At 40.5% G+C, this 72,089-nt stretch overlaps 2 protein-coding genes and 2 long non-coding RNA genes across 4 annotated transcripts; 2 read left to right on the top strand and 2 right to left on the bottom strand.

Moving 5' to 3' along the window:
• Nucleotides 1-28,634: 28,634 nt before the first annotated feature.
• LOC145585682 (uncharacterized) lies at nucleotides 28,635-30,770 on the top strand. The gene is made up of 3 exons (XR_014100707.1): nucleotides 28,635-28,787; nucleotides 29,404-29,499; nucleotides 29,626-30,770. It is a non-coding gene; the product is annotated as an uncharacterized LOC145585682 (long non-coding RNA).
• Nucleotides 30,771-47,198: 16,428 nt separating this feature from the next.
• On the bottom strand, nucleotides 47,199-50,027 carry LOC145585675 (uncharacterized). Its single transcript, XR_014100705.1, has 3 exons — nucleotides 49,363-50,027; nucleotides 47,553-47,618; nucleotides 47,199-47,420 (listed from the first exon to the last, which is right to left on the bottom strand). It is a non-coding gene; the product is annotated as an uncharacterized LOC145585675 (long non-coding RNA).
• A 7,859-nt stretch (nucleotides 50,028-57,886) lies between these two features.
• LOC145572224 (protein CYTOSOLIC ABA RECEPTOR KINASE 4-like) lies at nucleotides 57,887-60,237 on the bottom strand. The gene is made up of 4 exons (XM_081631228.1): nucleotides 60,196-60,237; nucleotides 59,304-59,378; nucleotides 58,547-58,673; nucleotides 57,887-58,446 (listed from the first exon to the last, which is right to left on the bottom strand). Exons 1-4 carry the CDS (start codon nucleotides 60,235-60,237, stop codon nucleotides 58,085-58,087), a joined length of 606 nt encoding a protein of 201 aa, XP_081487354.1. The 3' UTR covers nucleotides 57,887-58,084.
• Nucleotides 60,179-66,090, top strand: LOC145598489 (adenosine kinase 2-like). The gene is made up of 12 exons (XM_081654852.1): nucleotides 60,179-60,336; nucleotides 60,763-60,816; nucleotides 61,106-61,152; nucleotides 61,261-61,292; nucleotides 61,382-61,483; nucleotides 61,590-61,657; nucleotides 64,711-64,787; nucleotides 64,888-64,985; nucleotides 65,077-65,147; nucleotides 65,235-65,301; nucleotides 65,388-65,571; nucleotides 65,669-66,090. The coding sequence occupies exons 1-12, from the start codon at nucleotides 60,254-60,256 to the stop codon at nucleotides 65,809-65,811; spliced, it is 1,026 nt and encodes a 341-aa protein (XP_081510978.1). The 5' UTR covers nucleotides 60,179-60,253; the 3' UTR covers nucleotides 65,812-66,090.
• The last annotated feature ends 5,999 nt before the right edge of the window (nucleotides 66,091-72,089 follow it).

The following is a 72,089-nucleotide window of genomic DNA, read 5'->3' as shown; positions in this document are numbered from 1 at the left end:
CTTTGGAGGACAGGCGGCTTACGGCTATCAGTCGATGGACTGGCAGCTTAGGCTGCAACACCTTGGAGATCAACCCTCTTCCTTCTCTAGGGAAATAACTTAATCCGAACAGCCGGCTAAAGTTAAAAATGTTCTGGTTGGAGCCTACGACGGGACCTCCAACCCAGAAGACCACCTGCTAGCATACACCCACCTTATGTATTTACAGGGGTTGGATGATGCCGCATGATGTCTTTGCTTTTCAGCCACCCTGAAGGGCATAGCCCAACAGTGGTTTGGCAATATGCCGGCTGGTTGCATTAATAGCTTCAAGACGCTTGCGTTCTTGTTCGCTTCAAAATTCTCTATGAACATCCCTGCCAAAAAGACAAGCCTTGACTTGGGCAATGTACAGCAGGGAGATAGAGAAGGCTTGCGTTCCTATGTCAAGCGGTTCAATCTGGTACGAATCCAGATTCATGGGATGTCTGATGAGGTCGCCTTCACAGACTTCTTTAAGGGTCTGAAGGACGGGTCTACTTTTAAGTACGAACTCGTCCGCAAACAAATCTTTACTCTGCAAGGAGCCTTGCGAGAGGCGGAAGCCTATATACAGGCGACCGAACTCTACTCCTCCAATAAGCAGTCGGACCATAAGAAGTCCGACCGACAGAAGGAGAGTCGGCCTGCTCAGCCGGCTCCTAAGCCAGAAGAGAGCAAAAAGAAAAAACAAGTCTAGGCCATTGATAACTCTGATCAACCGGCCCAGAAGAAGAAAAAAGAGTGGAAACCGTACGTCCCAAGGTATGAGTTCCACAAGGACTGCTGCTCCATCCTATTGGAAATTAAGGATCGGCCGACTCTTGAGAAGCCGACTCCTATGAAAGGTTCCGCTGAAAATCGGAACAAGAACAAGCATTGCCATTTCCATGAGGATGTCGGCCATGACAGGAACGACTGCTTCAGTCTCAAGCGAGAGCTCGACCGTCTGGCCGACAAAAGACAGCAGAAGTCCTATGTGAAGTCCAAAGTGACTTCAAAGGCAAATCCGGGGCAGTCCAAGAAAAAGAATCCCCAGCCTGCTGTGAGTGCCGAAACTGATGAAGATCTGGTATACACCATAGCAGGCGAATTTGCCGGTGGTGGCTCGACCATTCGGGGCACCAAGGACCATCTGAGAAAGATGGTCAACTCTGTTGAGGAAGGAGAGGTGGCAAGCACATCTGCCTTCCCTAAAGTTGTCATCACCGAGCTGGATAGAGGCAAAGTCCGTCGGCCGCATGATGACCCTATGGTCATTGAATGCAAGGTGGCCAACCAGCTAGTTGGTCGAATTCTGATTGACACAGGAAGCTCCTCGGACCTCATCAGCCTCAAATGCTTATCCAATCTCAAGTACAAACCGGATAGCATGATGGAGGTCTCCCACACCCTTGTTGGGTTTGGGGGAGGACTAGTGCACCCAGTCGGACGCATTGACTTACCTGTCCGCCTGGGAAGCAGGGGAGACGGTCGGCACATGACCATCCGTTTCCTAGTGGTTGAATAGCTCACAGCTTACAACCTCATCTTTGGCCGTCCCACTCTAAATGAGTGTAAGGCCGTCATCATCCCTGCTCTTATGCTGCTCAAGTATGAGAATGATGATGGAACAGTAGGTTCCCTCAATGGGGACCAAAAGACGGCTCGAGAGTGTTACCTCTCGGACGTCAAGCCCGCGGCCGTAGCATCCGGTCGGGGCAAGCAAATGATCGACCTCGACGATGTCGAGGAAGAACAGTCGGCCCCACCAGCCGGAAAGAAAAGAAAGACTGATCAACTGGTGGTGGTCAAAAAAGAAAAACAATAGCAATCACTGACCGGGGAACGGTCGGATGATCTCCGTCCCCAGCCTGCTGGCGAACACATTGATATCCCTCTGGACGACAGCCGCCCAGAGCGGACGGTTAAGGTGGGGACGGTTGCATTTGCAAAGCTGGGTGAAAGCCTTCACCAGCTGCTGAGAGAATTCAAAGACATCTTTGCCTTTGAAGTGGAAGAGATGCCAGACATCATCCCGGATCTCGCTGTCCACAAACTCGCCGTGGATCCTAAAAAGAAGCCCATCCGGCAAAAGAAAAGAAACCATGGCGAGGAAAGAAGTCAGGCGGCAGCCGCCGAAGTTAAAAAGCTGCTAAACGCCAAGTTCATTCGGTCGTGCAATTTCCCTGAGTGGGTAGCTAAAGTTGTGTTAGTAGAAAGCCGAATGGAACTTGGCGAGTGTGTGTTGACTACACAGACCTCAACAAGGCATGTCCAAAGGATAGCTATCCACTGCCTAAGATCGACAGTCTGGTCGGTTCAACAGCCGGACATGCCCTGATGAGTTTTATGGATGCCTATTCAGGTTTCCATCAGATCCCCCTGTGGAAAAAAAATCAAGAAAAGACGGCATTCGTCACTGATCAGGGGTTGTTCTGTTATACGGTGATGCCGTTTGGTTTGAAGAATGCACCTGCTACTTTCCAACGAATGATTAATTCGGTCTTCATTAATCAAATCGGAAGGAATGTAGAGGCGTACATTATTGACATGATAGTCAAATCCAAACAACAGGCGGATCATCTTGCTGATCTCCGAGAAACATTCGCCACACTCAGGCGGCACAAGGTCATGCTAAACCCAAAAAAGTGTGTCTTTGGCGTTGAGTCTGGGAAGTTTCTCGGATTTTTGATTGACTAAAGGGGAATAGAGGCCAACCTTGAGAAAATACAGGCGGTAATCGACATGCAGTCGCCCCGTACTGTGAAGGAAGTGCAAAAGTTAACAGGTTGCCTGGCGGCCTTGGGGAGATTCCTCAGTCGGTCAGGCGACAAGTGTCTTTACTTCTTCCAGGCAATCAAAAAGAAGACCAACTTTGATTGGGGGGATAATGCAGAGGCGGCCTTTCAAAAGCTGAAAACTCATCTGCACTCTTTGCCAAGGCTTGTTAGCCGTTTGCCCAAAGAGAAGCTCTTCATGTACTTAGCCGTCTATGATCATGCCCTCAGTGTCGTTCTCTTAGCTGAAAGAGACGGCATCCAGCTCCCGGTGTATTTCATTAGCCATGTTCTGAGAAACGCAGAGCTTTGGTACCCCATGGTTAAGAAATTTGGCCTTGCCCTTTACATGGCCATCAAGAAGCTAAAACCCTACTTCTTGGCGCATGCGGTAGAGGACTATACTGACCAACCGATCAAGCGGCCACTCACAACCTTGGAGTCTTCTGGACGAATGCTTAAATGGGCGATTGAAATGCAAGGATTAGAAATCACTTACGAACCAAGGAAGGCAATAAAGGGGCAAGCATTCGCTGACTTTATTGTCGAAATGACAAGGCCGGTTGCACCGGACAATACTGACCAGGTTTGGAAAGTGTATGTGGATAGGAGCTCCACTGTGAACGGCTGTGGTGCAGGGATTATCTGCCAATCTCCTGAGGGAGATAAGTACGAATATGCACTACGGTTCAAGTTCCAGGTCTTTAACAATGAGGCCGAGTATGAGGCCCTGTTGGCCGGCATTCGGTATTGCAAGGCGCAGGGGCAAAGAAGATTGACTCCTGCTTTGATTCTCAACTAGTCGTACTCCAGGTCAATGGAACGTACGAGGCCACTCATCCGGCCATGATAAAATATTTTTAGGCGGTCAAAAGTGAAGTTGGGACACTTGAGGAGTTCCATCTAACTCAGGTGCCCAGATCTTCAAATAATCAGGCGGATGCTCTGTCAAAACTAGCATCATCTGCCTCCTGTGAAACGCCTCTGTCGGTCTTCTAGGAGGTCATGGAAAAAAGAAGTATATCTAACGAAGACCCCATTGGAATTCTCGACTGAAGCTCCACATGGATGGATAGCATCCGGGCTTATCTTGCAGACGGCACGCTCCCTGATTCACCCCAGGAGGCGGCTGCTCTAAAGAAGAAAGCGGCAAACTTCGAGCTGAGGCAAGGAGAACTCTTCAAAACTGGTTTCTTGAACCCCTATTGAAGTTTGTTACTCCAGAGAAGGGTAAAAAGGTCCTCGAAGATTTGCATGCGGGTTTCTGCGCCTCCCATATAAGGGGCAGGTCCTTAGCTGCCAAGGCCAGGCGGCTCTATTTCTGGCCTACTCTGGAATCGGATGCCATGGAGATGGTAAAAAAATGTGACAAGTGCCAAAAATTTGGCAAGCTCATCCACCGTCCGGCCACAGACCTGACGATCATCCACAGCCCAATACCCTTTGCTAAATGGGGCATGGACATACTTGGGCCTTACACCACGGCACCAGGCAGCAAGCGCTACATATTGGTAGCTGTGGATTACTTTACCAAGTGGGTAGAGGCGGAGGCAGTCAAAAACATCAAGACAAAAGATATCATTTCCTTCATTTGGAGGAATATTATCACTCGCTTCGGGGTGCCCATGTCTATGGTTTTTGACAATGGTCCTCAATTTGAGACGCCCCAACTCAAGACTTGGCTGGGAGAACAAGAGGACTCAAGCTTCTTTGCATCAGTCGGTCGGCCTCAAGCAAACGGCCAGGTCGAAGCCTTTAACAAGCTAATCTCAGACGGGATTAAAAAGAAAATTGAACGGGCTGGTGGTCTTTGGGCGGATGAATTACCACACGTCCTATGGTCCATCAGAACGACTGCTAAAGGGGCAACTGGAGAAACCCCGTTCCTCATGGTGTATGGGGCGAAAGCTGTCCTGCCCATTGAACATTATGAGCCGACTCTTCAAGTCATGTTATATGACGAAGAAGTTAACTGGGAGGCCATGCGGCCGGCATTGGACTCACTTCCAGAGCACAGGGGCAATGCTGCCTTGCGCCATGAGATTTACCGTCTGAGAATGACACGGGCTTACAACAAAAGATTACACAAGCGTCCTCTCAAAGTGGGGGACTTTGTGCTACGGAAAATGGAGGCAGTCGGTAGGGCGAATGAACAGGGAAAGCTGACCCCAAATTGGGAAGGCCCCTACCGAATATATGAGGAAGTAAGAGACGGCACCTACCGCCTAGAAGAACCAGACAGCAGGAAGTTGCCTAGAACTTGGAATGTAGACAACTTGAAAAAGTACTATTTCTAAGTACGAATGTAAATACCTCAAATTTTATCATTTAAAATTTGTCTAATGAGAATATGCCTTCATTTCCAACTTGTCTTTTTTTTTATTAGTGTCGCCTGTACAAAATACAGACGGCCAATGTATTTGGATAACGTCTGTCCCAACAACAGACGCCCCAATCCCTCTGAAGGAGCCGACTGCTTTAAAGCAGTCGTTTCTACGAAATTCTTTAATTTTATGCTAACACTTAACGAATATTTGCTTAATTCTTTAGAAGGCCTAAGGCCAGATAAATCATTTTGAGGCCAATGGCCGGATGTTAAAAACAATTAGCGGCCGAATGGTCACAGTCTGCTCCAACATGAGTATGACCATCTGCTCCAACATGAGTCAGATAACCGGCGACGTCCATTCGGGCGAATTTGTCGAGGAGAAGCATCTCCCATTTGGGTGGCACATTGCTCTAAAAATACACCAAGCGGCTCTACCGAATGCTAAGGCAGCATTCGCAGTCGATTGATTTAATCGAAAGTGAAATCTAAAAGGCCGGAATTTTCTAACTTTTCTAGCACAGTCGGAAAAGGGTCATTGTTTCATAAGTAGAGGCTATTGAGGCATTAGGCCGGATGAGCCTGTTTTTGCTCTAGGGAAAGACAGGCAGAAAATTTTTACTGATCTACAAGTCAAGTTAACTTGTGAGGCCTTTGGACAGATACGCCTGTTTCCGCCCAAACGCAGGACAGGCGGACTATTACTTACGAAGAAAACGAGCTAAAATACTTAGCAGATTAAAAAAAAGAGACATGTGGGTCGGATGCGCCTGTTCTTTGCTCTTGGGGCAAGACAGGCGGATAAATCTTAAGTAAAATTAAGACTAAGTTAAAACTTAGTATCTTATCTCGACGAGGCCTTTGGCCGGATGCGCCTGCTTTTAGCTCTTGGGGCAAAACAAGCGAAGGATTTCTTTTGAGCAAATTTTCTAAGTCAAGAATTTTGTATTTCGTTTGAGCCAATGGCCGAATGAAAACAATTATTCATTAGCTCCGGATGGTCGTCTGTCGCGTGGTTTGGGGCAATCACTATAGTGATTGATTGACTTAGAAACCATGTATACTCTTCTAAGTATCAATAATATCTATGTCAATCAATCCACTCAACCTAAACCACTCGACATCCGTCCAGGGGCAAGAACATTCACATGGTATACAGGTTATAATACTAATCCAAAAAACATGCAATGAAAAAATTTAAAAACCAACAATATGAATAACTTCAGCCAAACGGCCGAATGATTTAAAATTAAAAAGTCCAATCGCCACCAGACGATTGGGTAAGACAGTTTGCTGGCAAATCCAGAGAAATTGTTAATTTACCCGACCCCTCGGTCGGTAAAGATACACAAATACTCGGAACGTAGGCCGGAAGATGAGATAAATGGCCATTCGGACGCAGAAATAACTTATAAAAAGCTTAAGGGGCGGGGGAGTTATCAACATTGGTAGCCGCACCATCACCTGCTGGCTGCTCTTCATTTTCATCATTCTCCTCGTCCCCCTCCTCGTCCCCCTCCTCGTCTCCAGAAGAGCCTGAAGGGGAGTCGGCCTCTTCGCCCTCAGCTTCAGCCTTGTTCGCCTCCTCTTCAGCCTGGCGAAGGAGTACAGCATTGAAATCCTTGTTTGCTTGATCAAAATTGGATTTCCAGATGCCAAAATCAGCACCCGGCTGTACCGCCTCCCATGCCATCCGCTTGATGGCCTCATAGTCTTCCATCATTTGTTTGACAAGGGCCGTCTTCTCCTCCTCAGCTCGGGACTAGAACTTGGCCTTCAACTGCGTCTCCTGGTTCGTCAGGCGCACCTCCACGCGGCCAACCTGCTCCTTGGCTCTCTCGGCCTCTTTCTTGTCATCTTGAAGAGGCTCAAGCTTTTCCTTAAGGCCTTTAATTTCGGCCTTAAGGTCATTGATTTTGGAGCGAGCCGAATCCAAGTCTTTCTTCACCTGCAGGTTGGCGTCCGCCTGGGAATACATCATATCAAGGGTCAGAAGCTCATTCTAAGCAATTTCAAATTGAGCTCGGTCTAAGACGGACTCGGCTCGAGCTTTAGCGGCTGTTACCTCTTTAGACTTCTCCTAGATTGGCCTTCTTAGCCCCTGCACGCGCAGCATAGCCTAAAAATGAGAAAAGAGCCGAATGGTCAAGACCAGTCGGATATGTGCTTAAATATTAAGAAAATTAAGCTAACTTTTTACCTCACAGAGGTTCCCCAAGATGGCATCCAAGTTGAGGGTGCCGACTCCTCTTACGGACGCCTTGTCCTCTGGGTCAAGCGCCCTCAGCATATCCTTGGCCATTTGGACGACAGTCGGCCTTTGCACAGGAACTACAAAATTAAAAGTTAGTCAAGAAAGTTCTAAGAAACTATCTTGACATAGAAATTCAGTAAAGGCGCGGTTTATACCGTCTTGCTGAGCCTCCTCCTCCTTCCCGTGACGCCTCTTCTCTCCTGCTGAGCCGACAGCAGTGCTGGGTTGCTTAAAGCCACCCTTCGATGCCTGAGTAGCATCCGATTTGCTGACCCCCTTGTCAGCTTCGAGAGTAGAGCCATCCCCTCTTTTGGGCTTGTGAGCAATGTGCTTCCGGTTCTTGCCGGATGCACTCACATCACCAGCCCCAGTTTTTTGAATTTTGGGATGGGATTGCTTGGAGGGAGAGGGCCTGGTGGAACCACTCTGCACGAGCAAAAATAAAGGCGTCAGAAAAACAAGCGGGCAAAATTTAACCTTTGTTGAAAAATATACCAAGTGTCAAAAATAGCTACCTTGGGAGTCCCGGCTGTTTTCTTCTCGTCACTTGCCCGATTAAGGACGTTTGAGCGGTATTTTGCTGCAGAGACGGCAGCCAGCTTCCTTGTTGCCGAGACCTTTTCCATAGCTTTGTCTGCACCAAAAACAGGAGTTAGACTTTATAAAACATACATTGAAGACCAATCCCTGCTTGACACGTGTCACTCCAGAAATTAAGGGAAAAAGGCGACCTTCAGGCCCAAATCCCGAGAAAGCCGTAAAACGGCGCAGCCCATCAATGATTAGGGTTCAATGACCTAATCAGGGGCATAAATCCCAAAGACCCTATAAATAGGGAGATGTCCCTCTTTTTTAGGGCACGTTTTACCATTTATTACACTTGCATTCTCTCACATCAGAGAAAGATCTGAGCTTGGAATCCGAGCAGATACCCACCTAAATTTCTGTCCTCTTTATTCCTTTTCAAGTTACTAACTTGATCGTCGGAGGCGGAGCTCCAACCACCCGGAGTCTCCGTTATTTTGCAGGTACAGCTCGGCCGGATTAGACTTCGTGTTGTAACTCTCCCGAGGGACAAAAACACCCAAAACATTTGGCGCCGTCTGTGGGGAGAGTGCCTCGAAGATGGTTCAAGAGTCTGTACCCCTTAACCGTCTGGGCGATGACCCAGAAGTTTTTACAGACCAGGAGGACGAAGATCCCCAGGTCGAAACTTTTACAGTCGATGACGGCTCTCTCAGAATCAAGCGCATCCGGCCCAGAGACACTCTGGAGCGGGGTGCCTCCCAGGCGGATACAAGCCGACCCTCTGGGCAACCGGAAGGGGAAACCCAAACGGCCGCAGGATCAGCCCCTGTCACCAGAGATGAACTCATGAGATTCATGACAAGTTTCAAGGGTGAAATTAAAGAGCTGATCACCCAAAGCCGGGCTGGCCCAAGTAAAGGTCAGTCGGCAAAGAAGACTCCTCTAGAGAAGGGGAAGTCAGTCAGAGTTCGGCAGCCCACTCCTCATCCAAAGGAGAAGGCAACCGGGACCATTGATTGGTCAAAAATTCTCCTTCCTAAGAGGAACAACAACAACAACACCCGCCGGACTCAGCAGCCGGTGGGAAGTAAAAAATCAATTCTCGATGCCCGGGAGATCATCAACCGGAAGAGAAACCAATCGCTGTCTGAGTCAACTTCAACGTCGATTTTTCCTGATAGCTTCAACAACATTTCTGCAGGGAGTGCACCCTCCTTGCATGAGAGCCAGACAGGCGGTAATACCGTCCATTCTGGCTCTCACATGATTGGAGCTGTACCGTACGTGCCTACTCAGGTTTACGGACAGTATCCCCCTCACGTTATGCAGCCGGCTCTCTTTGGAGGTCAGGCGGCATATCAAAATGTCCAACCACTGGACTGGCAGCTCCGTCTGCTACGCCTGGGTGAACAACCTTCTGCGTTCACCCGGGAGATAACCGAGGCGGCACAGCCGACCAAATAAGAATGTGTTGGAGGGTACCTATGATGGTACCACCAACCCAGAAGATCACCTTATGGCATACACCAACCTCATGTATTTACAGGGGTTGGATGATGCCACTTGGTGTCGATGCTTCCCGGCTACATTGAAGGGCATTGCCCAACAATGGTTTGGCAACTTGCCAGCCGAGTCCATTGACAATTTTAGGAAGCTTGCCTTCCTATTTGCTTCCAACTTCTCAATGAACATCCCTGCTAAGAAAACAAGCCTTGAATTGAGCACTGTTAAGCAGGGAGAGAGAGAAGGGTTGCGCTCATATGTCAGGCGGTTCAATCTGATCAGAATTCAGATTCAAGGACTGTCTGACGAGGTAGCTTTTACAGACTTCTTCAAGGGTCTGAGAGACGGGTCGACTTTTAAGTTCGACCTAGTCAGAAAAGGGGCTTTTACCTTACAGGCGGCCCTGAGGGAGGCGGAAAGCTACATTCAAGCTACCGACCTCTGCTCGCCTGGTAACCAGTCGGACTCCAAGAAGTCCGACAAGCAGAAAGACAGCCGGCCTGCCCAGCCGGCCAAAAATAAAGAAGAGAGCAAGAAAAGAAAAGAAATCTGGGCGGTTAATTATTCTGACCAGCCGTCCCAGAAGAAAAAGAAAGAGTTTAAACCGTACGTCCCAAAGGACGAGTTTAATAAAGACTGCAACTCCATCCTCATGGAGGTAAAGGACCGGCTGTCCATTGAAAAACCGAATCCAATGAAGAGTAGTGTTCAGTCACGGAACAAAAATAAATTCTATCAGTTCCATGAGGAGGTCGGCCATGATACCAACGACTGCTTCAGTCTTCAGCGGGCGTTGGACCGTCTGGCTGACAAAGGGCTGTTGAAGTCTTACATTTCTAAGTCCCTAGCCGGGGCAAGAAAGAAAAACAAGGGTCATTCCTCCAAGACTACCCCCCAGCCTGCTAGTAGCTCGGATACCGACAAGGAGCCGGTCTACACAATAGCAAGCGGGTTCTCCTGTGGTGGCCCTACCATCCGGGGCACCAAGAGCCATCTTCGAAAGATGGACAAAGATGAGGATGAGCAGGCGTCCGCAAGCACCTCCTTCCCAGACGTCTTGATTACTGAGAAGGACAGGGGCAGCGTCCGCCGTCCGCATGATGACCCGGTCGTCATTGAATGTAAGGTTGCCAACCAGCTGGTTGGAAGAATCCTTATTGACACCGGCAGCTCATCAGACATCATCAGCCTCCGGCGCTTGCAAAAGCTGAAATACAACATCAGCAGCATGCATCCGGTCACCCACCCCTTGGTTGGTTTTGGGGGTGGGATGGTCTACCCAGCCGGAAGAATTGATTTACCCATCCGGCTGGGAGAGAAGGGTCAAGGACGACATATTGTTGTCAGATTCTTGGTCGTTGAGGAGTTGACCGCCTACAACATTATCCTTGGCCGGCCAACCCTCAACGTAGCCAAGGCAGTGATCATCCCGTCTCTCATGCTCATCAAGTATGAGAGGGATGACGCCACTGTTGGTTCCCTGAATGGGGATCAGAAGACAGCCCGAGAGTGCTATCTCTCAGCCGTCAGAGACACTGCGGCCCCAGACGGCCAAGAACCAATAGACCTTGACAATGTCAAGGATGTCGACACAGCGCCTACCCCACCAGCAGCCGGGAAGAAAAGAAAGGCACCTCTGCTGGTGGAGGTGAAGAAAGAGAAAAAATAGCAATCACTAACCGGTGAACGGTCAGATGAGCTCCGCCCCCAACCGGCTGGTGAAAACATTGATCTCGTTCTGGATTACAGCCGTCCAGAACGTACTGTAAAGGTGGGGACGGTTGCTCATGCTACCTTGGGTGCAAGCTTGCACCTTCTGCTGAAGGAATTCAAAGACATTTTTGCCTTTGAAGTGGAAGAGATTCCAGGCGTTTACCCGGATCTCGCTGTCCACAAACTCGCCGTGGACCCCAAAAAGAAGCCCTTCCAGCAAAAGAAAAGAAACCACAGTGAGGAAAGAAGTCAGGCGGCAGCTGCCGAAGTCAAAAAGCTGCTAGACGCCAGTTTCATTTGGCCCTACAACTTTCCCGACTGGGTGGCCAATGTGGTCCTTGTTAAGAAACCGAATGGGACCTGGCGCATGTGCGTTGATTACACAGACCTCAACAAGGCGTGTCCAAAGGGCAGTTACCCGCTTCCAAAGATCGACAGTCTGGTCGATTCTACAACCGGCCACGCCTTGATGAGCTTTATGGATGCCTACTCCGGCTTCCATCAGATACCCCTGTGGAAAAAGGATCAAGAGAAGACGGCCTTCGTCACAGATCTGGGGTTATTCTGTTATACTGTGATGTCGTTTGGCTTAAAAAATGCGCCTGCCACTTTCCAACGGATGATTAATACGGTCTTCATTAATCAAATTGGGAGGAATGTGGAGGCGTACATTGATGACATGATAGTCAAATCCAAGCTACAGACGGATCACCTTGCTGATCTCCGAGAAACATTCACCACCCTCAGGCGGCATAAGGTCATGTTAAATCCAAAGAAATGCGTCTTTGGTGTTGAGTCTGGGAAGTTTCTCGGATTCCTGATTGATCAAAGGGGGATAGAGGCTAACCCCAAAAAGATACAGGCGGTGATAGACATGAAGTCACCCCGTTCTGTCAAGGAAGTGCATAGACTCACCGGTTGTCTGGTCGCCTTGGGGAGGTTCCTCAGTCGGACAGGCGACAAATGCCTCTACTTCTTCCAAGCAATCAGGAAGAAGACCAGATTTGAATGGGGGGATGATGCTGAGGCGACATTCCAGAGGTTGAAAGAGCATTTACATTCTCTACCTAGGTTGGTCAGTCCTTTGCCTAGGGAGACGTTGTACATGTATTTAGCCGTCTCAGATCATGCCCTCAGTGTCGTTCTCCTTGCTGAGCGAGACGGCGTGCAGCTCCCGGTTTACTTCATTAGCCATGTTCTTAAAAATGCTGAACTCAGGTACCCCATGGTTGAAAAATTTGGCCTTGCTTTGTATATGGCATTCAAAAAACTGAAGCCTTACTTTTTGGCACATCCGGTGGTGATTTACACCGACCAGCCACTCAAGTGGCCAATGTCTACCTTGGACTCATCCGGGAGAATGTTGAAATGGGCTATTGAAATGCAAAGTCTTGAAATCACTTACGAACCAAGAAAGGCAGTGAAAGGTCAGGCGTTTGCCAACTTCATTGTTGAAATGACCCGTCCGGTGGCTCCAGATAATCTTGATCAGGTTTGGAAAGTGTATGTAGACGGGAGCTCTACAAAGAACGGCTGTGGTGCAGGCGTAATCTACGAGTCTCCTGAAGGGGACAGATTTGAGTATGCACTACGCTTCAAGTTTCAAGCCTCTAACAATGAGGCGGAATATGAAGCCCTGATAGCCGGCATTCGCATGTGTAAGGCGGCAGGGGCCATGAAAATTGACGTCTACTCTGATTCCCAATTGGTTGTTAGCCAGTATGAGGGAAGCTACGAGGCTACTCATCCGGCTATGATCAAATATCTTCAGGCAGTCAAAGAAGAGGCCGGGGCACTTGAGGAATTCCGGTTGAATTAAGTGCCTAGGTCGGAAAACAACCAGGCGGATGCATTGTCAAAACTGGCGTCTTCCGCCTGCCATGATACGCCTCGGTCAGTCTTTTGGGAAGTTCTTGAAAAGAGAAGCATCTATGAAGATCCCACTGGAATTCTAGACCGAAGCTCTACCTGGATGGATGGCATCCGGGCTTATCTTTCGGACGGTACACTTCCTGATTCGCCACAGGAGGCAGCCGTCCTGAAGAAGCGAGCTGCAAGCTTCGAGTTGAAAAATGGAGAACTCTTCAAGGCGGGGTTTCTTAAGCCCCTGTTGAAGTGTGTCACCCCTGAAAAGGGGAAGGAAGTTCTCGAAGACCTGCATTCGGGATTCTGCGCCTCCCACATAGGCGGCAGGTCCCTAGCCGTCAGAGCCAGACGACATTATTTTTGGCCTACTCTTGAGGCAGAAGCCAAGGAGTTGGTAAAAAAATGTGACAAGTGCCAAAAATTTGGCAACCTCATTCACCGTCCGGCTACTGATCTAACGGCCATCCACAGCCCAATCCCGTTTGCAAAATGGGGCATGGACATTCTAGGTCCTTACACGCCTGCTCCAGGCGGTAAGCGCTACATCTTAGTGGCTGTGAATTATTTCACCAAGTGGGTGGAGGCTGAGGCGGTTAAAAACATCAAGACCTCAGACGTAATTTCCTTCATTTGGAAGAACATTATCACCTGGTATGGGGTACCCATGTCTATGGTGTTTGATAATGGTCATCAGTTTGAGACGCCTCAGCTAAAAACCTGGTTGGGAGATCAGGGGATCTCAAGCTATTATGCATCTGTTGGCCGACCCCAAGCAAACGGCCAAGTTGAAGCCTTCAACAAACTCATCTCAGACGGCATTAAGAAGAAAATAGAAAGAGCCGGTGGCTTATGGGCAGAAGAGTTAATCCATGTCCTATGGGCCATCCGAACAACAGCGAAAGGGGCAATCGGTGAAACCCCATTTCTCATGGTTTACGGTGCTGAAGCCGTCTTGCCCATCGAACATTACGAGCCGACTCTCAGAGTCATGCTATATGATGAAGAGGCAAATTGGGAAGCAATGCGCCTGGCATTGGATTCATTTCCAGAACGCAGGGGCAATGCCGCCTTGCGTCATGAGATTTACCGTCTGAGAATGACAAGAGCCTACAACAAGAAAGTACACAAGCGTCCCTTGAAAGTTGACGACTTAGTGTTACGAAAAATGGAGGCAACCGGTAGGGCCAATGAGCTGGGAAAGCTAACTCCAAATTGGGAAGGCCCCTACCGGATCTATGAGGAAGTAAGAGACGGCACCTACCGCCTGGAAACTCCAGACGGCAGGCGCCTGCCTAGAACTTGGAATGTAGACAATTTGAAAAAGTACTACTTCTGAGAATGTAAGTTTTTTGTAAACAGTCGGTCAATTAATAAAGATTCAAACTTTGTTTGCAAAATTGTTTTGTTGTTTTTTTATTATCCGCCTGGGTAATACTCAGACGGATTCTTCATTCACCTAACTAAGTTTGATCTTAGTAAAGGTTACATTTGCTTGACCGCCTGGGTAATACTCAGACGGATGCATTGTTTATTTACTTAAGTTTGATACTTGGTATGATTTAATAATTGCCCGTTCGTCTAGGTAATACCCAGACAGGCTTTTTGGTTTAACCAACTAAGTTCGACACTTAGTGTAAGTTCACCGATTAAAAACTAAGCACAAAAACGCTTAGTGGCTATACAACCGGTCCTAAATAAGACCAAAGGCTAAAATGGCCGGATGGTTGCCCATTTTATAAAATCGCCTGTCCCAACATGGACAAAGGCGTCCGGCGACACCTCTCCAGGTGAAATCGTCGCAGAGAACAGGCTATTTGTCGGTTCTACGTACCTATGCAGACGGCAAAGATTGACTGACCGAATCGGCCAATTCATAGCCGTCTGACCAGAATGATTTGTGAAGAACGATCAAGTTACCGAATACGGGATGCCCTGGGCATCAGTCGGTCACCGGCTGAAGTTCTCACTTAGGTTATTTATTCCAAAATTGCACTCTCTATCCCAATCGGGGCAAAAAATTTGTTCAATGGCTATGAAATCTCTACCAAGACGGAAAAACGCCGTCTGAGTAGTGACTGGAACGCCTGTTGGTGTACGGCTGTGCACTTGGTTTGGGGCAATCACTATTGTGATTGATTGACTTACAAACGTATCATGCTCTTTGCAGCATCAGACGTTTCCAAGTCAATCAACCAACTCCACTTGAAACCAATCACACAGCCGTCCAGGGGCAAGGACAGTCAGGCTTTTGATAAGTTAGGCAACAAATCGCCGCTTGCTTTTGATAAGTTAGGCAAAAATGAAAAATTAAAACATTCGCAAAAATTGAAACGCAAATGCAAGATGAGCAAAACCGACTCAGTCGGTCCATTCATTAAAATTCCACCCAACCAAACGGTTGTAGTGGATTAAAAGTTAACCGGACCCCGTCCGGGAGAAAGGAGAAATTGTTAATTAACTCGGCTCCACAGTCGGTAAATACAAAGGTACTCGGCACACAGGCCGGAAAAAACAAGTTTTGGCATACTGCCGCTGAATAAAAGAAGAAACGAAAAACAGAGATTGGCATACTGCCGCTGAAAAGTCACTTCTGGCCTGCAGGCGGCTTCTCCTGGTCCTCTTCCTCACCGTCTGAAGGAATCTCTTGTGCTTCACCGGGACCAGGTAGCTCAGGCGCGGGGGGCTCATTGTTGGCGTTAACCCAGGCGTCGAAGGACTCAGGCTCTGGATCACCCTTCTCTCTCAAGTACACCACGTCCTCGGCGTACCTGTGAGCCAGTGCCCAGATGCTGTAATCCGCGTCTGGGTACAAGGCAGCCCAGGCGATCTTCATTCGGGCATCATTATCAGCGTCACTTTCAGGTTGGTGTTCTCTTCAGAAACACCCTGAAGTGTGCCAAGGTCCGTCTGGGCCTTCTTGAGCGCCTCATCAGCCTTTTCGGCGCTCTCATCCGCCTTCTTCCGGGCCTCCTCCGCCTTCTTCTGGGCCGACTCAGCATCGCTCGCCCGCTGTTTGGCCGTCTCCAGATCCGCCTCCAGCTGCTGGATTCTAGACGCATGTGTCATAATAATTGCTTTAGTTTCAAGTTCATTTACGATAGTCGAGTGTAAAGCAATATTGTCAGCGTCTATGGCGGACTTCTTGGCCCTTTTTACCTCTTCCCGTTTGCGGGAATAAGGACATTTGAGCCCGTCCACCCGCAGCATAGCCTGCAAAAAAGCAAGCGGTGTGAGTATTGCAGGCGGGATAAAACACTTGGAAAAAATAAAATTGAATTGACAAGTTTCTTACCTCAGCCAGAAGGGATAGAATGCGTTCCAAATTGAACGTCTCTATCCCACGGATGTTGTCTTTATCCCTCTTCCGGACGGCGTCAAGCATGGCCTTGGCATGCTTCTGGACGTCTGGCCAGCGGGGAGATTAATCTGCACCACAATCAATACGTGATGAGTGCGAAACTAAGGCAGCACCTATTTGTTGTCGACCGTCTGAAGATGACGTCTGTTGAGAGTGGGATTTCACCCGCAAAGGCCACCCCAGCTCAAGCGGGGATTCAAAAGGGTTCTTACCTTCAGAGCCGGCCAAGCGAGAACCGCTTGCAGGCGTGGTGAACCCCCCGGCTGCTGAAAAGGGGTTGACGAGATCAAGGCACAGATTGCCGCCTATCTTCTTTTTTCGCCCCGCTATCCGCATCTGCTGATGCCCGGCTGAGGCGCCAGAAGTTGACGCGGAGGTGGATTTTTTTATTTTGTTGAGAACGGAGGGGGTCTCCTCCCTAGCCCGTTTGAGTTATTTCTCAAACGTCTTTCCAACCTCTCCTCCCTGCAAAAATAACCAATTTAAAGTTAGCATCCGGGAAAAATAATTGTTAAGATCAATTTACGAAAGAGTCAGGCGTTTATTACCTTGGCTTTGACCTCAGCCGCAGCTTTCTCCGCAAGCTCCTTGCGGATGACTGCAGAGGACCGCTTGGGAGTCTTCTCCGTCTGCAACATTTTTAATGCTTCTTCTGCAAAAAGAGAAATTGATCAATATCATAAATCAATTCCGATAGAAAGATACTACAGACGAATATAAACTCAGGCGCATACGTTTGGTGAACATGTGTCCTAGCCCGCAGGCGGCTAGGAAACACTCATCCCTGAACCAGGCGCTTTTGGGGATCCAGTTCTTGGGGACCTTTATTGTTTCCCCGGTTGACAAGGTTGCGTCTGTGAGGCCGAAAAAGTCTGCCTCAATGATCTTGTCAAAATCTTCCTCTAGGATCCGGGGAAGAGCACACTTCCGGCCCATCAAGTCGGGCTTCTTATTGTACAGACGGAATTCATAATTCTCCCGTCTGGTTGGAGCTGACATCAGGTAGAACCTGTGTTTCCAACTGTCGAATTTTGAGACCTTGTCCAAGGTCATCATGTATTGGGGATGCGTGGTTAGAGTATACCACGCCCTCCAGCCGCCTGGGCTTCTGCTAAGATAATGCATACTAGCAAAAGCCTCCCAGCCGGGGTTAAGCCCCTAGAACTCGCAGGCGGCAACATACCCTATAATGTTTGTCCAAGAGTTGGGGGTAAGTTGCCAGACTCCGAGGCCGTAGCCTCTCAAAATTGCCTTCACCGCCTGGTGAAGGGGGAAGCGAAGACCAGCCTTGAACGCCGCCTCATAACAGCCGAAATAGCTGTTGGCGTTCTCTTGATCAAACTCCCAGGCGACGGTGCCATTCTCAGGTGGCACCCGGATCCTATACCCGTCTCCTAGCGGGTGCATTTGAGTAAAATTCTTTAAGTTTTCCTCTATTTGGATCCGGTCCATGGAGAAGACGTGGATGTTGAAGGGATCATCCTTCTCGTTCCATTTTTTCCTTTCTTCCTCCTCGCTATCCTGAAGCGGGGGTAAATCGTCACTGCTCTCAGAGGTAGAGGCGGAGTTGTCGCTCTCCGTCTCCTCCTCATTTTGAGTCAAGGGGGCAGAGACGGCCTCATCGCCGCCCTGGTCACATTCTTCCAAGAAGGAATCAGCGGGAGTTGATGGGGCGCGCGGAGGGGATCTCTCCAGAGCCGTCTAGTCTCCCTAACCAGACGTTTCTCCGTCAGGCGTTTGGCCGCCTGAGCCTTCGCTTCTGTAATTTGGATTAGTTGTCGTCTGCATTGTCCGAGCCATTGTGTCTTGCACAGACACATAACTGGTCGGAATCCAAGGCAAAGGGTGGTCCCAACACCCCGAGACGGCACTCCCAGTCCTAGACTCAGCTGTCCCTGGTGACCGGCTGGACTCTAACCTGGCTGTGCCGTGTGTGTTGGTGATGCATCCATTTATTGCAAGAAATATGTACAAGCGGTGAAAAAAGAAAAAGAGCTGAGAGAGACAGAGACGGTACCTTTGGATGTGATATCTGAAGATAGGCGGGTCCGGCTGAGTTGATGGAGAACAAACTTTCTTACTTGCGCCTGACTTCTGCTCTCTCAAAGTTTTCTCTCTAGAAAATTTTTCTAAACGTACAAAATTATGAGGGTAAAACAGCTATATATAGAGGGTAAATACGGGGGCATTTCCGTAATTTACTCGGAAGGTGAACGGTTACTCTTTGATGGTAAAATTACCGCCAATCGGAGCGTGACACGTGTCACAGATGCCATGTGGCGTGCCACGTCACATCTGTGAGGGGCAAATGTTTAGGGTAATTTTACCCCGCCACGTGGTCCAATCAGAGGATGACACGTGTCAGCCTCAGGATGGCCCAAAGTGGACCAATCCCTGCTTGACACGTGTCACTCCAGAAATTAAGGGAAAAGGGCGGCCTTCAGGCCCAAATCCCGAGAAAGCCGTAAAACGGCGCAGCCCATCAATGATTAGGGTTCGGTGACCTAATCAGGGGCACAAATCCCAAAGACCCTATAAATAGGGAGATGTCCCTCTTTTTGAGGGCACGTTTTACCATTTATTACACTTGCATTCTCTCACATCAGAGAAAGACCTGAGCTTGGAATCCGAGCAGATACCCATCTAAATTTCCGTCCTCTTTATTCATTTTCAAGTTACTATCTTGATTGTCGGAGGCGGAGCTCCAACCACCCGGAGTCTCCGTTATTTTGCAGGTACAGCTCAGCCGGATCAGACTTCGTGTTGTAACTCTCCCGAGGGAAAAAAACACCCAAAACACCGGTCAAAAATTTCCTCCTAGGCTCGCCTAGGGAGAGGGGGCAAGGCGCTCTTGCCAGCCAGGAGGGGCGGATCCTTGTTCCACCTATTGTATTTTTGGTTCAGTCGGCTATCAGAGGAATGGACTATGTAGAACTTTGTTCTCCAGTCCTTCCACTTGTTCTCTTTGCCGACTGCCATCATGTACCCCTTTCAAGTGGACAAGGTGTACCAGCCTTCGCCGCCCTTGGCAGGCGCTCGGCTGAGATAATGCATGTGGGCGAATGCCTCAAAGCTGGGATCCACTTCTAGCATTTCACATGCGGCAACGTATCCGATGATATTGATCCATGAATTCGAGACAAGTTGCCAAATACCCGGTTGGTATCCGTCCAGTATTCTCTCCACGGCGGGATGGAGAGGGAAGCGTAGACCAGCCTGAAGGACCGCCTCGTAGCAGCCGAAGGCTTGGTCCTTATAACAGGCCAGGGTCGGCCAGGTTATCGTTTCATCCTTGTTGGGAACGGACAAGGAAAAGCCATGACCCATTACGGTCTTGCGCTTGAAATTAGCAAGACCGGATGTCATAGAGGTCCGCTTGCTTTGCGGAACATGGTGATAGTAGGGGGCGCGTTCCAAGCGCCTAGAAGCACTCGGCTCCGCCCAGCCTTCCCCCTTTTCCACTAACAAGGATTCCCTTGCAGTGTCTATTTTTGCTCGGGCCTCCTCTGAGGTAACAGAGGCACTATCAGAAGATGACGAGGCCGAATCGTCATCAGATCTCTCCCTAGAGCTAGGGGACTGCCAGCTAGGGCCAGCAGGGTCCTCCCCAAGACTCTCCTCCGACGCCTGTTCTGAAGGCTCGGCCTGGTACTGACTGACGGCTTCCCGTAGTATAGTATCACTGAGGCTGCCGCTAGGAGAAGGGGAAGAGTAATAAGTTGGAGTTAGGGGAAGGTCAGAAGAAGGGTTTTGGGGGTGCTCAGAAATTTCACTGGCAGGCACCCTAATGGAGCCGTCAGAATTTACAGTTTCACTGTCCGAATGGTAAAAGAAACCATCCGGCCTATATCTCCTCGTTGTCTGCTTTGTTCGAGCCATCGTGACCTGAAGATGCACAGACACTGTCGGATTTGGAGATGTACTTAAAGGAAAGTTCTCGAACGAGCATTCGGCACTCCTAGTTCTAGATTCAGCCGTCCCCGGTGACCGGCTGATCGCTAACCTAGGCCGTGCCGTGTACATTTGGGAAACCATTTGATAAATGAAAAATGCAAGAAAGAATAAAAGAAAAGAGCAGGCGGTTACCTTAGAAGAAGGTATTACGAGACGCCTGGTTGGCTGAAGCAGACGAACAGAAAGCCGAGCGTCGGATGCTTAACAAAGTTTAGGTCTTTGAGAATCTTTGAAAGTCAAAAGTCCAGAGATTTTCCAAAATTCGCAAAGGTGTGAAAACAAAAATGAAGTCAAACCCTCCTATTTATAGAAAGGGGAAACCCTAATTTTTCCCCCCAAAAGGCAATTTGAAATTCCGTCCAGTCGGATGATGACACCTGTCACAGGTGCCATGTGCAATGCACGTGACCCCTGTGAGGGGCAAATGATTTGGGTATTTTTACCCGGCCAGGTGTCTCAATCAGAAATTGCCATGTGTCATTAGTAAAGGTGCCATCTGGACCTATAAGATGATGACACGTGGTGGGCGGACATTCTTCTGTCCTAAAGAGATTGATGATCCGGCATGGACCATTCAGAGGGCGACGCGTGTCACCCTAAAAGATTCCCAAAGGCCTTTTGGGCTCAGTGACACGTGTCACTCAGACATTGCCTCTGGAATGGCGGCCTTCAAGGGCCCAAACCTTGAGGCGCCATTTTGCGGCGTGACCTAATCCCTAGGTCACCAGATCCTAGGGAGGGCACACTTTCCAAAAGGACCCTATAAATAGGGACAGTTCTTACATTTATGACAGGACAGATACACGCAATACGAGACAACACGTCACTTACTCATTTATTACAGAGCTGTCGTTTTCAAGGAACAGACAGCACTTTACCTGAGCTTGGAATCCGAGCAGATAACTTTACTTCCGCACGTTTTATTACCGAACACTTACTAACTTAATCTTCGGAGGCGGACCACCGACCATCCGGCGGTCCGTTTGCTTTGCAGGTACAGGCGTCTTTTGCTGAATCCAGTCTCAGTGTTGTAACTCTCCCAAGGGACAAAAACCCCCGAAACAACGCTCATGGCAATAAGGATTCATCCGAGTTTTTAAATCCATCCAAACTATGGAGTCGAGTTGGATTTCATCACAAACTCGCGGAGCCGCCTGTTGGCATACACCCTCAAGGTAGGCTGTCTTGCTAGCACATCCAAACTCTTAACCATGGTACCCTTTGACACCCAAAATCTTGACCATAGTCGAATATAGAACTTGACTTTAGGTTGCGAACTTCATTGCATCATGCCTGACAATATGCTTATATGTACATTTTTTTATTGACTTTTTTTTAAAAAAAAAAAAAATTCTCTTATCAAACCCTTTTTATTTTTTTTTAGAGTCGAGTCATAGATTTTTTTTAAAAGAAAAATTGAGTCAACCCGGATTTTTATTCCCGTATCCTGCACAAGAGTCAACTTGTTTCGGTATAGTCAGAGTTCTATAGAGAGTTACATGTCGTGCCACCTATGGATCTGTATCCCCGAGTTTTATCTTTCATTTGGCATTAATTTCGTCCCAATCAGAGTCACAGAACAGAAGTTATAACCGATATACTACTATCCAGTTTAGGTGTCATATTTGCGTCCAACCTTCTTTTTTTTTTTAATTTTTTTCTTCTTTTTTTCTTTCTCTTTTTGTGTCAAGCTAGTCTTAGGAAATCTTCTACTCCTCTTAGTCCTCTAATCCATGTCAACTTGTTTAACATAGGATTATAGATTTTTGTTTTTATTTATATATTTTTTTTATACCCATGAGTCATAACTCTTCTAGAATTCTAGTCCTCTTCCTAGTTTCTTGTGATCAATTTTTGTGCTAACCTTAACATGTGTTCTTTGTCTTTGATTGTGGTTGATTTTATTAATGACTAATGATTGCCAATGGACCGTTTTCACCTAGTAAATAGCATAAACATTAAAATTGGACAAAATTAATCAAGTTAGTTTGTCTTTTAGTCTTCTGTGCTATTTGGTCATTGGGTCCTTTGTTTTTCACAACGTCCTCATGTCTAGCCATGCGATCATACCACGAGTCTTAATAAACTCACCTAATCTCACATGTTGAGTCATTGCACACACTTTGTCTTCGAGTAATACACTATATTGTTTATGATCGTATACTAGGACCATGCATGCGTCGTTTTCCGTCGTAATATGAAAAAGTAGAGTATTTCCCATCAGTTTTTAAAATTTTTTCATACACTCTTCCTTTTAATCTGAGTATTGAATCAAAGCATTAAGTGAGCTCATTTTGTTCCATAATACTCGAGTTCAAGAATCACTAGTTAAAAGTTGGAAGAATAAGGGGAACATCATTCCTTCCATCTTTTCTTCCAATCAAAGCATCAGCAATAACAAAATTCTTGTTCCCCTTGGCGATAAAAAATAATTCATAAGCAACCATGAAGGCGAAGCACAAGACAAGTGTCTATACAAGATTTCATTTTTTTTCTTCTTTCGTTTCATCCTTTTTCCCCTAATAAGTCTAGCATAGGTTCTCCTTATCCTTATGTCTATATGCCATGTTCCATCAATGAGTATTTCTTTCCTTTGCATTCAATCATGTCATGCGCAAAAAAAAAAAAAAAAAAAAAAAAAAAAAAAAAAAAAAACCAATTGCCGAACTGAACACAAGGTATACCAATGATTTGAGGAACTTCTGCAACCCATTCATTCTCCATTAACCATTCAATCACATATTCATTTCTTCATCAATCATTTTGAGCCTCGTCTAACGTTTGGCCTTCATTTCTTCAACCCACATTCACTTAACCCTTGGATGGGAAGGTATGTAATTTGTAATCAAGTTTATTAAAAAAATAAATAAAAAAAAATACAATGTATAACGGCAAGTGTTCCAATGTCTTCGATATGAACACGTCTCAAATTGCGTCTCTCGTCGAGTTCTTGGTACCGTGCCTGAGAAACATGAATGCTAAGTGAGTGATGGAGCGCATGATCTGAGATTGCCTACATTGATTCAAAAGAATGAAAAAAAAAGAAAATAAATTAAAATAAAAATATATGAAAAATAAACTTGCAGAGTTCAAATTTTCAAATACACAATTGCATATCTTAGGGGCTTAGCTCGGGTCTTGAGCCTTTTACCCCTTTCTTCCTTAAACCATCAGCTTAACCACATTAAAACCCTTGAAAGACCTCTTTGAGGTGTACATACACTTGTGCAAAGTTCGGCTAGAGCTACGTTCGACTTGATTCCTAACGGATACGTAGGCAACCGAGCATCGAGGTGCGGCCACATTCATATTCACATTTATATTCATATGCATGCTTGATCGAGTTAAAGAATATCTAATGCTTACCCCTATCCATCTAGAGCAAGACTTTGGGGCTTGAACCCACATCATTTAGCCTACCCAGCCTAAAGAGTCATCATCTTTGACTCTTCTCACATATATTTCCATCACCATAACCTTTGTAGCCAGCCTTAGTATCACATTCACACACTTCATTCACACATCCATATCCATATCATCCCTTCCTTTAAGAACCCTTTATCATGAAATCTTGTTTCGACACTGTGCATGTTTCATCATCTTTCAAGACAACATTAATTAGAAGAAACATTGTATACTTGTTTAGCTTATTGACCTGAGCAATGTTCATTGTTTCACGCATCGCATAATGTGGTGAGAAACATTTATATATCAATGATTTGTAATCATACAAAGCATATCGTTCTTAGCTCCTTGACCTAAGCAACGTTCATTATGCAATAATCACTTCATCTATATACAGGCTTAGCTTCCAGACCTAAGTGACGTTTAAGATCGTTTCTTTACACCATATATGATGCTTAGCTCCATGACCTTAGTTCATTCATTTGTCGTGTCACATGATGTAATTGTCCTTAGCCTCCTAGCCTAAGAACATGCATCATGCATACAATCCATGCGATTCATTTCATCTTCCTCAAGGAGGAAGTTCAAAACTTCTTCCCTTTTTTTATCTTTTTCTTTTGGGGAAGCTCAAAAACTTTTTCAAAATTTTTTCTCATCGAGGGAAGTTCGTAAATAAAAGTTCAGTTTTCACGTCTTTATTTTCGGGAGAAAGTCGATACCCTCTACTCATCTCATGACAAAAATGGCGGAAATTTTTTACTTTTTGCATTGTTGATTGCTTGTGTCTGCTCATACATTCAAATCATACTTATACACACACAATCAAAAGTCATACACATGTCATGTCGTGTCAAGTCAAAGCTTGGTCAAGTCAGTTGGTCAAGTCAGTTGGTCTAGTCAATCATAGTCTATATGAGTCCCTTGGCAAATTTTATTTTGCAGGTCTCAATTACAGCCCATGTCCGGGGACAAGCAGACCATCTATAGCCCACGTCCGGGGACATGTGAACCAACTGCAGCCCACGTTTGGGGACAAACGAACCATTTACAGCCCACGTGTGGGGATAAGCGGACCAACTACAGCCCACGTCCGGGGACAAGCGGGCCATCTACAGCCCACGTTCGGGGAAAAGCGAACCATTTACAGCCCACGTTTGGGGATAATCAAACCACCATCATTTCATGGCGCAAGGTTCTCGATACACAGAGACTTGCAATCTAATCATCTTTCGACTTTCCTCAAGCATGGAAAGTATTATCCGGTGGATTTCTTCAAGCATAGAAACCTGCAAAAATCATCTGTCAACTTTCCTCAAGCATGGAAAGTGTCATCCAGAGGGTTTCTTCAAGTATAGAAAACTGCCAAATTTATATGTCGACTTTCCTCAAGCATGGAAAGTATTATTCGGTGGATTTCTTCAAGCATAGAAAACCGCCAAATTCATATGTCGACTTTCCTCAAGCATGGAAAGTATCATCCGTTAGATTTCTTCAAGCATAGAAAGCTACCAAACTCATATGTCGGCTTTCCTCAAGCATTGAAAGCATTTCAACAAAACATTATCCGGTGGATTCCTTCAAGCATAGGAAGCTACCAAACTCATTTGTCACCGATACACTGGTGTCAAATAAGCATTCTATTCCTTTACTCTTTAATCTGTGGAACTAACATTTTTCTGCAGGTATCGGTGTATAAAGAGTGATTTAGGATCGCAGAACGTCTTAAATCATTCTCCGTCCCTATCGACTACTTTGACTATTGTTTTTGAAACTGACGTTTCTACAAACTCAGTCAAAGTGGGGGCTTCTTTAGACACCTAAAAATGTCTCCCCAAAACCAAACCCGATGATGAACAAACTTTCACCGCCATTATTGGTCAGGTTGAGTATTTAATCTTGGAGTGCTTAAATCCATATTTCCATTTCATAAACCAACCCAACTTCTAGCCCATTTCCCCAAACCATAATTTATTTTCCTCTTTTCGTGCCTTTAAACCCAAAATAATTTATTTCGTGTCCTTTAAAATCATTCATTTTGTGCCCTTTTTATAAAAACACTTAATCCAGTTTATTTTGGTCCATAATCTGGGTCCAATGATTTCATAATTGGATGGGGCTTGAAAAAATCTTTCCAACGATATATTATAAGCCCAAATCTGAGTTATAACGAATAAGTTATAGCCAAAATATTATACTGAGCCCAAACCGAACCTAAGCCTACCTTACCTACGACCCAATGATCCTGTGGAGGGTCCAAATTATTTAATCTCATTCCTAAACCAATTAGGATTAATTAGAAGCTTCTACAAGTTTCTAAAAGATCTTAATTATCCTTTTTGAAAACATAAGATTAAAGAGTTTGAAATTGAATAAAACTTTTCTTTTTGAAAATCCTATTTCTATTCGAATTGAAAGACGTTCAAAGATAGTCAGATATGATTTTCGTTACTCATAGTTTTTATCAAATTTTATATGGTTGGATAGCCCTTTAAATTATCTTTCCAATGATATATTATAATATCAATTCCGAGCTATAATGGAAAAGATATGAATGAAATATCAAACTCTATCCAAAACAGATACCGTCTCCCTATTTCGTATATATCTTTTATTCTACAAAATATTTTAATCTGGTTCAAATTGGGTTAGAAATTATACTTGAAGAGATTTCCATCGATAACTTATTTATCTTATTCCGATTTCTGGATCAAAATATATGATAAAAACCAAGCCGCAAAAACTGCAGTCTATCGAGTTTTATTCCGATATAATTCGGATCTTATCTTGGTTTTTTTACCCTTCTTTTTTCTTTATAAATAGAGGTCATATCTCCCCTTTTTCAATCATCAACAAGATTGATCATCAAATCATTCTCTTCTCCCTCTTTAGCCTAAACACTAGCCTCCCTATTCTTCCATAATACTTCCCTTAAGCACTCCAAGGAGTTCATACAATACCCAAAGTTCTATACATAAACCGAGGCGTGAAAGTTATAATTAACTGAGGGTTTGGACCAAATTAAATCTACATTTATTTAATTTAATTTTCATTTCATTTATATTTTTATTGAAGTTACTAACAATTTATTAATGATGTAGCGATTTAAAGGAACGCGCGGAATGTGAGTAATTAATTAATTTAATTACTCTTATTTTAGTTTTATATTTCTAGCATCATGATTAGGTTATTATTATTATTTGATTTGACTAACGTTATTATGGTTAAATTGCTTCCAATATTAATGTTCATTTTATTATATTTTTTATGATCACCATATTGCATGTTTAAAGGGAATATGTAATTGAAAATCACGCCATATAAGATAATTTGGACAACCGGTTTAGGTTCCTTTTTAATCTTGTTGTTAATCAAGTGATTACTAATATTTTCGAATTATATGTTGTATTAATATTAAACCAATTTAGCTTAATAATAGTTTGTAACAAATTGAATCTTTGTTTGCATGCCTTTGAGATCACAAGAATCACTTTTCACTATAAGAAACGAGTAGAGGCCAATACGGGCGAATGTGGCTCCATGACTCACTTCGTACCATCATCCCCGATCCTCCTTTCATGGTTCCGAACCATATGGATTTAGTAATCTCATGGATTATGAATGGGGTGTAACCTTCACGAGTCAATCGTTGTTGCCTATCGTTGTCCCTTAATCGTGGTTGCCTTTTATGATCCGTGAATGGTTTACAAGTTCCTTAAAAACTTGTTGGCAGCTCCCTACTTTCCTTGTCCCTAATCGTATTATGTCAATTCCCACTTCCTATGAGTGTCAAGCATACTCACACATGCTTTAATGTAGGCGCACTTCGAGCGACGCCTACACTTAGGTTCATGCATGAGTCAGTTTTTTCAAGGCTTTTCATTAAATTACATATTATGAAAATTACATATTCAAAAAGCACATGATGAGGCAAAACTAACAAAATCCAATTTGATGGTGTGTTTTCTTGTATATTATCAATGTTACAATGTAGTTAAAATTAACACATTAGATTAGATTAGATTAGAACATATTAGAAAAATGCAGATCATACTACACCAAACAATCTAAACTAGGATTATTTACATTATTTCAAGTGAAGATAACTAATACTCCATTCATAATCATCCAACTAGACTATGACTCGGGCTTTGCCTCGAGTGATACTTTAATTAATTTCATTTTTATATTAAACGCTTAAAATTATTATAAATTTTTTTAACGTGGGTAAATTATAATAGAGTGATAACATAATTTATTTTACATTCTAATACATGTAACTTTATTTATAAATTTGGATTAACAGGGCATGTGAATCAATTCTAACTAAGATGATAATACATATGGTTTCCATTCAATGAGGTTTGGGGTTTAAATCTTTTTGCATGCATTTTTAGATACGATGAAGTAGCATGAACTTAGGACCTCTTCACATTAACTGAGCTTAATTGAACTAAACTGAACTGATTGGAGCTGAATTGAACTGAACTGATTGGAGCTTATTTGAACTGAACTAAACTGATTGGAGCTGAAACTGAACTGAATTGAAGTGAGCTGAAATGAATATTTTATGAGGAAAGGAAATCAATACTATATTCTAAAGTAATCACCATGAATATTCTAGAATTATACCTGTCACGTTTACATTAAAAAATTTCTCGTCAAAAACTTTTTTTTTATAATCATTTTCCTCTTAAAAAATAAAAAGATAATTGATGAAAAAACCTTATTCCAAATATATATATATATTTATTATATCTATATTTATTATATATATATATAGAAATGGGATCATGTGAGAACCTAGATCTATAATAGGAACTAAGAACTAATCTAAGTCGTCCATCGCGTTAGATCTGACGGTCTACACTTTACCCGCCTCATTAAGGGTACTTTCGTAATATCTACTGTTGGATGACCACCCCCTCTCTTCTTTGTACTTTCTCTCTCTACGTTCTAACTCTCTCTCTCTCTCTTCTTCTTACTTTCTCTCTCCTCCTGCAAATTCTCTCTTCTCACGATTTCTCTGATCTCTTCGCATGTCTTTAACTTTGCAAATCTGCATCTTCTTATCTTCACCCTTTGTTCAATCAAATTTGTGGCCAAGTAAGTTGATTTTATTTTCATTATCATTGCTTTCTTCAATTTTCATTTTTTACATCAGTTTTTGCGATTTTGAGTGCGAAAAATAGGGTTTTCCCAATTGTTAATTAGTGGATATATTAGGCATTATTGTTGGGGATTTCATTCAATTGGTTACTCCGTATTATTTTTGTGCATTAATAGTGAATTCGATTATCAAATTAGGTTCTCAATTTTTGATAAATACGAGCATAAAATTAGGTTTTGCTTATTTTTAATGATTTTATTTCAATTTACGGTTTATTTGCTTTAATTAGGTCTTCGATTGAAGTTATTCTATTCAGTTTTGTGTCATTGGGCATTAAAATTGATGGGGCTTTCACTTGATCTCGCTGAGGCTTAGGGTTAATGATGTACTAGTCTGATCTTTTAACATTGCTCATTCAATTAGCTATATTATCATGTGAAATTGCAGTAACTTCTTTGTGAATTATTGTGTTCTTAGGGTGCTATGATTATCAATACGATGATGAAAAAAACTAGGGTGTAATTTACTTTTGACTTTATCTTATTTACTTTTGAGTTAGTCCTATTTACTTTTGAATTTATGTTTATGGTTGTGTGGAATGTTGTTGTGTAGGGTTTTTGTTTGGTAGAAGCGGCAAAGGATATTGCAAGTTTTATTTGTTGTTTGGGCGTTGTCTGTATGATGAGCTATCTGTGGCCAGGAGCAGGGGTGAGTTTAGAAAACATACATTAGTATTCATTCTTACACTATTTTTTTTTTTAACTTTTGTTATATTTTTATTTACCTTAGAGTGATTTTTCTTTACTTTGATACACTATCCTACTTGCTCAACAGGTAGAGCATTGTGCAAATGCACAAAGATGTGGGTTTGAATCCCACGTAGGTTCATTTGTGTAATGTGGCTACTAAACTCAATCTATACAAAGCTGGAGGTGGTGGAATTTTATGGTGTGATAAGGGTTCTTGCAATTAAAAACAGACGCAGAGGCTTTAGGGAAAATGCTGAGCTATCCTAACTCCTTTAGAGACCACGATCTAGAACATTATGAGGGATGTGTGGTTGAGTTATTGCAGAGAAACTGGTCAGTGACTGTTTTGCATGCTAGCAGAACAATTAACTTCGTTACTCACAAGCTAGCAGCTATTGTAAGGACTAAAGTTCAACTTGATGAAAGGGTGCTATTCCACTATCCCCTTGTTGAGATCTTTGACAAGTATGTTGCTAAAATACCAACAATCCCTATGGCTTAATCCTGATGATGACGACTGCTCAACACCTTTTGCTCATCTTGTCTTTCTCTGTAGGTCTTTGCTGGCATTATGTTGGCTTTAATTTTTTGTTGCTTAGTTTATTTTTATGTCTTCCCTAAGTAGGAGGATACTGGTACTTTTAATCTCTTTGAACAATATTTTGTATAGGTTGGTTGTTGTCACCTTGATGTAATATACTAATATATAATCTATTTTCCTTTAGCATAAAAAAAAAAGTTTCAATGTTTGAAAATCTGATTCTAAATTTTCAGTTACTTTTGTTATCGTTTTATTTACTTTAAATATGAAAACCTTTACTATGACCTCATTCTTCTTTTATATATGATCACTCTTCATGTTTGTAGAGTTTCGGCTCATTTTATAGAGAGTTGAAGGTCAAGATGTAGGGTACCCATGAAGATCGACAATTCATTACTTTGTGTCATTTGATTATACAAACACTAACTTTTATTATTTTCATAATTACTTTTTAGTGTTTGTTATTTACTTCTAGGATATTTTGATATAGTTTTGATTTCTTGTCGAGCTATTCTGATTTATTTAAGAGATATTCTAATTTTGAATTATTTTGATTTACTTTTGAAATATTTTGATTTACTTTATAGTATTTTGCATCGACTTATATATTGGAGGCATGTGTAACAAATTTCTTACCCTCTTTCAAAGTACAATCTCAAAAGAAATATTTTGATTTAATTTTGAGATAATTTAATTTACTTTTGATATATTTTATTTTACTTTTGAGTTTTTCTTTTTACTCTTGAGATGTATTAATTTACTATTTTGTATCAATTAACGACTTTAAAGTACCATTTTCTGAATTATGGTAAAAAAAAAAAAAGGCGGAGTCATTTTATAAATTGCTATTCATGTAACTTTTGATGTAGGATTTTATTTACTTTTGAGTAATTTATTTTATTTACTTTTGAATCCCATGTAGCTGCTGCCCTACCATGGCTTGTTACTGCAGCTGCTACTTCTGCCTTGCCAAGGCTGCTGCTGTAACTACTGCCCTTCCATGGCTCTTTACTCCTGTTACAAGGTAGCCATAGAGGCTTCCCATACTGACCTTCCAGTTAGTTTCACTTCTAGAGCGAAGCTGAGCACTCAGGACATAAGGCCCCGCGGTGATTATTAACATGCGCTTGTTGTTGTTGTGCTACCTCTGCTCTACCTCCTGAATCTGCTATGCTACTTCTGCTCTACCGTTGCTGCTGTAAAAGTTGGTCAAGAGTTCTTAAAGTTGAGCAAAACGGGAAGCTGTTGTGAGCATGAGTGCAGCTTGTGCACCATGGAAGCCTGTGAGGAGCAATAGAAGCATGAGCAGAGCCAGCTCCATAAGCAGCCATTAGATTTCCATATTACGTTAGTGCATTCATAGCAATATCCTGATTTCTCAAAATTAGTCTCAAATTTTTTTTCCCAAAGTCTAGTTTTATGTTTTTATTAGATTTCGTTCTTCTTCTTTTTGTTTACTTTTGATATAGTTTTATTTACTTTTAATTTGAAAATCTCTGCATCGAGCTCAATATATTTGTTTCTTATAATTTGACTCATCTTGTAAGGATAAGAAAGTCAAAGACTTAAAGTTTTCTGCTACAACAAAGTTTCCTTAGTCATTTACCATTTCAAGATAGTTTATTATTGTAAGTGTCGCTCGAAGTGCGCCTACATTAAAGCATGTGGGAATATGCTTGGCACTCATAGGAAGTGGGAATTGACATATACGATTAGGGATAAATAAAGTAGGGAGCCGCCAACAAGTTTTTAAGGAACTTGTAAACCGTTCACGAATCATAAAAGGCAACCACGAATAAAGGGACAACGATAGGCAACAACGATTGACCCGTGAAGGTTACACCCCATTCATAATCCATGAGATTACTAACTCCATATGGTTCGAAACCACGAAAGGAGGATCGGGGATGATGGTACGGAGTGAGTCATGGAGTCACATTCGCCCGTATTGGCCTCTACTCGATTCTTATAGTGAAAAGTGATTCCTGCGATCTCAAAGGCATGCAAACAAAATATTCAATTTGCTTCAAAATATTATTAAGATAAATTGGTTGAATATTAATGCAACACATTATTCTAAAATATCGTGATCACTTCAATTAACAACAAGATTAAAAAGGAACCTAAACCAGTTGTCCAAATTATCTTATTAGGCTCGATTTTCAATTACATATTCCCTTTAAACATGCAATGTGGTGATCATAATAATAATAGAACAAACATTAATATTGGAAGCAATTTAGCAATAATTACAACAATATAAAATCGTTAGAAAAAATAATTGAAATAAAAGGAACATAATTCTTACTTTGATTCTGTTTGCTTGCAACTTTCACGCCTTGGCTTAAGGACAGAACCACGAGTAAAGTATGGACTCCTTGGAGTGCAAAGAAGGAATTTTGAAAGAGGAAGGGTAGGCTAGTGTTTAGGCTAGAGCATAAAGGAGAGAAAAATAAAGAATTAATTGATGCCCCGTACATCAGAAATGAGGGGGTATTTATAGAAAAAATGTGCCGAGGGAACACACGAAACCCTAAAATGATAAAAACCCTAAAAAAGTAAACCGCGACATGGCGCTGTGTACCGTGACACGGGAATTCCCACCGTCAGACGGGAAACATTCCCGTGACACGGTGTACTGTTGTGTGACGCGGGAAATATTCAGTGAACGAGGAAGAAAACGCGTTAAGGATTTACATGGAAAGGACACGGAAACTCCCGTGTCACAACAGGTTTCCCGTGTCACGGGAAATCCCGCCTTCAGACGGGACAGTTTCCCGTGGCACGGTGGACTATTGCCGTGACGCGGGAATTTTTATTCCGTTTTTCCGTCTAAATTCATTTTTTACCCTAATTTCGTTCAGCATTTTAACTGTCGATTGATAATTTCGGGCCATTTCTGATTTATTATTATTTGGGCTAAAATAAGAAAAAATAAGTAAATAAAATAAATAAAAGATTTGGGCCAAAATAAATAATAAAACAATAAAATAAAAAGGGTTTGGGCTGAAATTAAAAACTATTCTTTAACTAAACATCAAGACTGATCCATGGACTATTAAAAAAAATGAATTTAATTACGATTTTTTAAGCACTCTCGGGATTAAATACTGAACCCGACCAATAATGGCGGTGAAAGGTTGTTCATCATTAGGTTTGGTTTTGGGGAGACATTTTTAGGTGTCTACAGAAGCCCCCACTTTGACTGAGTTTGTAGAAACGTTAGTTTCGAAAACGATAGTCAAAGTAGCCGATAGGGACGGAGAGTGATTTAAGACGTTCTGCGATCCTAAATCACTCTTTATACGCCGATACCTGTAGAAAAATGTTAATTCCACAGATAAAAGAGTAAAAGGATAGAATACGTATCTGGCACCAGTGTATCGGTGACAAATGAGTTTGGCAGCTTCCTATGCTTGAAGGAATCCACAAGATGATGTTCGTTGAAACGCTTTCCATGCCTGAGGAAAGCCGACTGAGGAATTTAGTAGCTTTCTAAGCCTGAAGAAACCTACCGGATGATACTTTCCATGCCTGAGGAAAGTCGGCGTATGAATTTGGTGTCATTCTATGCTTGAAGAACTCCACCGATAATGCCTTCCATGCTTGAGGAAAGCCGACTTGGCGGTTTTCTATACTTGAAGAAAAATCCATCGATAACGCTTTCCATGCTTGAGGAAAGCCACCTTGGTGGTTTTCTGTACTTGAAGAAAAATCCACCGATAACGCTTTCCATGCTTCAGGAAAGCCGACTTGGCGGTTTTCTATACTTGAAGAAAAATCCACCGATAATGTTTTCCATGCTTGAGGAAAACCGACAACTACTGTAATCGCTGAAATTTGCAAGTGTATGATGGTTCGATTATCCTCGAACGTGGGCCGCAGATGATTCACACCTTCAAGTCGACTATCCGACCATATTAGGTGTTTAAAACGTCGGCAAATTGATTTTGACGCTTGCTAGGGGCAAAATAGTAATTTTGATTCCCTTTAAATGTCAGTTAGAATTTTCCGCGTAATTTTACTGAAAAATTAACTGTCCAATTTGTGCAGAAAATAGTGCAATTTTAGTTAAAATGCCAGGAATATTCGCTGACAACTTCAAGGAATGTGCAAGACACGCGCGAGACCACCGTGTCACGAAGGAAAAATCCCGCGACACGGTAGTGGTCCCTGTCACGCGGAGTAACATCCCGTGACACGGGAATGTTTGTGGCTGCAAATTGGTCAACTGGTGCCTTTAACCAGCCCAATACACGTGCGCCACATCAATACTTTACCGTTACACGGTAACGGACACCATGGCACGGGAAACGGGATGTAACAGGATGCTTTTTTTGTCTTTAAATTTGAGCTTCCATTTGCCATTTCACTTCATTTTGATTGCTGTCATTTTTATCTTCTCAAACTTTCATTTCTTTCCTTTTTTTTTTCTCTTATTATTTTTTTTTTCATTTTGTCTTGCTCGGTCCACTGAGTCACGTCTTCTGTTCACCGTGACACGCGCCGCACTACCGTGTCACGGAGGTCTACTACTGTTGCTGCTCCTTCTTTTTTATTTTTTTTAGACGTTGTTGTCACCGCGACACGGATTTACTTACAGTGTCACGGCTTGGACTGTCGCTGCTGTCAGAGATCCGTCGTCACACGGGAATCGCCGCTGCTGTTCGTTGTTGTCAAGGGTACACCGCGACACGGGAAGTGACCCCGTGTCACGACAGCTTGTGTTGCGCCGCGGTGTCGTTGCTGCAGTTTTCCGAGCTTTGGAGCTCAATTCTTCCTAAATTCGGTCCAATTTTTTGCTATTTTCCTCATTTTCGATTTCTTACAAGGACCCATGTAAGTTTTCTTGCCTTTTGTCTTGAATTTGCTTTAAATGAGTAATTTCATGTAAAAACCCTTAAAAATCAATTTGGAGATTTTTTATTTTGAGGTTTATGTTGAAATTCTTGCCATGAATTTACTTGTATATGTATGTATGCATGTTTGTAAGCGATTTAAGACAAAAATTGTGTGAGTTGGTGAAGAATTGAGCAAATCACCATTTTTTGGTACTACTTGTGTGAAATAATGTTCTTGTTGTTCATGTTGTTATTTTGCACTTGAAATGATGATATATTGGTTGTAGATCTTGTAAAATATGCCATGGTGCGTCGATCTATTGTTTTCGTGCAATTTTGAAACATGTTTTGTGTTGTGTATGTACTACATAGTCATGAAGAACATAGTATCATGCAATTAGGAGAACATAGTATTAGTTCGTCATGGAGTAACTAAATACTAGAAATAATTCCATTATTTGGCTAATTTTTAGCCTTGAGGTAAAAATTTAGCGTATAATAGAAAATGCAACTTGAAATAACCGTTAAGCTGTTTGGAATAAATAACTAAATAACATAGGAAATGATGCTAAGCATTTAGATTTTTATTTTTGTAATAGCATGCCTAGACGACGGGATCGCGATCTTTCCACTCATGGCCGGCGTCAGGCTTTTCGGGAGGACACCCCCACGATTCCGAGGGTATGGATGACGACGTCTTAGAGTCTGAGCCTCGAGCCTCTACGAGTAGGGGTAGGTGGGCTCCATCTCCGTGGACACCAGACCAGTTGGTTTTCTGTCGTGAGAACCACGTTTCTCATCGTTCACTTGCCGGCATAGTCGACGGTACGCTTCTCCATCACGACTCGGGAGCCGGAGATTTGATTCCTCGACTTCATGGGATTATCACGAGGGATCCTGTTATGAACGCTTTGTGGGAATCTGCTGGTCTAGTAGACTTTTATTCGGCGATCGTAGGATTTCGCAGCCCCCGGGGCTGTGGCGCGACAGTCGTTCGCGCATTGTTGGAGTATTTTTGGGATACTACCAACACATTTCACTTTTCTTGGGGGGAGATGACAGTGACCCCCCTAGATATTAGCATGATCAGTGGTTTACGCTTCACTGACCGGGTCATATCGCAGATGTCTGATCTTTCTTGGGGGGCGGCTGAGGCAGCCGATTTGTTAGGTCCGATCGTTCAGCATATCAGGACTCAGCCGGTGTCTCGAGGTGGTCCTAGGAACGGGCGATCAGAGTTGGCTTCTGTTCTGGCTCGTGGTTTCGACATGGATGAGACATCGCCTGAGCAGCGAGTGCGGATCTTCATTTTGATTCTCATTTCCAAGACTCTTTCTCCTGAAAGTAGTTCGCGTGCGCTCGTTTACTATCTTCCTTCTTTGCTCAGGATCAGTGAGATAGGATCCTTTAGTTGGGCCAGCCTCGGATATGCCGATCTTCTCTTGTCGTTACGTCATGCCTATAGGCAGCTGAACGACCAATCCCCTATCACTGTCTACGGTTTATGGAGAGTCGTGGAGGCGACGATTCTTTCCTCTTCTTGTTTTGTTTTAATTTATTCGACTCATGTGCTCAAAGATTACTTTTCATTGCAGCTATGGTTCTATGATTATTTTCCGGGATTGGCCCCTCGACGGCATCGTGGAGCGGTCCATGACTTCCCTGTCGAGCCAGCTGGCGTGACCGAGGCGAGTCACGAGTGGAGTCTGTCTCTGCGCTACGCGGGCTGCTACGCCGAGGCACTTCTTCTGTTGGCGTAAGAATTACTTTTGTAGCCCGTTATTTTCTATCTTGACGTTATTTTCGGCGTTTCATTGCAACTTTTCATGGTTTTCAGGTTGCTATTAATGTCCAGTATCGTCCTTGGGCTGGGATGACTAATCTCCCCGAGGCTTTGCAGCTTTCAGCGTACCGCACCGTTTTTGTTGGTACTGGACGCTTCATCTGGGGGAGCGTGTTGTTCGTCATCATGGTGGTGATCGCTTTGTGGTGCCCTTGTCTCCACCGGAGTCGATGCTGGACTCACGCTTGCTTAGGGAGTTGATAAACAGGGGAGAGCGCTACACTTTTCCTTGGCAGGAGCTTGTGCGTATGGAGGGCGATTATGCGCAGGACTTGCTTCCCTCCTTGGCTCCTTCACCCCGTCTTCCTGAGGTATGATTACTTTTGAGAAGTTTACTTGCTAGTCTCTGTTTAAACCGTCGAATAACCTGATTATTCGATCGCATTTTCAGACGACTGTTCGCCATGTGGGGAGGATTGAAATCCCGCCTCAATCCGTCCGCTACCCGGGGCCGATCGAAATTACTGAGGACCATATTGCTGACGCGCCAGAGGGTTTCAGACACGCACAGGAGTCTTTGCCTGATGTTTTTGAGCCGGTAAACTTTTGATACATTATTCATCCCTTTTAATACCGCTTGTTACTGATTTGTTCTTTTCTTTGTTCTCAGCCTACCCGCCCGGAGATGATGGGATTCATGAAGCTGGTTGACGCTTTGAAGTACTACATCATCAAGCTTCGGCGTGGTGCGAGTTGTCGGAGCGGTTCTGGCGATGTTCTTGAAGTATGTTCACTTTTTCTCATTTTTGCCATTTGTTCTGTCTTCCGCCATTGACATCTTTTGATTTTGTGTCTTTCAGGAGCGACAGAGGTCCCGCTCGTGTTCAAGGCATAGAGGCTCGGACGAGGGGGAGCCTAGTCGTGGCAGACGATCTCCTGAGGTTCATCGGCATTCTCAGTCTCGGCGGGAGCCTCAGCTTTCTCAGCCGTTTCAGGAGGCTCAATGGCAGCAGCCTCAGTCTTCCTAGCCGTTCCAGCACTTTCAGGGTCAGTGGCAGCGATAGTCGTTTTCACAGTCTTCACAGCCTGAGTTCAGGTCAGTTATCACTCCCGTGGATTAGGGCCTATACTTAGCTCCATCGTCTGGGGCGCTTCCTCCACCGATGCCAGGCTTGTTTTCAGTTCCAGTGTATGGGACGATGCCTCCACCGACGCTTCCTACTTCTTAGAGTCAGTCTACACCGTTTGCTAGTGGGACGGGTCCTGCTTTGAGTTTGACTGCTACTGGAGTTACAGGGACTAGTAGGGATACTACTCCTCGTACCCGGATGATGGCGGGACTCTTAAGCTCACCGCTCCCGTATTCACAGGCTGGAGATGACACTGATCCTCACTCTTCTAGTTCTACAGACTTTTGACCGAGGGTCTTTGTTTGTACATACTGTGATGACACTTGACGTTGCTTATTTATTATGACTCATTTTGTACATTATTCACAAATTATGTATTTATTAGTGTGTATTAGTGTGTGCTTGAGACTCATTGTGTGTGATTGTGCATTTATTAATGACGCGGGAAAAAAGACGTAAGTGGAGGGTACCGACCTTCCCCAAAAGAAAAAAAGAAATAAAAGGAAAATAAGAAGGGATAAGTTTTACAACTCCTCCAAAATAAATAAGTATGGAAATGGGACAAGGTTTACCACTTCCCCAAAGAAAGAAAAAAAATAATAATAATAGAAATAAGAGTAAATAATCAAGTAAAATAATAGATAATAAAGATGAATAGAAATAATAATAAAGTAATAATAAATAATAAATAAAATAATAAAAATAAAAAAAATATTAATAAAATAAAAAAAAAAGTTGAAAATTTTATTAGGAGTGAAACTCTCGAGAAACAGAATTAAAAAAAAAAACGGTGAAGATAAAACAATAAAAATCCGGATAGATATAGGAAAAGGTAAAAAAAAAGAAAATGCGTGAGCACTACGGCACGGCACTGTTCACCATGTCACGGCAAAATGTGCCATGTCGAGGCATAAATTCCCGTGACACGGTGAAAATTCCCGTGTCACGGTGCGCGTATTCTGCAACGGTGTGGTTTACGCGTATCGAAAGATAGATTCTGAGTATTTCCGAGCGTTTTTGCTATAAAATAGGACCAGTATATTCATGATATGCATAATTACAAAACATAAAATAATTAGAATTTCATATCTCAATAATAATGTCTCAGAATTTTGATAATACACTGCGCGACTGGTCATATTCTTTGACAAATGCTGACAAAAGAGAGTTGGAATTGTTTCATGTCAGGGGTTTATTAGCCCTAATACATGTAGCAATTGAACATGATAGATTTTCTTAAGGCAGTATTAGACTATTGGAGTCCAGAAACACATTGTTTTAAATTTGATTACGATGAAATATGTCCCCTGCCGGAGGAATTCGGTGCCATCTTTGGATTTCCTGCCAGAAATCTTATTTCCATGCCTACCCTACGTGAGTATTATTACTAAGACTTTGAACATCATCTGAATCTAACAGATGCAGATTTAAATAGAATTGTGTGTGGTAATGAGGTAGACTTATAAAACTTGCAAATTTATATTTTAATCGCCCTATCTCTGAGTCTTATCATGTATACCATAGAAGGGCTTATATTTTTTGCATGTTTAGCAAGATTTTATTTGCAAACGGTAGGGTAGGACATGCTTATCTAGCATCTGTGCTTGAACATGTTGAATCTGGGAGGTCTCTTACGCCTATGTGCCTTGAAGAAACTTTACGCGGCCTTGACGAAGCAAAAGCTGACCGAAAAGCCGTCAGGAAGGGCTCTCTGGTACTGCTGCAGGTAAAAACGCGCTCTGAGTATCCCCCGTGACACAAAACAGGCACCGTGTCACGGTGCACTTCTGTCGTGACACGGTGCATTCCGCCGTGTCACGGTGGAATCTGCAATTTTTTTTTTCGACTGGTTTTTTTTTTTTTTGCAGATTTGGTTGATGGAGCGTTTTAAGCTTTTTGAAGCCCCCGACGATATTGAAAAATATGGTCCCAACAATCTAGTTCGCAGGAAGAAGAATTACTCTGTGAACATGTCGTATGAAGATTTGAAGAATTTCTTTGCAAAGAGAGAATTTTCCATTCGTTGGATGGTGCCTTAGTGGAGGCTTACTAGGATGGTTGGTACGAATGATACTCCATATTGTCGTGTTCCTAGTATCTCAAGGCTGACTTTTTATTGTCCTTCTCGATTGATGCGACAGTATGGACTTGAACAAGTAGTTCCACGCTATAACGATAGTCCTCGTGAAGTATCGCTGCATGAAAGTAACGTTCACAAGTATGAGGCTTATTGGATTGGAAGACCTTTGTGGACCGTTTCTGCAAGTAACCAAGCTCCTCCTCCTTTATCTAGTGCATACAAGGCATGGTTGAATCCTAGAAGTAGAAGGGATCGAGTCGGATCACGCAACTTTGATGTGAAGGGGCGTCTTGGAAGTAAGAAAGCGCCTCCTAAAGATCGTCTAGGTCCGAGAACACAAGGGATTGAGTTTAAGACTCCTATAATGCCTAAGAGGAAGAATTATGTAAAAGGGAAGGGTAAAGAGAAGATGGTTTATAGAGAGAAGCAACCAAATAATTCTAAGAAAGGTGAAAGGGGTGAAAGTTCAACTAGGGGTGTGACGGTTCGGGCTACAAAAGACACATTAATGGTGAAGGCCGACCTAGTTGAAAAAGAGAAGGAGGTTCCTAAAGTGAAGAGGTATTAGATCAGTATTGCTTTGCTTATATGATTTATAATTTTTATTTATAATTTTTAAAATAAGGCTCATGATGCCAATAATTGTCGTCATCTTTATTTCAATAGTAATAGCATATTTATTTTCGCCTTAAATAAAAATTACAATGACTTTTTTTTTTATATCCGATTCAAGAAGTCGGACGCAATGGAAGAATGAAAATAAAAAAACGTCGAACAAATAAATGAATTCGCAAAGACTGGGTCACTAAAAACACGGAAAGTCTGAAATTCCACCGTGCCACGGTGAAAACTGTCGTGACATGGTGGAAATTCCCGTGGCGCGGCAACTTTTTTTTTTGCTGCAACTCCACCGTGCCACGGGGGTGCCACGGTGGACATTCCCGTGGCGCGGAAACTTTTTTTTTTACTGCAACTCCACCGCGCCACGGTGGATTATGCCGTGACATGGTGGATATTCACGTGGCGCAGCAACTTTTTTTTTTAGCTCCGTTTTGTCGTGACGCAATGCTGAACTGGCGCGTGTACTCGATCGACGGAGGGAGGATTTTATATATTTTTTTTAGTGGTCGGGCCCCCTTGAGGGATTGCCTAGTATCCTTAAAAAGGAATAAGGCCAAACGTAGCTCTATTGGGTCATGAACCCATGCAACTAGGCATAGAATTTCTTGAGTTGTTTCAAGTTGGTTAAAATGTGGAAACCGTTACCGTCCATGTCTACCAATTGTGCCGCTCCGCCAGACAAGATGACTTTAACAATGTACGGGCCTGACCAATTTGGTCTGAATTTTCCTCTTGGATCCAACACATTTTTGCGAAGTGCCTTGAGCACCAGGTCACCTTCTTTTATGTTCCTAGTCTTGACTTTTTTATTGAAATGTCGTGCCATACGCTGTTGGTAGGTTTGGATATGATGCAAAGCTGCCTAGCGTTTTTCGTCAAGTAAGACTAATTCATCATATCTTGCTCTAATCCAGTCGACTTCATCTAGTTGGCTTTCCAACGCGATTCGGAGAGAAGGGATTTCGAGCTCTATTGGTTGTACAACTTCAACTCCATAGACCAAGGAGAAAGGGGTAGCCCCCGTTGATGTACGAACAGAGGTTCGATAACCCCAAAGGGCGAAATGTAGCTTACTTGGCCAATCTTTGTAATTTTCCGTCATCTTTTCGATGATAGTTTTCACATTTTTGTTGGCTGATTCGACTGCACCATTTGTTTGTGGCATGTAGGGTGATGATATGTGATGCTTGATACGATATTTCTATAATAATTCCGCGCATTCGGCTTGGAAATGCGTTCCATTAACACTAATCATCTCATGAGGTACCCCATAGCGGCATATGATATTTTTCTCAATGAATTGAGCTACATGTTTTGCTGTTAACTTAGCATATGAGGCAGCTTCGACCCATTTGGTGAAATAGTCGATTGCTACAAGGATGAATTCATGCCCCCCTTGTCCTGGTGGCATTATATTTCCAATGATGTCAATACCCCAAGTGGATAACGACCATGGTGAAGTATACGTGTAGATAAGCGAAGGTGGAACGTGCTGTAAATTTGCATAAACTTGACATTTCATACATTTCTTGACGTATTCGTGACAATCTATCTCCATGGTAGTCCAATAATAACCTTGTCGTTGAATCTTCTGTACTAACATCTTAGCATTTATATGCGTTCCACATATGCTGGCATGAAGATTTTCCATGGTTTTGTGTGCATCTTTCTTGGCTATGCATAAGATATTTCTCCCTAGTGCAGTCCTTTTTTGGAGTTCTCCCCTGATGAGCACATACTGTGAGGCTAGGAGCCTCAAAGCACGGCGTGCCCTTTTATCAATGTTAGGAGGGTATTCTCCTTTTGTCACGTAGTTAAGAATATCTGTATACCATGGCTCTTCATCTTCTTCTTGTGATTCTTATTCATCATCGAGTGCGTGAACATAAGCCAGCTCATATCTTCTTTCTATAGTCAATGGCATTCTGATTGTATCTGTTGGTATTCGTACCATTGATGCTAATTTAGCTAGTGCGTCGGCAAATTGGTTTTCTTCTCTAGGCAAGTACGTATATTCCACTTCATCTAGTTGCTCCGTGAGAGTTTCCAGATGAGCTTAATAAGTAGCGAGACTTTCACTTCTCACCTTCCATCTCTTGGAGATTTGGTTAATGATTAGTGATGAATCACCGTAGATTCTGAGCTTCTTAATTCCCAAGGCCACAGTTATTTCTAATACCAAAATGCATGCCTCGTACTCTGCGGCATTGTTGGTAACGTCGAAGTCGAGCTTCATGGAAATTGGGATATGCTCTTCATTTGGCGACACGATCAAGACTCCTACACCACAACCTTTTTGGTTTGAAGCTCCGTCGGAATAGAGCGTCCAGCTATCATCTTCGGTCATGAGTAAATCTTCGTCAGGGAAATCGTACTCATCTTCTTCTTTCTCCACTTCTTCTAGCGGAAAATCTGCTAAGAAGTCAGAAATCGCAGAACCTTTGATAGCTTTTTGTGGTACAAATTTCAAGTCAAATTGAGCAAGGTTGACTATCCACCTTGATAACCTGCCATTGAGTGTTGCTTTTTCGAACAAGTATTTGAGAGGATCCATCTTGGACACGACATGCACTGTATGAGTGAGCATGTAATGTCTTAGTTTCTGTGCGGCCCACACAAGTGCGAGACACAACTTTTCAAGTGGTGTGTATCGTGTCTCATATCCTTGAAGCTTCTTGCTCAAATAGTAAATTGCATTCTCCTTGCTTTCGATCTCTTGTGCTAGCACTGCCCCCATTGTTTCTCTTGTGACCGTAAGGTAGAGTCGAAGAGGAAAGTCAGGTATTGCTGGTGCTAGCACAAGTGGGTTTGCCAGGTATTCTTTGATTTTGTCGAAAGCTTTTTGGCAATCGTCATCCCATGTGACCGAGACATTTTTCTTAAGCTTCTTGAATATAGGTTCACATATCGCCGTGAGTTTTGATATGAACCTACTTATATACTGCAGCCTTCCAATGAAGCCTCGAATTTCCTTCTCATTCTTGGGCGGTGGCATGGCCATGATCGCTTTGACTTTTGTGGGATCAATTTCAATCCCTCAAGAACTGATCACATAACCAAGTAGTTTGCCTGACGTGACCCCAAACGCGCACTTTGCCGGATTTAATCTCATGTTGTACTTGCGGAGTCTTTCAAAAAACTTTCGAAATGCAATGATGTGGCCTGGGCGATCTTTTGACTAGACGATCATATCGTCAACATAGACCTCCACCTCTTTGTGTATCATATCATGTAACCATGTCGTGGCTGCTCTTTGGTAGGTGGCACCCGTGTTTTTCAACTCGAATGGCATTACTGTATAGCAATACGTACCCCATTGTGTGATGAATGTGGTTTTCTCCATATCTTCTTAAGCCATTTATACTTGATTATATCCGGCGTAGCCGTCCATGAAAGATAGGAGTGCATGGTTTGCTGTGTTATCGACCAGAATGTCAATGAAAGGTAGAGGGAACCCATCTTTCGGACTTGCCTTATTTAGGTCCCTGTAATCAACACACATTCTGACCCTTCCATCCTTCTTCGGAACTGGAACCACATTTGCTATCCACTCTGGATACTTGGATACTTTGATGAAACCTGCAGCCAATTGCTTTCTGATTTCTTCTTTGATTTTGAGGGCCACATTCGGTTTCATACGGCGCAGATTTAGTTTGACAGGCTTCATAGAATGAGTGGTATTGTATACTGAGCTATATCCCTGTCAATTCCTGACATATCTTGGTATGACCAAGCAAATACATCAACAAATTCACTAAGCAAGTTAATTAGCTCTTTGCGTTCATCTTGACTTAGTGTTAATCCAATTTTTACTTCTTAAATAGTCGTATCATTGGAAATATTAACTGTTTCTATATCTTCAATAACTGTTATTTTATTTTTTGTTCTTCCATTGCTTTTATTATTTCTTTGTCATTTTTATCATTAGCAAAGCAATATTGATCAGGGTTAGGGGGATGACACACATCGTAAGCAAAGGTATTCATTTTATTGAATTCATCGGTCAATACATCAAGAGGGGCAAGGTCAGCTGCGACCTCGCCGGAATTAATTGGGATAAGAATAGAAGACTCAACAAGAGACTCGGGATTGGAATCTATAGCAGAAAGAGGGTCGGCCTCAGATCCTAAAGACTCATCTACAGACTTAGACTCAGACTCGGACTCAAACCCAGACGACTCAGACTTATCAAACATAGGACCTTCGCCAGCGGTTATTTCCAACTTCTCTCCGCTTGGCGTAGTGATCTTCACTGTCTTGCGCCATCCCTTTGAAATATTATCAGCCTGGACGATTAACTCGGAGGGGTCAAAATCCTTGCTTGATATAACAGCTTGAATGAGCTCGGAATTATCATTGCAGACAGGCTTGGATTCATTCTTCTCTAATCCAAAAAGAAGGTTAATGTTTAGATCATGAGAGCTTAGGCTAGCTGGTTTCTCAGTTGTGAAGAGTTCTTCGCCTTCATAGACGAAGTCACAATCAAGGAACATCTCAAATCCTGGTTCACGCCTCCCATTGTGGACGAAAGGCTTAGGGAATTCATAACATGGAAAATCTTCCCCTTCTTTGATATATTGGCCATTGAGGGTGAATGGATATGGATCCATGGCCATTTCTGTCTTCATGATTCGAGTGTTATTGCGCGCCTTCATTTTCAAGAGGGCTTGTTTCACATCTTCTTTTGTTGGCTTGAATTCCAAGCCAAAGGTATCTTTCTTGAGTGCACCAGGATGGCCCCAAAGTTTAGCCATTTTCTTTTTGAGTCCGAGGGTCATTCCAGGGAAATGCCCTTGCTTCTTCATAATGACATTAATATTGGTGTTTGAATAAGGATCGAAGTCGAGATGACACTTCTCCTCTTCTTCGATCATGACAACATCATCGAGTGAAACCCCCCAAAGATCTTCATCTTCTTCGTCATGTTCAACATGGACGATGGGAGTGTCGATAACTTGAATGCGCATGGGAGAGGCATCAATGGTAATTGGAACCCCTTCAACTATGGCTTTCACTTTCTGGTGCAACGGCGATGTGTAGACACCTAAAAATGTCTCCCCAAAACCAAACCCGATGATGAACAACCTTTCACCGCCATTATTGGTCGGGTTGAGTATTTAATCTTGGAGTGCTTAAATCCATATTTCCATTTCATAAAAACAACCCAACTCCTATCCCATTTCCCCAAAACATAACTTATTTTCCTCTTTTCGTGCCTTTAAACTCAAAATAATTCATTTCGTGTCCTTTAAAATCATTCATTTCGTGTCCTTTTTATAAAAACGTTTAATCCAGTTTATTTTGGTCCATAACCTAGGTACAATGATTAAATAGTTGGATGAGGATTTAAAAGATCTTTCCAACGATATATTATAAGCCCAAATCCGAGTTATAACGAATAAGTTATGGCCAAAATATTAAACTGAGCCCAAACCGAACCTAAGCCCACCTTACCTACGACCCAATGATCATGTGGAGGGTCCAAATGATTTAATCCAATTCCTAAACCAATTAGGATTAATTAGAAACTTCTATAAGTTTCTAAAAGATCCTAAGTATCCTTTTTGAAAAGATAAGATTAAAGAGTTTTAAGTTGAATAAAACTCCCTTTTTTTAAAGTCCTAATTTTATTCGAATTGAAAGACATTCAAAGATAGACATATATTATTTTTGTGCCTCATAGTTTTTATCCAAATTTTATATGGTTGGATAGCCCTTGAAATTATCTTTCCAATGATATATTATAATATCAATTCCGAGCTATAACGGAAAAGATATGAATAAAATATTAAACTCTATTCAAAACTGACACCGTCTCACTATTTCGGCCATATCTTTTATTCTATAAAATATTTTAATCTTATTCCAATTGGGTTAGAAAGTAGATTTCAAGAGCTTTCAAACTATATCTTATTCATTATTCCGATTTCTAGATCAAAAGATATGATAAAAACAAAAACCGCAAAAACTACAGTCTATCGAGTTTTATTACGATTTAATCACTAGTACATAATTAACCTTAAGTAACACCTAAAAAGTGGTACATAAAGTGGTAAAAGTGTTATTATAGACAATAGGTAATACTTTAGTGGGTGATACATCCGCCCATGTTACCTAAGGTCTTATGTAACATTTTGGGTAGTGTATGGTAACACTTTTAAAAGTGTTACTATAAACCCACTTATGTAACACTTTTTCATACTATTAGTATCATTTTTAAGGTGTTACTTTTTATTTCTTATGTAACACTTACTCATTTTTAGTAACACTTTTCAATAATAAAGTAACACTTTATCCGACATTATGTATCACTTTTGTGAATTAATGTAACACTTTGTTGATTATTAGGTAACATTTTTTAAATCATCTTTGACGTATAGTATCACTATATTCAACATTATCTATCAATTTTTGCAAACAAATGTAACACTTTATTAATTGATAGGTAATATTTTATTATTATTATTTTTTTTTGCGCCACATATTATTATTATTATCAAAACCAACTTAGGGCACCCGTTTTGAACCAGTGCCTTTTTTGGGGTTGCCCATGACAGAGGTTAAGGACACCAATTCAAGGGTCTTTAAGGGCACTAGTTTTCCCCTTAATTCGGTGCCCTTTATGCCTAAAAAAATAATAATCAATAAAAAATCCATTATATATAAACTTAGGTATTTTTATTAATAAATGCTTGTGGTGTTACAATTTCATCAAACAAAAAATATTAAATTTTTTTTTACAATGCTTAAGGCTAGGTAGAAGTAAAGAGCAACATAAGTAGCAGCAATGCTGAACTAGGCCATGATCATTCACAATCTCCTCAACTCCTTCCTTCGATGCTTCCCTTTTTGCAAGTACTGGCTGTTGGGATTGGAGTCACATCCTTGATCATTACAAAGTTCGTCAAATAAAATGGAAATTAAGTTAGAAGATCAGTTAAAGGGTGAAAAAGTATCACTATAATCTTAGTCAAAGTTCAGAATGACAGCAGCAATTAAGAATAAAAAAATTTCACCTTTATAACTTCAAATGTTTTGTTAGTTGGTTGGACAAAGAGTAATAGATATAGGGTTGTTATGTCCTGCCAAAAAAAAGGAAATTAAGTTTGAAGACCAATTAATTAAAGGGTGAAAAAGTATCAAACATAACACCTTTACCAAGTCATTTACTCGAATTATGAACAAATTTTATTGCTGATATAATACAGATATAAGAGACAAGATGAATTCGAATATACTCTAGCAAGATTATAATTTTTGAATTGATCAATGGATATATAACCCAAAAACTAATCCAAAAGGAAGAGACTCCAGTTCAAGAACCACGTGACAAGCATTGATCGAGATCATACTTCAAGCCACTCTTTTGCGAGCACCTGCTGTTGGAGTGCTTAAATGCCATTAATGAAGAGCTTAGATAATCATTCAAGAAAGAATGTCAGAGATAGAGGTGAGTGGAGTAAGAATAATCAAGAGAATATACTAGTGTATATTCCAAGAAGAATATCTCAATAGTGGGAGGCTTCTCTAAGCATTGCCACCAGTTAAAAAACAATTGAAACCAAGCCAGACTAGGAAAGCCCATAAAACTTCAGAGTTCAGAAACCCATATGTTAACTTGAAATAATAAATTCTAGACCTAGACCCTGAACCAAGCCCGGTTAGACACAACATTGATCCAGCAGCCAACATACACCTCACAACCAACATTCAACAACCATTTATCCTAAATCAGTTTCTGTATAGAATCAATACAAGCTTACACATGCAACAATTAAATTACATAAATCATGGCTTCAAAAAAAATTATAAAATCTACAAAATCTGAAATTTAACAATTGAATTTAACTTAACAGGCTTCTCATCTAATGCCAAAGAATATTGCTATGTTCAACAGTAGCAGGTAGGACATTTTAGATTCTAATTTAACAAATCTGTTGCTAGTGCTTTCTTAGAACATTTATGCACAAGCATATGCAAATTTGATGACCAATATAACACACTCTATAGAATACATAAGTTCTTCATAATCCATTAAATAATGCATAAATGAAATACAAAGTAGTACTAAACATAAGGTATCTTGCACAGATACATCATTGCCAAATTTACCATTGACAATATCAATAAAGCGTTAAATTCTATACTATAATCTCAAAATAATTACTACAATACACTTTGAACAAAAATCGAGCTCTTAAATAAGTGTAAAATGACTTTACCTTGTAAATAAAAGTAAGCAAATTTAGAAATAGGAGAAGCAATACAAAAGCATCTTAGTGATTGGTTCTTCATTAGAAGAATAATTATCCATTAATAGGACACGAAAAGCAGCAAGCTGCTTCTTCAGTTTGTCTCATAAAACAAGCAAATGATACAAAATAGCTCCTTCTTATTCTCATCTAGTCATCTTTCCCCAAAAACAGTAGTCATAATGTCATATATATATAATCCGCCTTTTAACATTTTCGAAACCAAATTCAATCAATATTTCACAGCATCGTCACATCATTTTGTAATAGTATTATGATAATATAAAGAATGCATCACTCAAGTTCCAAATATTTAACATTCTTAAACATTTTCATCTACAACACTCAAAATTCTATAAATTAAAAAAAAAAAAAAAAAAAAACAGTTTCAAGCTCGATTGAGCTACGCAATGTAAGAATTCAGAGCACAAACAACATTTAATAATGAAAATATGCACACACATTACAAATCAGGTTAATTTCGAAAATGTGAATCACAGAACAATAAATCAAATACTCCAAAAATTATCAAATTTCAAACGTAATATAATTAGAACAGGAGAGGAAATCTAACCGGCAACACCAGCTCCATAATGGAAATTGAAGAGTGAGAATGAAATTTAGGGATCTGTTGAGCGAAAAATTGAAAAGAGAGGGAGGGATTTCCGGCAGTAGCAACTCCATTATACGAAGATGACGTTTTCTACGGCTCGTCGTCTCTTCTTCGCCGCCGAATTGATCCCGTTAGCCGTATAATCGGTCATTTTGCGGTTTGATGGATCGATTGAGTCGGACACTAGGGTTTGGATTTGGTCGTTCAATTCTTGTTAAGAAGTTAGAGTTTGGTGAGGAGTAAGAATCTAAAGATTGGGGTAAAATTTCAGAGAGACTTTTGAGCCTCTCCATTGATTAAGGAGATGGAAAGTGTGAATAGCATAAATGGATGAAGAAAAGAGGGAAAAGTGAAAGAGAGAAGGAAGAGAGACAGAAAGATAGAGAGGTTGGAGAAAAAGTGAAAGCAGAGTTAGGCAAGGGTCTTTTTTTTTTTTTTTTTTTTTTTTTTTTTTTGTATAACTGCTTTTCATACTCAAAGTGTTACATGAAAATGTAACTCTATGTAAAGTGTTACTTTGAAGTGTTACATATTACATATGTGTTACATACAAGTGCTACCTACTATCTAAGTGTTACAAAAGTGTTACTTAAATATCTATTTATATCTTGACTTATAAAGTGTTACCACAAGGTGTTACATTAGGCCAACTTTGCAGTAGTGAATTCGGATCTTATCTTAATTCTTCGACCCCTCTTTTTTCTCTATAAATAGAGGTCATATCTCCCCTCTTTCAATCATCAACAAGATTGATCACAAAATAATTCTCTTCTCCCTCTTTAGCCTAAATACTATCCACCCTATTCTCTCAAAATACTTCTCCTAAGCACTCCAAGGAGTCCGTACAATACCCAAATTAGTTCTATACTTAAATCAAGGCGTGAAAGGTATAATTAACTGAGGGTTTGGACCAAATCAAATCTACATTTATTTAATTTAATTTTCATTTGATTTATATTTTTATTGAAGTTACTAACAGTTTATTCATGATGTAGCAATTCAAGGAAACGCGGAAAGTGAGTAATTATTCACTTAATTGCTCTTATTTTTATTCTTGTTGCTAGTATCATGATTAGGTTATTTTATATTTGATTTGACTAACGTTATCATTGTTAAATTGCTTCCAATATTAATGTTAATTCTATTATTATTATTTATTGATCACCACATTGCATGTTAAAGGGAATATGTAATTGAAAATCACGCCTAATAAGATAATTTGGACAACCGGTTTAGGATCCTTTTTAATCTTGTTGTTTAATCAAGTGATCACGATATTTTAGAATTACGTGTTGCATTAATATTCAACTAATTTAGCTTAATAATAGTTTGGAGCAAATTGAATATTTTGTTTGTATGCCTTTGAGATCGCATGAATCACTTTTCACTATAAGAATCGAGTAGAGGCCAATACGGGCGAATGTGACTCCATGACTCACTTCGTACCATCATCCCCGATCCTCTTTCGTGATTCCAAACCATATGGAGTTAGTAATCTCATGGATTATGAATGGGGTGTAACCTTCGCGGGTCAATCGTTGTTGCCTATCGTTGTCCCTTTATCGTGGTTGCCTTTTATGATCCGTGAACGGTTTACAAGTTCCTTAAAAACTTGTTGACGGCTCCCTACTTTGCTTTGTCCCTAATCGTTGTCCCTAATCATGAATGTCAATTCCCACTTCCTAAGAGTGCCAAGCATATTTACCACATGCTTTAACGTAGGCGCACATCGAGCGACGCCTACACGATGGGATCACCTTTAGCTCATGAAGCCAAGGACGTCCTAACAACAGATTGAAAGAAGCCTTAATGTCCACCACCTGAAACTTGGTGCGACGTTCAATGGCTCCAGTAGTTATGTTTAGTATGATAGTACCCATGGCTTGACGGCGAGTATTATCACAAGCGCGAATCCCTTGAATTGAGGGATTCAGTTCTTCATTCTTTATGTCCAACTTCGTTGCAGTGCAGAGTGGGCATACATTGATTGCAGAGCCATTATCAACCAGGCTCATAGGAACATTCATCTGCCTACACACCACAGTGAGGTGTAAGGCCTTGTTATGTTGGTCCCCTTCCGGGGGCAGATCCTTGTCAGAAAAAGAAATCAAATTTCTAGTACTTGGCAATTCAGTAGTGAGAAAGTTGACCAGTCCTTGAGGAGTCATATCATCATCAACTCCTATCTTCACCAAAGCATTCATCACAGCCTTTTGATGCTCGTGAGAGGTGGCCAAAAGCTTCCATACATTCATTTCCACCTTGGTCTTTTGTAATTGTTTGACCACATCGTTGTTCACAGGGTCGATGGGATCAACAATTGGTTGTGATTGCAGTGGAGGTGGAGGTGGACTAGGATGTTGCAACCGTCCACTTCTGGTGAGAACCTTGACCTCAAGATCTCCCCAAACATCTTCACTTGTGCCAAGAGACGAACATGCTATATCCTTGAGATAGACGTCTTCATCGTCACTATCCCAAATTCCATTCACTTCTTCATAGCTCAAGATAAATATAACTTCCGGCAAAGGTTCATTTACAGGTTGAATGATTATTGACGGATCAAAGGAGACTTCATCTCCCATGATAGCCAAAGCATTAGAAAGAGGACATGTTTGAATGTTAGGCTTCTTGCCCCCTGGAGGGATAGGAAGTTGGTTAGCATATATTAGGTCTTGGATCGCATCCTTCAACCTCCAACACTTCTCAGTATTATGACCCTTGCCTTGATGAAACTTGCAATAAGCATTGGGGTCATAGCTAGCGGTTCTATTCTCTGGTCGAGGTTCTAGAAACGGTCCAATTGGCATAATCAGTCCTTGACCATGCAAACGGTCAAAAGCAGCATCATAAGTCATTCCCAAAGGCGTGTAAACCCTCCTTTGCCTTTGGAATCTTTGAGGAGGAGCATTAAGGGCTAGCACATCATTGATATTGATATTGTTGGTAGCATTATTAGGCTTGGAAGACGAAGAAGAAGGAGTGTCGTTCTTCTTGTTTTTCCAAGTGTTGTTGTTATTATTGTTGCTAACAGCAGTCTTCATCAGTTCATCTTTGATATTGATTCCAATATCGTATATAGCTTCAAAGGTTCTCAAAGGCAGAAACTTCAAGTGTTGCTTGTACTTATGAGTCAAATTGGCAATAAACAAGCAAACCATCTCTTTTTCCTTGGGGGGATCCACCAAGAGCGCAGCTGTTTCCCTCCACCTACTTAAGTAAGTGGTGAAGCCTTCATTCTCTTTCTGTTTGAGAATGGAGAGTTCACGTTCAAAAGTCTTGGCCTGAATGTTACACTTGTAACGATTCATGAAGCTTTCGGCAACATCCTCCCAGGTCGCAACATGTTTGGATTCCAGAGAGTAGAACCATTGTTGACAGACATGCTCTAAGGAAAGAGGGAACACCGTAGGGAAGAGTGTCACACCTACTCCCTTAAGAGCCATGGTCGTAGAAAAGGCCTTCAAATGGAAAATCGGATTATCAGTAGGCTTGAATTTGGGCATGTCAGCAGTGGAAAACTTCTCAGGAAGCTTGTCCCTTATGGACGAAGAGGCGACAGGTTGCTCCATATAAGTGAATTCTTCAGAAATCTTACTCATCTGTTCCTTAATCTTGTCCATTGCAGCGGTAGTGACACTGTTCTGATTGTCTTGCTCTACCGTGTTGACTCTATTGGTGAGTGTTTGAATCATGTTAGACAACATTTCAATTGTCATGTTGATGTTCTCGATATCTTCCTTAGTAGCCATTGGTTGAAAGTAGACTGGAGATGGATCTTTGGAGATGGATCTTGTGGAGATGATTGTGGTGGTTTCTTTTTACGCCTTTTTGGTATAAGAGGTTGTTGAGGTATTGACTCGAACCGTAACAATCTACCCCTGCTTCTTGACCAAGTGCTGTGACACCGAAACAAACACACCTTAAATAACAAAACTTAGCCTTAACCCATCCGGAAAAAAAAAATTTGAATTTTGAAATTCTATTTACTTATTTTGTGTTTTTTAAAAAGAAATAAAATATATGGGAGGATACCATCCGACTTACTCCGAAAAAAAAAACGACACAAAAAAATCGACAAAAGACTACCCTAAAATACGGTCATGAAATGGTGCACGGAAAAAATTGTGTGAACACGACATGTGAGTGATTAAATGAGGTTATGGACGCGTGTTATGACCGTACAACTAGACATGACACCAAACTGGACACATAAACCACATACGTACGCACAAAAACCAAAAATAGACTGACGGGACATTTCTCCTTGGCATCGTGTCACGGTTCTGACTGTCGTGACACGGTGCAGTCTACGATCAAACGGTAGAAAGCGCCGTGTCACGGCACTGTTCACCGTGGCGCGGCAGGACTTGCCGTGACACGGTGCTCGATTCCAGGTAAGTTTTTCCAGATTTTAATCGATTTTAGGTCCGTACTAATTAGTATGTGGAAATAAAAACCCTCGGTCATGGGTTAAACAAAAAGAGCAAACACATGAGGATAGCACCAAACAAACCATGTAGCATTTAGTCACGATGATGTAAAAAAGAGTTCGCAACCTAAGGTCAAGATCTATGTTCAACTATTGGTCAAGCTTTGGGTGTCAAAAGGGTACAATGGTTAAGAGTTTGGACGCGTTAGCAAGGCAGCCTCCCTTGAGAGTGTGTCCCAACGGGCGGCTCCGTGAGTTCATGATGAAATCGAACTCGACTCCATGGTTTGGGTAGATTTAATAACTCGGATGAACCCTTATTGCCATGAGCGTTTTTGGGTTGATAGAGCTTAAATCCCCGGGGGCTAAGACGCATGTAGAACACACACGTTTTTTCAGAAAAATCAAAGGAAGTTGACTGTAAGAAGAGAAAATAAGCCACCAAACTGATTTTAGGCCTGCCGTGACACGGCAAAGATTCCCGTGCCTCGGTACTGCACACCGTCAGACGGTGTACTGCATCGTGACATGGAAGATTCTTCTGTGGCACGGCAGTCAGAAAATCTGACTGGTGCCCTGTTTTCTTTCATACGCAATCATGTTATTCAATTTTTCCTACAGGACAGGCCTAAATGCGACGTTAAATCGTCTAAGCTTATGCAAAAATGCCAAATTAATCACAGGAATTTTTTCAAGAACCTTTCAAGTCTCATCCACTCATCTTAATTAAATGTCGATCACTCAAATCGATAAATAACCAAGAATCCTCCCTAGTGGAGTCACCAAATTGTAGGCGTCGCTCGAAGTGCGCCTACGTTAAAGCATGTGGGAATATTCTTGGCACTCATAGGAAGTGGGAATTGACATATACGATTAGGGACAAATAAAGTAGGGAGCCGCCAACAAGTTTTTAAGGAACTTGTAAACCGTTCACGGACCATAAAAGGCAACCACGAATAAAGGGACAACGATAGGTAACAACGATTGACCCGTGAAGGTTACACCCCATTCATAATCCATGAGATTACTAACTCCATATGGTTCGAAACCACGAAAGGAGGATCGGGGATGATGGTACGGAGTGAGTCATGGAGTCACATTCGCCCGTATTGGCCTCTACTCGATTCTTATAGTGAAAAGTGATTCCTGCGATCTCAAAGGCATGCAAACAAAATATTCAATTTGCTCCAAAATATTATTAAGATAAATTGGTTGAATATTAATGCAACACATTATTCTAAAATATCGTGATCACTTCAATTAACAACAAGATTAAAAAGGAACCTAAACCAGTTGTCCAAATTATCTTATTAGGCTCGATTTTCAATTACATATTCCCTTTAAACATGAAATGTGGTGATCATAATAATAATAGAACAAACATTAATATTGGAAGCAATTTAGCAATAATTACAACAATATAAAATCGTTAGAAAAAATAATTGAAATAAAAGGAACATAATTCTTACTTTGATTTTGTTTGCTTGCAACTTTCACGCCTTGGCTTAAGGACATAACCACGAGTAAAGTATGGACTCCTTGGAGTGCTTGAAGAAGGAATTTTGAAAGAAGAAGGGTAGGCTAGTGTTTAGGCTAGAGCATAGAGAAGAGTAAAATAGAGAATTAATTGATGCCCCGTACATCAGAAATGAGGGGGTATTTATAGAAAAAATATGTTGACGGAACACACGGAACCCTAAAATGATAAAAACTCTAAAAAAGTAAACCGCGACACGGCACTATGTACTGTGACACGGGAATTCCCATCGTCATACGGGAAACATTCCCGTGACACGGTGTACTATTGTGTGACGCGGGAAATATTCAGTGAACGGGGAAGAAAACGTGTTAAGAGTTTACACGGGAACTCCCGTGTCACAGCAGGTTTCCCGTCTCACGGGAAATCCCACCGTCAGACGGGAAAGTTTCCCGTGGCACGGTGGACTATTGCCGTGACGTGGGAATTTTTAGTCCGTTTTTCCGTCTAAATTCATTTTTAACCCTAATTTCGTTCAGCATTTTAAGTGTCGATTGATAATTTTGGGCCATTTCTGATTTATTATTATTTGGGCTAAAATAAGAAAATAAGTAAATAAAATAAATAAAAGGTTTGGGCCAAAATAAATACTCCCTCCGGTTTCAATTATCTGCAACAATGGTACTTTTTACGGACTCCTAGGCAAAATTTCTTAAACGTGATTATTGAAAATTAAGAGGAAAGGAAAGGGATAATTAATCCAACACCACACCCACACAACCCCCACCACGCCACCCCACGAAACACCGACACCCACGCAACCCTCACCACTCACGCAGAACCACCAACCTCAGACCACCGAAACCACCACTAACGGACGCAAAACCACCGAACTCAGACCACCGAAACCACCACGCATTCCCCATTCACGCAACCCCCACTCACGCACCAGCCCCACTCACTCAGACCACCGACACCCACCACGAAACCCTTGACCCCAAGTCTTGAATCAAAACCGACCGCCCAACCCATGACCCCAGATCTTGAATCTAAACCACCGCCCAACCCACGACCCTAGGTCTTAAATCGAAACCGCCGCCCAACCCACGACCCTAAGTCTAGCCACGAAACCCACCGCAAAACCCACGAACTCTGATTAGTGGTTGTGGTGGAGTAGTGGGGTCTGGTCTAGGGTGCAATAGGGTCTGGTCGGAGATTGGGGCGGTGATGGGGTATAGTCGCGGTGGGGGTGGTGCTCTGGTTTCGTCTGGCTGGTGGTAGGCAGGGTTGGGTTGGGATAAGGTGGTAATTAGTTGGTAAGTAAGTGTAATTATAAGATGTTAAACAAAGTTTAAAAAATAAAGTAAGGGTAAGGTGGTCATTTTATTGTATAAAATTTACTAAAAAGGGAAAGAAAAAATTTTGTTGCAGATAATAGGTAGCACCTATTTATGGAAAATGTTGCAGATAATTGAATGCGGAGGGAGTAATAAAACAATAAAATAAAAAGGGTTTGGGCTGAAATTAAAAACTATGCTTTGACTAAACATCAAGACTGATCCATGGACTATTCAAAAAAATGAATTTAATTAAATACGATTTTTTAAGCACTCTCGGGATTTAATACTGAACTCGACCAATAATAGCGGTGAAAGGTTGTTCATCATCGGGTTTGGTTTTGGGGAGACATTTTTAGGTGACTACAATTATTCGTATACTTTAGAGGTAATTTGATTTACTTCAATGATATTTTGATTTACTTTTTAGCATTGTTTATTTATTTTACAGTAATTATGATTTAGTTTTGACATATTTTGCTCTATTTTTTATTTCTTTTAATAGTTATTTTGATTTACTTTAGGGATATATTAATTTACATTTCTTGTTTTTCTATTTCAATGATATTTTGATTAACTTTTTAGAATTTACTTTAGATTAATTATGATTTACTTGTGACATATTTTGCTCTACTTTTGATTAAACCTTTACATTGAGCTTCATATACTTCTTTCTCATAACTTGATTCATTTTGTGAGGATATTTACATCTACAATTCAGAAATATTGTGCTATTTCCAAGTTTTCATAGTGTCATTACTCATAAAAAGCCAATCAATTGTTCGTACACATCAAGCTAATTTGATTTACTTTTTTGGTTATTTTGGTTTACTTCTGAGGTATTTTGTATAACTTTAGAGTGTTTAATCCCTAACCCTACAAATTAAAAGCTCATCACTTTATTCCTAGCTTGATATACTCACTCTTTTGTAGTTATTACTTTTGAGCTACAATGATTTTACTTTTAAGATGATTTGGTTTACTATTGAGGTGTTTTTAGTTATTTTTAGACACAACCTATGTAGGAATCGAACCTACATCTCCTATGCATTTGCATAATGCTCTACCATTTTGAGCTAATAGGTTTTAGTATACTTAGTGCATGCAATAATCTGAAACATAAAAATATGACACATGATTCCTTGTATACTTAGCAATTTATATCCTAAGTGTATAGTTATTTGCCCCGTCATTGCATACATGTTTATTGAAACAAACAAGAAAGGTTCAATTCCTCAAAGCACCAGTGAGTTAAAATATGTCATTAAAGGCTTTGTCTGTCAATATTGATACAATAGTTATCATCATAAGGAGTTCTGTCTAATATTAAACACAATCCTGGTTTCTCAATCATCTTTGACATAGCTTATCCTAGTTCCCTAGAAAGGAGTCCAGTCCTAGTGATCTTTATTGCGCCAAAAAGTAAGCACTATTCTACTACCAATTAAGAGATGAGTAAAATGATAAGAATAAGCCATGATATATACTAGATTTTTCATGATGGAAAGGGAAAGGGGGGGCATACTCAGGGGCATGGTAACCAAATGTTCCCAGGACTCTAGTTGAGTGCAAACGAGCTGCTATTTTTGAAGAAGCACTTGTTAGGTTGAGGTCAACTATATTTGACAAGAAATCATCAAACAACAGGACATTGCTACATCTAACATCTCGGTGAACAATAGAAGGCTGCACCTTCTCATGCAGGTACTCTAGACCTTTTGCAGCTCCAAAGGCAATTTTTACTCTTTGTGCCCATGTTAGAGTAGGCCCTGGTGCTGCACCTTGTGCTCCTTTCCTTCCTGTACAAGGCATCAAAGATGATTTTATTACAAAAATTGCAAACTATTCTAATGCCAATTTAAAAGACGAGTAAGATGATCGGATTAAGAGATGGAATACCATGTAATACATCATGTAAAGAGCCCATTGTTGCGTACTGATAGATCAATATTCTGTTAAATTGTTCCAAACAATAACCCATAAGCTCCGTAAAATGCTCATGCTTTAGTCTTGAAACAATCGACAACTGCAATGAGCCACCACTTATCAGAAAACAGGAACAAAATTCCTAAAAATATAAAACCATACTGTGTAGAGAAAATGTAAGATACATGAGCTGCAAAGTCGGATAGTGTAGTGGATGACTTATGTGTCCCTTGACTCATTATGATGAATCAAGTAGGAACTAAATGTATAAAGGTATCACTCCCACCTCCCAACCAAATAGGAACTAAATGATGAATCAAGTTGTAACATTTTGGTTCTTGATTTCAGAAGTAGTAAAAGGAGATTTTTAATTCTATTTACTCTTACAAATATTTGATTTACTTTTAACTTATTTTATATCTACTTTTATAAGGCTATACCCCTCTATAGTACATAGATAGATAATCATCTCTCTAAAAAGTACATAATCAATACCCAAAATTCAATAATAAAAAAATATATATGTAGCAAAAAAAAAAAAAAAAAAAAAAAAAAAAAAACAAATTCAAGCAAGAAAATCTTACAAATACTCCTCATAATTCATAAATTTACACAAAAATCAATAACAATAATAATTGAGTAATCATACAAAATTAATTCTCAAGTAATTGTTAATTACTTCAATTGTTTAGCTAAAATTAATATTAAAATTATAAAATGCAAAAAATACCTGGATTTGAGCTTGATATATTATTGTCGCTGAAGAAAGTGCACTTGAGAAACCGGATGAACTCCAAAATTGTAGCTGACAAAATAAAATTAAACTTCGGCAATTATAATTTTGCGATAAATCAAATAAAAAAACAGTTCAAAATCAATAATTTTCTAAGATTATCACAACTGTATAAATTTCGCATAAATTAAAATTTTGAAATTATACCTAGTTTTTTAACCTCTCAACAAGTAATTTCATTCTAAAAATCGAGTGAAAATCAATGAAGAATTTTGTCAGTGGAAGAAATTAACATACAAGAAAGATATTTATGGCAGTTTTTGAGAAGAATCAATGGAGATTTTTAGCAAAATTGGTGTGAGGAGAGAGAAAATGCTTTATGAGATTGGAAATGGTCACTGAGGTTGAAGAGAGAGAAAAGTACGCTTGTTCTTTTTGGTGAAATTCATCTTTGTTTGAAATAATCACGGTCGTTCATCAAGCGCGAATTTGAGGTTAATCTGATGGTTGAAATTAGTTCTTAATTCCTATTATAGGATTGGTTCTAAAATAAACTGAAATTAAGTTGAAGTTAACCCTTAGAGATCATTGAATGATGATGTAGTGTTATATCAATGTAAGAAGAGATACACGTAGCACAAACTATCAATCAGAATCAAAATAAAAAATTATATATATATAAAAAAAAAAAAAGAAAGAAAAAGAAAAAGATGGTTGGTGACTAAGGGCCAATAAAAATTGTAAAACAAAGTTCTAAAAGGAGTATTCAAATAATTTGTGTGTACGCAGGCCCAAATGTCGAAAAGTAAAGTGGGGTTGGTGAATGACTGATATTTTTGTGCGCCTATAAATCACCTCCTTCTTACAGATCTGAATCTGAGCTTCTCACTTCATTTCTCACTCTTCCTTCATTCTTCCTTCCTTTTCTCATCTAATCTCTGTTAAAAATGGCGTCTGAAGGTGTTTTGTTGGGCATGGGAAATCCTCTTTTGGATATCTCCGCTGTTGTCGACGATGAATTCTTGCACAAGTAAGTAATCGTCTTTTCATCTGATTTCTTTGGATTTATTTTTTTGATTTATTATATATATATATATATATATATATATATATATATATATATATATATATATATATATATATATATATATATATATATATATATATATATATATATATATATATATATTTGTTTTTTGGGGAAAATTTATTATCTCTTAATTTGTTGTATTTGATGAATAATTTTTTTAATAGATTGTGTTAATTAATGTAATTTCATTTTTTTTTTAAGAACTTTGGATGGAAATTGTTGAAATAATTCTACATCATGATTGGGTTTTTTATTTTGATGATTTATGAAATGATCCATGAATATCGAATTTGATTATTTCTAATTTTCTTGTCGGTAGTTTTGTGAAATGGAGTATATATATTGATTTGGTTGATTTTGATGCAGATATGACATCAAATTGAACAATGCCATTCTTGCTGAAGATAAACATGTGCCCATGTAAGTAAGCTATCTCTTATATAAGGTGATTATAGATTGAAATTTTATTAAGCTACAATCTATTGATATTTGAAAAGGTTGTATTTGATTTTATGATAAGGCATATATAACAATGGAACTATTTCACTACTCGATTATCAAGTCAATTCTATGTGTTTCGTTATAATGGTGCTTTCCCTACTGTATTTAGAATGGTTGATCACTATATTAGCTTAGCTTTAAGCCTTTTTTAGGGATATATACATGGGTTTGATGATTATTTGTACTAAAAGTTGAAGCCCATTTCTAGGTATGGAGAGATGGATGAGAAATTCAAGGTGGAATTTATTGCTGGAGGTAATTTGCACTGTTATGCTAATATGCCTTGTTTTAGAAAGGGTTGAGAAATATTTTTGGAGCTAATGATGTTTGTGTTAACGGGTTATTGTTTGTTTTTTGTGACAGGTGCTACCCAAAATTCGATCAGGGTTTGTCAGGTATAGCTCGGAATAACTTTCATGATTGAAGTGGAGTGTAGGTTTAATATTTGTGTTATTAATGTACATCTGTTTCTTTCCTTTTTCAGTGGATGCTCCAAAAACCCGGTGCTACTAGCTACATTGGTTGCATTGGCAAAGACAAGTTTGGAGAAGTGATGAAGCGTGATGCGACAAGTGCTGGTGTTAATGTAATGTTTATATGTGCGCTGTTTTCTTTTCTTTTAATTTTTTCATCATTAAATTTAAATATATTGTATTGCCTTTTGTTGACGTGTATGAATTTTATTTAATCAGGTTCATTATTATGAGCATGAGTCTGTGCCTACTGGTACTTGTGCTGTTTGTATTGTTGGTGGTGAAAGGTTAGTCTTGATCTCTGGTTATCCACTTACCCTTTGTGACTTTTTTGTGATCCTGATTGCTGAAGTGCTTATTTTCTTATGATTGCCTACAATGGGTTGCTTAGGTGCTCTTTTGCATTCTCCATTTATTATTGAAATTTTGAATGCATCGCTTCCGTGCTTGCTCTAATCAAACCATTTTTAAAAAAAAACTTAGTGGAATAGTATATCCCTCTTCATTCTTCATGCTTTCCTATTTTCCGTATATGTCACTCTGGACTATATAACATGTCCCTTAACCATCAATAATTGCTTGTTTATAGGTAACATGTTCTTTACCAACAATTAATGCTTGTTTTTGGGTACCTTAATTAAAGTTCAATGACAACAAAGACATGAAGTAGCTCTAGTGCGCATGTAACTACCCATACTAGTCCTTGAAGATTGAAAAGATCTAAAAAGGGGGGGGGGGGTATCACATTTCCTCTTTATACCTAAACAAACCTTGGGTAGCCTTGGAGGATATATGTTTTTGTTGTAAAGATACAGACCTTCAAAGAATTCATTGAATGGGGGTGAAAATATTGTAACTACTTTCGCTGTTTAAGATTTTTAATACCTACCCTAGAGTTAGCATGGATTTCTTTTGTTCACAAAGATTGCTTTAGTTGTTGGAGATAAGCTAACTTTTGGGGACCTTGGCTTGGATATTTCCAAATGAACAAGCACTTTTTTTTCAATTACAATTCCCATAACCTTACACCTTTCCAAATTTGCTCTCTTTGCTGAAGGATCAAATGCCCCAATTACTCCAGTCCCCCAATTAATCTTCTTTCAAATCCCCCCCAATTAAGTTTAAGTGATCCTTCTTCTAAAATGAGCCTTCACAATTCTACCACTAACCCCAAAATCAAACAAAGAATCAATGACCTGTTTGAACTTGTGTAATTTTATGTGTGTAATTTTAATGCACAAGCAGCCAAATTCAATTGAAGGTAAATAGTTAGCTCCTTTAAAGTAGGATTATAAAGCTTCAAATCCCCAATCCTACATTGAATCGCATACTAGCTATGGCAATGCAGATACACTTCATTGCTCTATTGTACTTAGCATAAGCCAGTGTTTGAAAAAGCGCGCCTAAGGCGCAAGGCAATTAGGGGTGAGCGCTTAATTTGGTCTGGGTGAGGCATTTTGGGTTAGGTGCACTAAAAGCACCCAAGGCACACACGTTAGGCGCATTTGAAGCAAACTTCAGCCAAAAATTTTTAACTGCCCATATACTGCGCCACACTGAAGCAAAACCCTCTCGCTTTAGTGCGCCTTGAGCTTTTTTTATACATTGGTATAAGCATGAGTAAATCTTTCAATTTGAAAGAATGTCTTCATATAAGAACTAACTTTATCAAGTCCATCATTTTCATACTACTCTTCTCCAGTCCTCTGCCTTTCCTTATAACATGGCTAGAAGACACTAAATAACCTCAATCACTGCAAAAAAATGAAAATAACAAGCTTAATTAGAAAAACAATGACAGTGACTGAAATAAAAGTGAGGAAAGAAGCTTAAACCACTTCAAACTTAATGATTGGTTGGAAATAGGGCTGAATATCTGTTGACAACCACCAATGAGCCTCCGAGTGTTCCTAATAGCAAATGTGTTTCTTTTTAAATCTTCTCTCTTATTATTTTTGTCCAATCTTATATCTTCCACGCTTTTAACAATTTTAGGGTTACCCCTTTACCAGTTACGTATATTATCCTCAAAATAATTACACTTCCGCACTTTCTTACTTATATGCATCTTTGTCTTACGCTCACCCCTCCCTTCAACACTTTCTTTTTTAATTTATCCTACTTTATCTTATGCCCACTAACATTTACAAAATTTTCTTAAGTTACATACTTATACTAACCGATCAGGATATAAATAAATGGAGATAGTTCAAAGTTGTTGGTTGGAATTCTTTTATTGGAAAAACTCAGTTTAGATAGTTTTCATTGGACCATCTTAGGGTGAGGGTTAATTAAACCGCAATGCGTGTTATGGTATGAACTTGTAGATTGAGGAAATAGTTGTGGTTTCTTGTTTAAATGTGCATGGGATTCCTCATGTGGATATCCATAATGCATACAAACAATAGTATGTCCTTCCCTAACACTTATCCAATAAGCCCTTCAATGTTCCTAGAGTTGAACTCTTGAGTAATATGGATAAGATTGTAACATCACAAGGTAACCTTTGGCTCTTCTAGGGTTTTTAAATTTTTTTTGCTTGCTAAGAAACGAGTCACTTATCTTGGCCGTTGTGGTTTATTTGGTGCATCTAATTCAAAATATGTTTTTGAGCCATCTATGTCATCTCCTTGATTGGATGATCTAGCTTTGGAAGTTGCACTCAACCATCTTGAAGATTACCGGAATTCATGGTTATTGTACGACCTGTGTGTTTGCCAAGAGATTTATTTTGTTATGCCACTGATTATACTTTCAATTCATTGCATGTTCTAGTAATATAGTTTACTTGCTAATTCTAGACTGGAGTTGTATAGTTGTAGGACTTTTAATGGGCTAGAACACTGTAGTGTGAAGTACATGTACATAAAAATTACTTACTATGTTTCTATTTTTTATGATCAGTTGAAGCTGTGATAAAGGATATCTTTATCTAATTTAGTGCACTTAGCAATTGTTCCATTTGCTCCATTTCTAGAAATAGGTATACACAAATTAAAATATGGTTACGATATCATGTCGTACCCATAATTGACTTGGAGCATTGGCCGTGTATCGTTATTAATGGATTTTAAATACATCATGTTAAAAGTTGGCTTCTTAAACCAGAATGCAATGCTAAGATTAATCTACGCAAAGGAGCATAAGCTATTAAGCTGATATAGATTGGTGTGTAACATAAAGACCATTGAAGCTGATTATGAGATTTTTGTCAATGAGTTAGGCTCCATGCTGTAGAACTACATTAATTCTTGCTTTGATGTGCTTCGAATTTGTTTTATCAAGTTATGCCAACCTGGTGCTTGATTGTAAGGGCTGATGATCCATGGTTTCTGTTCAGGTCATTAGTTGCTAATTTATCTGCTGCCAACTGCTACAAGGTTGACCATTTGAAGAAACCTGAAAACTGGGCATTGGGTATATAAGCTTTCTACTTTTCCTGAAATATCAAAGTCCCTCTTCAATTTTCGATGATTTGAAAGTTGAACTAACTTGCATGTATGATTAAATTTGATAGTTGAGAAAGCCAAGTTCTACTACATTGCTGGGTTTTTTCTAACTGTATCTCCGGAATCCATTCAACTTGTGGCTGAACATGCTGCTGCAAATGACAAAGTAATTTTGGCTTCACATTAATTTTTCTACTTGTTTTGAATGGCTTTTGAGTCTGACAGGGGACTGTTATACACTTGTGCTTTATGTGCAGATTTTCATGATGAACCTCTCTGCTCCATTTATCTGTGAATTCTTTAAGGACCCTCAGGAGAAGGCTTTGCCGTAAGTTTTAATCTTCCTGTTTGATTGTAGAATTTACCTAGGAAAGTATAAGCGGAGTATTGATAGAATTTGTTTCATGTGCTTCAGATACATGGATTATGTTTTTGGCAATGAAACAGAAGCAAGAGCCTTCTCAAAAGCTCACGGTTGGGAGGTAAGTTTTTTAAAAAAAAAATTTAGTGAAATAATATATTCGGCTTCAGTTTAAATTCATATATCTGATTAGTGCTCTTGTTACAGACTGACAATGTAGAAGAGATTGCCATTAAGATCTCCCGGTGGCCCAAGGCATCAGGAACACACAAGAGAATCACTGTGATTACTCAGGGTGCTGATCCTGTTGTTATTGCTGAGGATGGCATAGTGACGACATTCCCTGTACCAGTGTTGCCTAAAGAAAAATTGGTTGATACTAACGGAGCAGGTATGCTCTCATAACTTGTATGCTGGATAGATTCAGCTTATTGTTACCTCTGCTTATTCATCGTCATAGAATTTCACTCACTCACTTTCTCGTACAGGTGATGCTTTTGTTGGAGGATTTTTGTCTCAGTTGCTTCAGGGGAAAGCTATTGAGGACTGTGTTAGGGCTGGTAATTATGCTGCAACTGTTATCATCCAAAGGTCAGGCTGCACATACCCAGAGAAGCCCGAGTTTAAGTGAAGGTTTTTAGTTCATGCCTACTCGCGTTAGAGTAGTAGTTGTGATGAGTCATTTTATGCAAGTTTCTCATTTTTGTAGTTTTGAACCTTGGTCCTCCAAGTGTTATTGTTGCTCGGGGATCTAATTATTCAGTTTGTTTCCCCAGAAGCATCAAGCATGTGTTTTTATAGATCAGTGTGATGCGGAATTATAATATGCTGGTGAGTGTATTAAGAATACTATTGGAAATGGATAATCAGCCAAAAATCTAGCAATCTTCCTGGATTATTAATCACAAAATTAGTAGATTGTTACCTCTTGTGAAAATTTGTCTACAATTTCAAGGAAACACTCTCATCAACAACAAAATCCCATTGATCAACCCTTCATAGTGCGGGAATCGGTCAGATTTAATCTTATCATCTAATATAACTAAGATTAAAACAATCAATTTCATAGACTACAATTAATCTGATCACCAAACCAAAGTAAACACTCTAGTTTAACACCTTCTCTAATAAGTTCTTTGTAGATGACCATGATAAAGTACATTTTATCCATTCAATTGCTATGTGAGGTTCTTTGAGCTAAGAGCACTGGTGTTTCAAAAAAAAAATAAAGCTAAGAACACTGATGAGGAAATATATTGTCGTTGCTAAATTTCTACCAGAAAATCCTACATTATCTCCTATAGACCGGGTAATGCCAATATAACCGGCAACAAACCCTCAAAAGATTTAAGCTTGAACCAATGTGGTATCTTGATCCTTCTTTCACCTCTCTTATTCACCAATCATGGCCTACAAACCAAACCCCCCTCTCTTCCAAACTCCAACTCCTCTCACATTCCATTCAAAACTGGGAAAAAACCCAATTCCCAAATCCCCTCAAAAAAAATCCAAGTCCTATCCAAGAGGATTGTTGGCATCCATAGGGCTTTGGAATCAGATCCTTCAAATGGTTTCCTTCAGAAACTTGATGAAAATCTCGCTATAGAGATCTATGAGCTATATGCCCAAGAAGAGTCCTTTTGGGCTGTAAGAGCTAGAACAAACTGGGCTACTTCTGGTGACAGAAACACAAGTTTCTTCCACACTTCTGTCATCATTAGGATGAGAAGAAACAGAATTGATAATATAAGGAATGAGGTTGGTGAGCAAATCCTACCACATCAACTTCATGACCACATAAACTCTTACTTCTTTAATCTGTTCTCCACTGAAACCAGCTCTTCTGATTACCCATCCTGTACCTATGGGAATGACGTCCAGATATCTCATCTCCCTCTCCTGTTTGAGACCCATTCTGCTGTGTTCAATATGGGCAGGCTTAAAGCCCTTGAGATAGATGGTTTCCACCCTCTCTTCTTCCAGAATCATTAGGATTTAATCTAGAAAGACATCCAAGATTTTGTTGAATCCTGCTTCTCAAATCTCTGTGTTCCTCCTTCTGATATCAATACTACCTCCATGACCCTCAAACCTAAAGTTGATCATCCTGAAACAATCAAGCAGTATAGGCCCATCAGCCTTTGTAGCACTGCTTTCAAAATCATCTCAAAAATTCTGGTTAACAGAATAAGACCCCATCTCAACTCCTTGATTTCCCCAAATCAAAGCAGTTTCATCCCTGGGAGAGGATGTGAAAACAACTTCATAGCTGATAGTGAAATCCTACACTCTATGAAGAAGAAAGTTGGGAAAAAAGCCTGGTTTGCCCTCAAGTTAGACCTTGAAAAAGCCTGTGATAGGCTGGAATGGCCTTTCATAAGGTCCTGTCTTGCTAGGAGTGGGTTTGATAAACCTTCTGTAGACCTAATCATGAGTGCCATTTCCTCCTCCTCCTCCTTCCATGTCATGGTTAATGACAAATCTACTCCATCATTTAAAGCTACCTGGGTATTAGGCAGGGGGACCCCCTCTCCCCCTACATTTTCATAATTTGCATGGAGTACTTATCCTCTCTAATTGCTGAAGCTTGTGATTCTGGTGATTGGGTTCCCTTCTCATTTAGGAAAAACTCCCTTGCCATTTCCCACCTTATGTTTGCAGATGATTTAATCCTCTTTGGGGAAGCTTCCTGTCAGACCCTTAACTCCCTTTCTCACACCCTCGATGTCTTCTTCTCCCTATCTGGCCAGAAAATGAACCCAGCTAAGAGCCAACTGTATTTCTCTAACAATGTCCAGCCTTATATTATTGACTTTTTCTCATCTTCTCTTCACATCCCTATCACTAATGACTAGGTACCTACCTTGGCTTTCCCTTGACTGATAAAAGGCCTTCCCCTTCTCAAGTTGGGAATATTGTCAGGAAAATGAAATCAAAACTTGCATCTTGGAAGGCCAAGTGTCTCTCTAAGGCTGGCAGGACAATCCTCATAAAGTCCCCCCTTCAAGCCATCCCTCAATACTCCATGAATGCCCTCAACCTCCCTAGAAAGGTGCACCAAGAAATTGACAGCACCTGTAACAGATTCTTCTAGGGTGCTGACCAGGATAGGAAAAAATCCTCTCTCATTGCTTGGAGCTTCCTCTGCTGCCTAAAAATCCATGGTGGCCTGGTTTCAGGGAAGCAAAGCTTCAAAATGACATTCTCCTGGCCAAACTGTGTTGGAAGATGCATAATAGTAATAATCTGGAACCAAAAATCATAAAAGAGAAATATTGCAAAAGAGAGATCCCTGTTGACTTTAAGTATGGTTCCCATATCTGGAAATCTATGGGAAAGGGTGGTACATTTACTCTAAGTAAATTCAATGGGTAATTGGGAATGGCAACTCATGTCTCCTCTAGTTTGACAACTGGACTGGCAAAGGTCCTCTTAGGAATCTTATTGCAGGACCTATTCCCCTGCATGAGGTCTCACTTAAAGTCAGTGCTATCATTGATGAAAATGGCTGGAATCTCCAAAATTTCCCCTGTCTTCTCCCCCCTGAAATTAGCTCCATCATTGCTGCTACTCCTATCATTCTTGACAAAGAAGACATGCCATTCTGCTCTCTTAGAAAAGGGAATTTTTTTGACTCCCAGCAAGTTTACTCTGACCTGTGGTTGGATTCCCACCACACCAAATTTGATCCTTCAGTTTGGAATCTCATATGGGATTCTAAGTGCCCTCGTGCCAATAGATTTTCCTATGGCAGGTTGCTTGGGATAAAATCCCTCCTGCCGCCCTCCTTCACTCTAGGCACGTGTTAATTCAGCCTTCATGTTGCTTCTGCTCATCTGAGGTTGAATCCCTGCTCCATATCCTCAGCGACTGCCCTAGGGCTGAGGAAGTCTGGACTCTTATCCCAACACCTCCCTCCTTCTTCTCTTCAAACATCCTCCTTGACTGGTTGACTGAAAACTTATCAAAATCTTCTGATACCACCCCTTTTTACATGCCATGGTCTGCTATGTTCTCCATAACCATTTGGAAATTGTGGCATAGAAGGAACTCATGGGTTTTCAACAAGAAAAACACTACCCCTACTGCTTGTCTCAACCATATATCTTGCCTTGCTCATCAACAGGCCTTTATAACCCTGACTCAAATTCTAGGCTTCTAAGTCCCAGTCTTCATCCCACACCCTGTTCCTCAAAGAGAATCATAGTGGATGCTTCCTTTAGTGCATCCTCTCTTTCTACTGGCCTTGCTTGCATTTGTATGGGCAGTAATAGCTCCTGGATTGAGGGGATTGCCTGTCACTATCCTGCCACTAACTCCCTTCAGGCTCAAACAAGTGCCATCCTAGCTAGTCTATACCTCATACATGCTAGGGGGAATGATATCACCATTTTATCAGATTGTCAAAGAGCTGTCCTAGGGATAAACTCAAAGGATACCCCTTCTGATGAAGCTACTTATATGTATATGATTTGCAGGGAGCTGCTTCATCAGGTGGAGAATTGCAGATTGATCCATGTCCCAGACAAAAAATTCAACTAGCAGACATTCAGGCGAAAGCAGCAAGAGGGGCTCTAACTAAGTCAGGAATTGTAAGGCACCCAGATGTAAATTGGCTAAATGCTTTTAACAGCCTAGTAGCTTAGCCTAACCTTTTGTCAAACAGTGAAACTAAGTTTAATGTAACCTTTGGGCCTTTATGGCATGACAGTAATGAGTGATGTTGCCTATGGAGCACACTCACCTAGGGAAGATTTGTACTAAACTTTATTTGCCTTTAATCTAATTTAGTTGCTCCTTTCTACCAAAAAAAATGACCCTACTCTATTCTTTGCTATCATAAAATCAAGTTGTTTTAAGAGAAAAAGGGATAAGAGTAAACTAAAGCTTTACCCCGTATTAAACTAAGATCATGTCTTCTTTAGTCTTTACCTTATTTTTACTTAATTGAACCTTTTTTTTTTTGTTTAATTTAAATTATTTTTTATGATATAACTAGGTTACAAACCGTGCGATGCACGGTTTATATAAGCATATTTTTAATTTGTACATTATAAAAATAAATCGCTATTATACATGAATATAAATAAGAATTAGGTATATTTTGTAATTTTAAAATTTTTTATTTTCATCAAAATTATGATACAGTATCTGTTTAACGTTGTCTAATTCATAGTTCAATGTAGGAGGTCATTTATTAGTGTGCTATTTAAAATTGTTTTAATTTTCTATGATAAATTGATAGGTTTTAGTTGTAATGTAGAAACTTCCAATTTTTAACACTACAATAAAACAACCTTTTCATAGCGATTATTTTAACCTTAGTATCGATTGTAATTGCAACAAAAAGTTTTCCCAACGAATGGTCATTCGATACAATATCCCCCGTTGCCTTAGCCTTTAATAATGGTTTTCAATATCGTTGGGGTTGACCTCAATAATCGATACGAAAAACTACCTCCAATCGTGGTGATTATTGTAGCGATTACAATCGCTATAAATGTTTAACTCATTTTCTTCAAAAAAAAAAAAAAAAAACATGCGTATGATCTTTACAAGATTCGAACATGCAACCTCAAACTCTTATATTAAATGTTTCACCAATAAGCTATGACATATTTTATGTATTCTTTGTCAAACAATATTTATATATCTAGTGTTGAAAAGGCTTTTCGTATCGATTTTTAGGATTTAGTGGCGATTGTAAATGATACGATTTCTCAAAATTATATAAATGTGTAAAATAGTGTGGATATGTATTATTATGTTTTCCGTATCGATTTTATATGGGAAAACCATGGCGATTGTAAAAATGATACGACATCCTTAATTATTTCACAAACATACTTGCATATTGTAGCGAATGTACAATCGCTACAAAATAATCGCTACGAAAAGAGATTTTTCCTGTAGTGTAAATTTCAAAAATGTTAAATGTGATAGCTCAAAAAAAAATGACATCATCATTACATTTAGGAGGAAAAATTTTTATTGTGAAAATGACATGTGATCAATGATGACATTAGCATTTTCTGTTTTAATAATAAGATAGATTTATACTAATTATTTATTATATTTGTTCTTTAAAGTTGCTAAATAAGTTCATAAAACTAAACTTTTTTTGCTTAACATTTTTTTTAAACCAGGAACTTTATTATAATTTTACTTAACTTAATTTTACTTAATTGAGATTATTTATACTAATTATTACTCGGGACGAGTCAAGCCTTCGATGCATCCTGCAATCCGATGTTTTGCACGCCGTCGATGCAACTCGCGACACGTTTCATCCGTATAATTTCCAAAGGCTTCCTCTTCAATCAAAATTCTTGCTAAGGTTTGGACACCTACAACACAAAATGAGCAAAAACAATCCTTAAGAAAGGAAGGGTAAGAAAAAGAAAGAATATATATATATATATATATATATATATATATATATATATATATATATATATATATATATATATATATATATATATATATATATATATATATATATGGGAGGGATCCGGTGAGAATAGGTTCATATGTGAGAATTCATACTTAAACCTTGTTCTCTTCACCTTAATTTTGCTGAACTGAAATTATTTTTACTGAACTGAAATTATTTTTGCTGAACTTAAATTATTTTTACTGAACTTAAATTAATTTTACTGAATTGAAATTATTTTTGCTGAATTGAAATTATTTTTTACTTATTTTCTATTATAATTCTTCTTTAAGAAAACTGAATTTTACTGAACTGAACTTATTTTTACTGAACTGAAATTATTTTTACTGAACTGAAATTAATTTTACTGAACTGAACTTATTTTTATTGAACTGAAATTATTTTTACTTAATATTATTTTTTTAAGGTGAATAGAACAGGGCCTTATATGAGAAATGATCTATAATTTTAAACAT

Source organism: Chenopodium album, chromosome 2 (assembly GCF_948465745.1).
Source record: "Chenopodium album chromosome 2, dcCheAlbu1.1, whole genome shotgun sequence".
Classification (NCBI taxonomy): domain Eukaryota; kingdom Viridiplantae; phylum Streptophyta; class Magnoliopsida; order Caryophyllales; family Amaranthaceae; genus Chenopodium; species Chenopodium album.
This window is presented reverse-complemented; position numbering and strand designations above follow the sequence as displayed.

Coding starts and splice junctions, on each gene's coding strand:
- LOC145572224 (XM_081631228.1), bottom strand. CDS start 60,237: ATGAGAAAAGGAAGGAAGAATGAAGGAAGAGTGAGAAATGAA. Junction 59,379..60,195: donor AAGGAAGAGTGAGAAATGAA/GTGAGAAGCTCA, acceptor TTATTTTGTCAG/CTACAATTTTGGAGTTCATC. Junction 58,674..59,303: donor TATATCAAGCTCAAATCCAG/GTATTTTTTGCA, acceptor GGCTCATTGCAG/TTGTCGATTGTTTCAAGACT.
- LOC145598489 (XM_081654852.1), top strand. CDS start 60,254: ATGGCGTCTGAAGGTGTTTTGTTGGGCATGGGAAATCCTCTTTTGGAT. Junction 65,148..65,234: donor CCTCAGGAGAAGGCTTTGCC/GTAAGTTTTAAT, acceptor CATGTGCTTCAG/ATACATGGATTATGTTTTTG. Junction 65,302..65,387: donor CAAAAGCTCACGGTTGGGAG/GTAAGTTTTTTA, acceptor CTCTTGTTACAG/ACTGACAATGTAGAAGAGAT.